General features: G+C 50.4%; 3 protein-coding genes and 2 long non-coding RNA genes across 5 annotated transcripts; all 5 read left to right on the forward strand.

Annotated features, from left to right (window-relative positions):
- Nucleotides 1-9193: 9193 nt before the first annotated feature.
- LOC116885912 (elastin-like) lies at nt 9194-29830 on the forward strand. The gene is made up of 11 exons (XM_032887227.1): nt 9194-9346; nt 17104-17178; nt 18764-18796; nt 19738-19770; nt 23603-23632; nt 25020-25055; nt 26320-26409; nt 26622-26783; nt 26864-26926; nt 27585-27632; nt 29688-29830. The coding sequence occupies exons 1-11, from the start codon at nt 9262-9264 to the stop codon at nt 29792-29794; spliced, it is 762 nt and encodes a 253-aa protein (XP_032743118.1). The 5' UTR covers nt 9194-9261; the 3' UTR covers nt 29795-29830.
- Nucleotides 29831-30689: 859 nt separating this feature from the next.
- Nucleotides 30690-32907, forward strand: LOC116885180. Its single transcript, XR_004385992.1, has 4 exons — nt 30690-30728; nt 31406-31477; nt 32440-32481; nt 32862-32907. It is a non-coding gene; the product is annotated as an uncharacterized LOC116885180 (long non-coding RNA).
- A 160-nt stretch (nt 32908-33067) lies between these two features.
- Nucleotides 33068-38974, forward strand: LOC116885913 (elastin-like). The gene is made up of 8 exons (XM_032887228.1): nt 33068-33086; nt 33171-33218; nt 35872-35964; nt 36049-36108; nt 37032-37208; nt 37579-37632; nt 38150-38239; nt 38916-38974. Exons 1-8 carry the CDS (start codon nt 33068-33070, stop codon nt 38972-38974), a joined length of 600 nt encoding a protein of 199 aa, XP_032743119.1.
- Nucleotides 38975-41287: 2313 nt separating this feature from the next.
- On the forward strand, nt 41288-47425 carry LOC116885914 (elastin-like). The gene is made up of 7 exons (XM_032887229.1): nt 41288-41294; nt 42594-42719; nt 42803-42862; nt 43979-44104; nt 44721-44759; nt 47108-47221; nt 47307-47425. Exons 1-7 carry the CDS (start codon nt 41288-41290, stop codon nt 47423-47425), a joined length of 591 nt encoding a protein of 196 aa, XP_032743120.1.
- Nucleotides 47426-47517: 92 nt separating this feature from the next.
- LOC116885689 lies at nt 47518-52336 on the forward strand. Its single transcript, XR_004386034.1, has 7 exons — nt 47518-47655; nt 48590-48628; nt 48783-48833; nt 49415-49459; nt 49809-49838; nt 50654-50704; nt 51336-52336. It is a non-coding gene; the product is annotated as an uncharacterized LOC116885689 (long non-coding RNA).
- Nucleotides 52337-60948: the final 8612 nt, after the last annotated feature.

Below are 60948 nucleotides of genomic sequence, written 5' to 3' on the forward strand. Positions count from 1 at the left end.
GCGAACCTGTGATTCCAGCACGTCAGGGGCTGAGGCAGGAGGATATCAACTTGAGGCCAGCCTGAACTGCACTGTGAGACTCGGTATCAAAATAGAGGGCGGCAGGGGGTAGTAGAAGGGTTGAGTGTGTGAGGTGTTTGCAGCCATATAAGAACGCCAGGCAAGGTGGCGTGTGTTTTACTTTGTCTCTCAGAGCTGGCGATGTGGTGACAAGAGGATGCCTAGGTCTTGTTGGCCAGCCAACTTAGCCTGATTCATGAGCTCTGGGCTTGGTGATTAAGATGCTGATGTCTGGCTTCCACATGCATAGCCATACATGTGCACACACACTTACAGGTACATATGTGCACATACACACACATAACACACACAGCATAACATAAACACGCACGCGCGCGCACACACACACACACACACACACACACACACACGTGAGCATCCCAAAGGGACATCAAGAACTAAAGTCACATGTCCTGGGGCTAAAATCATTCCATTCTCTTAGAAGTGTCCCCCAGAGGGCTGGAGAGATGGCTCAGTGGTTAAGAGCACTGACTGCTCTACCAAAGGTCCTGAGTTCAAATCCCAGCAACCACATGGTGGCTTATAACCATCTGTAATGAGATCTGATGCCCTCTTCTGGTGTGTCTGAAGACAGCTACAGTGTACTCATATATAATAAATGAATAAATCTTAAAAAAAAAAAAAAGTGTCCCCAGAGTTCCATTCTCTTAGGAGTGTCCCCAGAGGTAGTGCAGACTTAAGCGACCCAACTTCATCAAGACTTACTCAAGGTAAGTGCAGGCTTAGTCTCAACAAAAGCAAACAGGCTCCAAAAGCGTAGGAGAGGTCAGAAGTCTGGGGTGTGGACCAGTTGGTAGAGAGTTTGCTTAGCGTGCACAACACCCTGGTTTCTATCTCCAGAACGGGGTGTGGCAGTGCACACCTTCAAGACCAGCACTCGGGAGGCGGAAGCAGGAGAAACAGATGGTCAAGGTCATCCGCCACTACTTAGCAAGTTCTATACCAGCCTGGGCTACATGAGACTCTGTCTCAAAATAAATAGACACGGGACGAGGCGGGAGCTGACAAGGCAGGAGACCGTTGTCCTCAGGGGATGCCTAGATTTGGGGCTTGGGTAGAGGGTGCGAGAGTAACTGTAATGGAATTTGTTGTGAGCCTCTCTCCACATGACAGGGGCTTAAAGTTAAATAGATCTAAGGAGCTGGGGAACTGAGCTTTCTCTCTGTGGGTGTGTAGACAAGCCTCCTAACCCCTCTGTTTATAAACTGGGATAATAATATCCCCGATCAAAACTAGAGATGTGTTCTCTGTAAACTGTTAAGTGTCAAACACATGAAAGACGTGTTCTGGACTCCTCCGTGCTGTGTCCCTCGGGGAGGGGGTGCACAGAGCCCAGCTTGGTATGTTCTGCTCCCCCAGACAGCAGCAGACAGACAGCTCGTGAGACGATATGAAAACAGCCAGTCCAGGACACCCACCCCCTGGGCTCAGGGCTCACACCAGCCAGCGACCCAGACTGACAAATGATTCAGACACACAAACAACCGGGTCTGAGAAAGTGCTGGGATGCTAGGTCAGAAACAGGGCCGCGCAGGAGTCAGGGCATCCCAGGGCAGCAGTGGGGGGGAGGGGGGAGGACAAACGTGTTTGTGGAAAGGGATTCCTTTCCACACCTGCCCTTCAGCAGCTGCCATCCTCTACCTCAGTTTGCCAAACGGTGTCATAGACTGTACCCATAGATATGACACTGTGTTTGATTCTTGATGTTTTTCTTTTGTTTTCAGTGACACCAGGGATGGACCCAGGCCAGTATATACTACTAGATGCTCTACCACTATAGCATATAACCAGCCCCTCAGCAAGCATTCTGTCGCTGAACCACCCTTAGCACTTCACTGGGAAATTCTAGGCAAGGGCTCTACCATTGAACTGTACTCACTAGGGGAGACCAGGCAAAGATCTACCACTGAGCCACGTCCCCAGCCCCTCACTGGGGATTCTAGGCAAGGGCTCTACCACTGAGCCACGTCCCCAGCCCCTCACTGGGGGATTCTAGGCAGGGGCTCTACCACTGAGCCATGCCCCCAGCCCCTCACTGGAGGATTCTAGGCAGGAGCTCTACCACTGAGCCACACCCCCAGCCCCTCACTGGGGGATTCTAGGCAGGGGCTCTACCACTGAGCCACGCCCCCAGCCCCTCACTGGAGGATTCTAGGCAGGAGCTCTACCACTGAGCCATACCCCCAGCCCCTCACTGGGGGATTCTAGGCAGGGGCTCTACCACTGAGCCACGCCCCCAGCCCCTCAGTGGGGGATTCTAGGCAGGGGCTCTACCACTGAGCCACGCCCCAGCCCCTCACTGGGGGATTCTAGGCAGGTGCTCTACCACTAAGCCACGCCCCCAGCCCCTCACTGGAGGATTCTAGGCAGAGGCTCTACCAGTGAGCTAGACTCCCAGGCCTCTATTATTATACTTTTAAGTCAGGATTTCACTATGTAGCTCAGGCTGGCCTGGAGCTCATAGTCCTCCATGCTGGGGCTATAGCTGCCTCAGCTTCATGTTGCCATAAGTCCTCACAGAGTGGAATCTGCATTCATATCTTTGCGTGTTTCTACCCCATCTGTCATAGTTTGTCCCATCCTCACTAGTCCCATCTTAGTCTAAACCGTCCCTTTCTTCTGCCAGAGCCACTGGCCACTGAGGGTTATTGAACCATTAAACGTAGCTAATCCAAAAGAAGATAAATTCTAAATGTGAAAGCACAGAGGCTTCAAGAGTTAGGACAAAAAAGGCAGAATGTAAAACGTCTTATGACTTCGTATGAATCACCTGCAAAATGATGTTTCAGTGTGTTGGTTCGATTATTAAAAATTAATATTGGGGTTGGGGATTTAGCTCAGTGGTAGAGCGCTTGCCTAGGAAGCGCAAGGCCCTGGGTTCAGTCCCCAGCTCAAAAAAAAAGAACCAAAAAAATAATTAATGTTTACTTTAGCTTTCTTTTTATTATGTTAATTTATTTATTCTGTGTTTGTGTGCCCACACCACATCCTGCACTTGAAGGACAGAGGACAACTTCTGGGAGTGAATCTCACTTTCCATCTTACAAATTACAGGAATCGAACTCAGATCCTCAGGTTTAACAGCAAACCCCTTTACCCACTAAGCCATATTACCTGGCTCTGGGTTTGTTTGTTTGTTTGTTCTTAATCTTATTGAGCTACTAGGATACTTAAAAATCAGAGAGAAGAGGGGCTGGGGATTTAGCTCAGTGGTAGAGCGCTTACCTAGGAAGCGCAAGGCCCTGGGTTCGGTCCCCAGCTCCGAAAAAAAGAACCAAAAAAAAAAAAAAAATCAGAGAGAAGAGCTGGACTAAGTGGCACACACACCTATATTCCCTGTACTCAAAGAGGCTGGGAGAAGAGAATCTCAGATTCAAGGCCAGTCCAGGCTATGTAGTTTAAATGGGTGTCAGGGAATTGAGGACATAGCTCACCTTGGTGGTATTTGCATGATGCATTTCATCCCTATCACCACAAAAAAATTTTAAAAAATAATTATTCACTAGTAATTAAAACCAAAGGGAACTAAGTTTCTTGTGTGACTTCCGGTCATGGGGAAAAGCATGTTCTGTCCTTAGATCTCTGTTCCAACTCCTTCTTATTTCCTTTCCAAACCTCGGTATGAAAATTCGTGTTCTTCTACTAACGTAACCCATTAAGTCCGTTTCCTCTGGGATTAGCTAAGGTGAGGCTCTTGCTCACGCTAAAGTATGCATGACTGCCTTCAGGTCTTCAGTTTCCGGAAGACAGAACAGAACCAGCATCCTTACTGATCTCATTCAGCGCTGCCTAGGCTGGCCTCAAAACTGGGTCTGTTCCTCTCACCAGACCAGGGTCCCACAGAGCAGCGTCGTCCTAACAATGCACTCTATGGACAAGAAAGAAATCCCAAGGAGATTCCGAAGGTCCCGATCCAAGATCCCAACACTGTCATACAGACAGACACACACGCTAAACACCAAGGCTCATAAAACAAAGATAAATTTGTTTTGTTTTGTTTTTAAGAAATTGTGATAAAGACGCTGGAGTATAGCTCTCCACAGTCAGTAGCTTCTGGCAGTGATACTGTGGCATTCTCCACCTGCATTTCCTGAGTTCTCATTGGTACTCTGTTCAACACAGCGAAACTGGTGGGTCCTTCCATCTGCCAGTCATGGTAGCGACTCACTATGGAGGAAATAAAAGGAAATATCCAAACTGAGCCCAAAGGAATCTGTTCTATGGCTCAAGGAACGAGGTGAACGACATGCCTGGAGCTGGAGACTCAACAACAAATGCTCAGTATCCCAATCTCCGTAGCAGCCTAGGGGCTGGGGAGCCCAGGCCAGTCAGGGAAGGAAGGTTAGAGAGTGGGTTGAGCCGGTCATACAGGGATTGAGGAACAGAGAGTGGTAGTGCATGCCTATCATCCTAACCATTCAAGAGACTGAGGTGGGAGAATCAGGTCTCAAGGCCAAACCTAGTAAGCAAGTTCAAACTGTCTTGGGCCACTTTAGCAAGACTCTGTCTTGAAATAAAATGTTTTTAAGAAGGCTAAGGATGTAGGTCAGTTGTGAAGGATCAGCCTAGAATCATCCAGTGAGGGGCTGCCTAGAATCCCCCAATGAGGGGCTGGGGGCGTGGCTCGGTGGTAGAGCCCCTGCCCAGAATCCCCCAGTGAGGGGCTAGGGCGTGGCTCAGCGGTAGAGCCCCTGCCCAGAATCCCCCAGTGAGGGGCTAGGGCGTGGCTCAGTGGTAGAGCCCCTGCCTAGAATCCCCCAGTGAGGGGCTGGGGGTGTGGCTCAGTGGTAGAGCACCTGACTAGAATCCCCCAGTGAGGGGCTGGGGCGTGGCTCAGTGGTAGAGCCCCTGCCTAGAATCCCCCAGTGAGGGGCTGGGGGCGTGGCTCAGTGATACAATGTCTGCCTCACCAATGTTATGCCCAGTAGAAGAAAAAAACAAAACAAAACGGCTAAAAGTTACCTGAAAGGCTACTGAGGGTCTCTGCACCAATCACTGATGTTCTTTGAGCCACATAGAACCTGTATGCTCTGTCCCTCCAGCTAGAGCATCAGAGAAGCAGGAGCCCATCGTAGACTTTGCCCAAATGACTCTCCTGGGTGCCTTTCAGCCTACAGCGAGCTGGGTACCCAGCGAGCATCAGAGTTTGTCAGTGATCTTGGTCAGGAGCACCCAGGCATGCTGGGAGAATAGTTTTTGTAAATGACCTCATTTCCTCATTCACTATCCAGAGAGGTGGCACCAAGCTGAGGATGGCTGGATTTTTGGAAGGTTCGAGCAACTGGCTAATGGATGGATGTCAGCCGTGAGTGGCGTTCCTCGCCTTTGCCTTCTCAGTGCAGGTGCTGTGTGAACGTGCATGGGTGAGCAGTGCGGAGAATCAGGAGCCGTGCACCCTTCGCAGGTCCACGGAGCCTCTGTAGCACATGTGGGGCAAGTTAACACACTGCATTCAAGACGCCAAAAACTGGGGCGCGGAGCAGGGCCCTGCCCAGCAGCCTGAAGCAAGTCCTCTCTCTATACCTCTCCTGGATCCCCACAGTAAACCTCTCCTGCTGGCTCCAGCTTCTTTCCCAGTCCTGGAATTAATAAAGCTCCAAGCAGACTGTGGTTTGCAAGTCTGCGAGCCAGTTCCTGCCCGCGTCACTACTCCGAGAGGAGTGGGGCCCAGTTCCCCAACAGCACCCCTGCTCTCCTCCACCCAGGACCTGGAGCTCCAACATGGCATAGTCCCTGTCCCCATCAAGGACTGGGCTGGGGACTTGATGATCTTGTAATCTGCACACCCAGGGCATCCCCCAAATTAATACACTACGTAAAAGCTGTGCACATGCTGTGTATCTAGATGGTTTGTGCTCTCGCTCTCTCTCTCCCTCTCTCTCTATCTCTCTCCCCCTCTCTCTCTCTCCCTCTCTCTATCCCTCTCTCTCTCTCTCTCCCTCTCTCTCTCTCTCTCTCCCCCTCTCTCTCTCTCTCTCTCTCTCTCTCTCTCTCTCCCTCTCTCTCTCTCTCTCTCTCTCTCTCTCACACACACACACACACACACACACACACACACACACACACACATTTTAGTTTCTCATGTTTTGGTTCAGTTTTTTATTTTAGGGTTTTTTTTTTAAGGGTCTCATGTAGCCCAGGCTGGCCTTAGATTCACTATGTAACATGGATGACTTTGGACTTCTGGTCCTCCTGCCTCTGCCTCCCAAGCACTGAGATTTCAAGAATGAACCACTATACCCATCTCTTTTGCTTTTTTTTTTTTTTTTTTTTCCTTTTCTATTTTTCGGAGCTGGGGACCGAACCCAGGGCCTTGCGCTTGCTAGGCAATCGCTCTACCACTGAGCTAAATCCCCAACCTCTCTTTTGCTTTTTAAGATCAGGTATTGCAAGGGAGCCCAGGCTAACCTGGAGCTTGCTATATCTCTCAGGCTGGTACCAAACACTCTATCCTCCAGCCATTAAGATGGCTCAGGATGGAAAGGAAGCTTCCTGAATAGCCTGACATTCTGAGTTCAAGTCCCAAGACCCACTTGGGACATGCAAGTTGTCCTCTGGTCCCCACATGTATGCCATGGCACGTGCACACACAATGAGACTAAACACTGTGCCCTCCTGCTCCAGCCGCTCGCGTGACGTGACCAGCTTTGAGATGATCCTCCTATGGTGTCTCCCTTTTCCAAAATTCTGGTGATGTCTTGGGTGGTAGAGCATGGGATGGGGACAGATTGCCTAAGATCTCAGACTGACACAGTAGAGACTCCGTTGAGCCAGCTACACCACAAACAGGAGCAGAGATTGTAGAACCAGCTTCAGCCATGGTACTGTTGGTACCAAGTGGATACAGAGCACTGCTGGGCCTGGGGCAGAATGTGTGCCCAAGCTTTCTTTGTCTTTGTGCTCATCTTCCCAGTTAAGGTATGGTTGGCCTCAGCTGACGGATGAGACAAGCCTACCCTACAGAGAAGTTGTCCCAGACAACAGAAAGTGCTGGAACTAGCTAGGCACAGAGGTACCCAATCATCCCAATATTCAGGAGGCTGAAGCAGGAGAATCTGGAGTCCAAGGCAAGTCTGGGTTATATGGTAAGACTGTGACCATGTTGGAAGAATGGGAGGAGGGAAAAAGGGACAGGAGGGGAGGGAAGAAGAAAGAAAGAGAGGAAAGGGGGAAAGGAGACAGAAGGGGAAAGGAAGGAAGAAAGGGGGAAGCAATGAAGAGAAAGACAGGAAGGGGAGAAAGGAAGGAATAGAAGGAATTATGAGGGAAGAAATAGATGGAAGGAGAGAGGAAATGAAAGAGGATGGGAAGGAGAGAGAGAAGGGGGAGAAGGAGGATAACGAGGAGGAGGAGGAAGAGGAAGAGGAGAAGAAGAAGAGGAAGAGGAAGAGGAATAAGGGAGGAGGAAGAGGAGAAGAAGAAGAGGAAGAGGAAGAGGAATAAGGAGGAGGAAGAAGAAGAAGAGGAGGAAGAAGAGGAGAAGAAGAGGAAGAGAAGAGGAATAAGAGGAGGAGGAGGAAGAGGAGAGGAGGAGGAGGAGGAGGAGGAGGAGGAGGAGGAGGAGGAGGGGAAAAGACACAGGGTATCCAAAACTTAGCCAAGCTCTACCTAAGCCACCAGCCTTTGCTCTCTCACCCCATCACCAACCCGGCCACTTTCAGCTTTATAGACTCCTCTACACCCTGTACTGGACAAGACATCTTTAACTCATCCCTCTGTATCACCTCCTGCAGGAGAAAGGCTCCAGGACCTATGGCCTCGACTTTTTCCTCTAACCAACTATGACCTTTATACAGCAAACAACCATCTCCCTCTCCTGTCCTCCAGTACACCACATTTCTTGCATACATGCAGGAGTCTGAGAATGACATAATCTTCCCCTGACCCATCCTATCACATTCCCTAGAGCCTCCCAGGGTCCCCATATGCTCAGGGACAGGGTGGCCAGGGCACTGATTGCAAGCTTTCCTGGAGGGCTGTCTCTGCTGGTTCAGCAAAGGCTGCCCCCTGCTGGCCAGCAGAGGAATAGCATCCTCAAGCCTTCCCAGAGCCGCCAGGAAAATCGGTTTCCAGATGTGAGAGCATTGGACAGGTGGTGAACTAGAATACTGAGTTAATAGACAGGGATCCCACCTCCGTGTTCCCTACCAGGCACCTAGGACCCAGTATGACCTCTGTTGGACACCGTGGTTTGCTCAGGGGTGGTGCAAAGCTGTGCCCGTTGGCCCGTACAGAATCAACCAACACCTTATGCAAGGATCATCTTTGAGCCCTAGGGAGACACTTAATACATGGCTTTCACTCCCAAGCCACTCGCTTGACCTCAGCCCCTTGGTCTCTGCAACCATAGACCCTAGACTTATCCAACACCCTTTCCCTGGCTTCAAACAGATGGCTAAGACCTTGTCTCAACCGCAATGAACTAGATCGTATGTCAAGGTCCTTAGTCTGTCCCTAAAATGCCCCATGATGCTATGCCCATCCGATTTTTTTCTCCCAGACAATTCTGCCTGCAGATCTTGAACTCTATAGGCAGGCTCCCTTAGCTCCATCAACCTACCCAACCCAGTTTTGGCTAGTCTGTCTCTAGCCAGGCTTGGGGGTGTCGGGGTGTCTGCAGGGCCAGGGTGGGAGCTGAGGCGCGGGACAGCTGGCCTGTGTCCCCACACTGGGCCTGGGGCCCAGGCTGAGGGGCGGGGACCTGGCTACTCCAGCCTTGGCTAGGGCTGGGATTTTTTGGCTGGGCTGCCTGGGCCCTCCCTCCGGCTTCCTCTCCAGAGGGCTGTCCTGGCAAAGGCCCCCTCGCACTTTCTGGCGGGAACAGGGCCAGGAGCAAGCAAACAGCTACAGAGGGAAAGCGGGAAAGCGATGGGGGGGAAAGCAGTGCACGCGCGCCCGTCAGTGTGTGTGTGTGTGTGTGTGTGTGTGTGTGTGTGTGTGTGTGTGTGTGTGCAGGAAAATAGACCCATGGTCCAGGCAGATTCAGGCTAGGAGGCTTGCGAGCCTGGCCTTTCGTAATTGCCCCCTCCCTCGCGGCCCCCTCCCCCAGCTCCCCCTCCTCCCGCCCTCCTCCCACCCGCCCTCTCCCTCCCTCCTTCCTCACAGCAGCCTACCAGGCAGCAATTACGCTTTGGGGATAAAACGAGGCGCAGAGAGCAGGCTGGGGCAGTCCTCCCCGAGATGGCGGGTCTGACAGCGGCAGTCCCGCAGCCTGGCGTCTTGCTGATCCTCTTGCTCAACCTCCTCCATCCCGCGCAGCCTGGAGGTAAGGGGCCCCTCGCCGGTCCCATGCTGCCCCTCGCTGGTCCCACGCTATCCACAACCTTCTGGACCCTGCCGACCACCAGGTGGCAAGACTGATGGGGAATCCCAGAGATGGATGAGCCTTCGCCTCCAGATTCCCCCCCTTCAAGGCAGGGAGGGTCCTGGGAACTGTCTCCTCTTGGGAGCCAGCTCCGTGTTAGGGGTCCTGTCAAAGCTACACTCCGCCAGTCAGGCTGGTCGTCTGAGTCACCTGAGTGCTTTCCCAGTGGTGGTGGCAGTTTGCACACCTGTGCACACCTGTGTACCTACCAGCCTGTGGAGAGAGACAATCTTGGTTTGTCTTTGCTTGGAGATGTTGGGATTCCGTGTGTGTGTGTGTGTGTGTGTGTGTGTGTGTGTGTGTGTGTGTGTGTGTGTGTGTGTGTGTGTTTCAGACCATGTTGCACAGGTGTCGATGTGAGCTTCTGGCCAAGGATGTTCCTGAAAGAAGAGTGTCTGGAAAGGTTTGAAGGTCCGTTCACACGTCCATTCCTAGACAGATGGCGGTGGAGGGAGGCAACTGTGAAGTTGTCTGATGGGATCACACCTGTGAGCCCCAGCATGTAAGTTTAAAGCCAACCAGACCCCATCTCAAGAACAACTAAGAGAGTTGAGGGAGGACGTCTCCGTTGATGGAGGGCATGCTAAACATTCTCAAACCTCTGAGTAAACTAGGTGGGCGTGGTGACGCATACCTGTGTCATGGTCATCGGAGGATCAGGAATTCAAGGCATCGTTGGCTACGTAGTGAGTTCGAGGCCATTTGGGCTACATCAGGCTATCTCAAAAAAAAAAAAAAATCCTGAAGAAATCTGGGGCCCAGGTGTAGGATGTTACTGTGTGTGTGAGCGTGTGTGAGTCCATGCCTGTACGAGGGATTGCCAAGGTGGAATACAGGCCGGGGGGTGAGCTGGGGAAAGTGCCCGTCTCCTGACAAACAGGGCATGGCGAGTATCAGAGGCTACACTGAGCCTCAAATTATCGTTTTGGCCATCTGATATGTGTCCTGACCAGGCACATTAGGTTATGGGAGAGGAAGGAGACTGCTCCCAGACGGAAGGTGCATCCGGCTGTGGGGAAAGATGGGTGAGCCTGTGAACCATCTGCTGGGGTCTGGTTTCCGTAAGAGACCTCATTGTCGTGGGAACCTGAACTTGAACTGGGGACAGGAGCTGCAGGGCGGGGGGGGACAGGGCTGTGGTCCGAGGCTGAATGGGAGGGAAGAGCCTCTGCTGGGGCTCGAAGCCCACTGTAGGACAGGAGTTCCTGGGCTCAGACAAGACTGAGGGTTGTGGGTAGCAGCAGAAGGACCCTGCAGTGGCCGCAAGCCAGTAGTTAAGAGCAGTGTCACCTGACCCTCCCGCCCCAGATGGTTACACTACTTCAACATAAAGAAACCGTTCGTCTTTACAAATAGGGAGGCTGAAGCCAGGCATGAAAAGCCACACCTGACGGACCATGCTATCAAGTTGGAGGGGCAGCCTAAGCTGTAGAGTGAGATCTACAAGAAGATTTGGCTTGGCTAATACGGTACTCCTCTAGCATGCTCAGAGTTCCGTATTCCATCCCTAGCACCACATAAACCAGAGGCAGTGGCTCACACCTGTGGTCCCGGCTCTCAGGAGATGGGAGCAGAGAGGTCAGGAGTTCGAGGTCATGCTTAGCTGTATAGGGAGTTCGAGGCCAGCCTGGGCTTCACGAGCCCCTTTCTTGAAAGGTACAGAAATAGAGCCTGAGATAGGCTAAGGCCGGCCGTGGAAGTTGGTATCAGCTGGCTTTCTACCCCGGGTCCAAATTTAAAAAAAAAAAAAAAAAATGGAGTAGGGGAGATGCCAGGAATATTGGGGAGAGATAGCCCTGGGGCGGAGTCTTTCTTAAAAGACAGAACAACCCCTCCCCCTTGTAGCCTGGGTGATATCACTCCATATTCAACTGCCATCATTCCCCCTGAAGAGAAATCTCAGCTCTGTCCCAGGTGGCCAGAGTCACTGGGGTCAAGTAGGAGGCAAGCGAATTGATGTCTTTCAAGATCTGTTCAGAGTCTGCTGAAGTCATCAGGTCAGAGTTTTGGGAGGAGTTGGCCACTGGTCATGTATACCTAGTCCCCCACCTGTCTGGTCCTAGGGGAGCCTAGTCTCCCCCAAGAGGAACATGTTACAGGTAACCGTTTCTTGTCTCTGATGAGGGTAATAATAGCATTTCCTTTGAATTCGGGCTTGCTTCAGCCCCTATGTTAAAAGGGTTATTATATGAGCTAGGTAGGCACGACGGCTCAGGAAATGTGCTACAGAGCGAGTTCCAAGGCAGCCTCTGCTATGTAATGGGACTCTATGCCCCCCCACCCACCCACCCTCAAACCAAAATAAAGTATAAGGTCACTGGAAGAAAAAAAAAATCAGGCATGACAGCATGCCTGTCTTTTGCCTATCTTAGCATTTTGGAGATGTAGAGACAGGAGGATCAGGAGTTTAAGGTATCATCTATGTAGTGAGTTATAGGCTAGCCTGGGCTACATGAACCCCCTTCTTCGAAAATACCGTTAAGGGAGGGGCACATTAGACATAAAAGTTCAGTGCTCTCCCTGACACCAGAAATGTTTTCAATATCCCTCCCCTGGTTCATTCCCTGAAGGTTTATCTCAGGAGATTTCCACCCTGATGGGCATGACGGTGCCCGGGTCAGTGTGTGACCCACGAGGTCTTCCTTTATTTGATCTGTGGAGGATCTCGATTGAGGGAGTTGGGCTCTAACAGCTCCCCAGGTGCCTCTGATGCACAGCCAAAGATTTAGTCCCTTGATCCCGCTCTGCGTGTCTTGCTGGAGCAAGGGACAGTTCACCCACACACAGGAGCGCGGTGGCTTTTGAAAAGCACCTGGCGGTCTGCTCTGTGCACGCCACAAACAGCTCGGTGAGGTTTTATCTGCTCAATCCAGGCTGCCCCTCTGAGCTCTGGCTTGGCAGAGCCCCCTGCCAGGGCCCGTTGGCCCCGCTCCCTGTGGTCTTTGAACCTCTTGGCAGCAAATCCAAGGTCAATGTAGATACCAGGCTAAGGTGCCTCATCCGGCTGACTCTGGTTTCCCTGGCTGAAAAAAAAAGAAATATTCCTACATTTTAGGGCCCAGCCCCTAAGAATCAGCAGGCGTTAGGGGCAAGGGGAACAGTAGCCACTTGATAGCTGCTGCCGAGATGATAATATGATAATATAATATAAAAATATATCCACTGAGATGACCAGGAGACGGGGAAATTGTAAAGTGACATATTCTCTTACGGCGTGGTAAGAGGCTGATACTTCCTTGTAATTAGTTCCTGTCTTTGATTTGTCTGAGGTTTTTTTCATTATTTATTATTGTTTACTTGTGGTGCTGGGGACTGAACCCATGGCCTTGGTGCTCTAGGAAAGTCTTCTACCTCTGAGCTGTATGCCCAATCCCTAAGGTAGATTTTTTTTTCTTTTTCTTTCTTTTTGTATTTTGTTTGTGTGTTTGTTTTGTTTTGTTGACACAGGGTTTCATATAGCCCTAGATGGTCTCGAAATCACTAAGTAGCTGAGAGAGACCTTGAACTTCTGATCCTTCCACTTCCTGAATGCTGGGATCACAGCTGTGAGCCACTGAACGTGGCTCTAATTTTCTAAGGTTAAAACACACCTTTGTTTTAGGGTCTCAAATATATAGCTTTGGCTGGCCTAGAACATGATATGTAGGACATATTGGCCTCTCATACTTGCAGCAATCCCCCTGCCTGTGCCTCCCAAGTGCTGGGATTATCAGTGCTCATCGCCACTTCTGACCTCTCAGCCCAGTTTCTCAGGCTTGATTCGCTCTGTCAGAGGCGGATGGTGCATAAACAGGTGACAGAAGGGGAGAGGTCTCAGGGAGGGTACCCCAGAGAATCTGAACATATCTGAGGTTCCCCCTAAGAGAGAAGTTAAGTTCAACTGGACATGGGGATACAGGCCTGTAATTAGCAGGACAAATCCAGCCTGAGCTACATAGAGAGTTCAAGGGGCTAGCCTGGGCTACCAAGAAAGACCCTGTGTTGCAAAGGAAAAAGAAGACAAGAGGAGGGAAGGGTAGGAGTTAGGAGAGGGGAGGGGAGGGGAGTTAGAGGAGAAGAGGGGAAAGGAGGGGAGAGGAGAGACAGGGAGGAGAGTTGGGGGAAAGGAGGGGAGGGGAGGGGAAGGGAAGGGAAAGGAAGTGAGGAAGGCAAAACAGAGAAAACAACCCGAGAGACTGAGAAGAAATAGGCTGCCAACCAGGAGAAAGCAAGCCCTGTGGAGACCACACAGACGAAATGAGGGCTGATGAGTCTCCCATTCCAGAGGGCTTACAGGCAGGGAATTAAAGGATGTTTTCGGGGGTTCTAGCCCCAGCCAGAGGACTGTTCTGATCCCTACAAGTCTAAGGTCATGATCCTCACATGTGAGAGACAAGATCCGCCCCAGGCTAGCCAGAGGAATGAGCCAGACCCACATAAAACAAGACACAAGTGTGTTCCAAGCCAGCTGCTTGTGGCCGGCTGAGCACTGACGGCAGGAGGAGCCGTGGCGGGCGGGCGGGGAGAAGGCAGGACGGAAGTCTGCAGCACAGCCTTGGAGAAGGGAAGGATTTGGAGGGAGGTGAGCGTGTTCTCGTGTTCTCGGTAGGAGACCCTGCTGGAACCCAGAGAGAGGGCGGGAAGGGGGACCCTGGGGAGGAGGCCTCCATGAGCAGTGTATGGTTTTGAGACAAGGGGCTTGCTGTATTGCACAGGCTAGCCTGAGCCTCCCTATGTAGCCCAGCAAAGCCTTGAACTCCCTCTATGTAGCCCAGGCTGGCCTTGCACTGCCTATGAAGTGCAGCATGACCTCAAACTCACAATCCCCCTGTCTCCACCTCTGAGCACTGGGATTACGGTCATGTGTCATCACGTCCTAGCCACAGAGTCTGCTCTTCTTTGTACATCCGTTGTGTATGTAGCGCGGTGGGGCGGGGTCAGAGGACAGCTATGGGGAGTGAGCTCTTCCGCTCCACCATGTGGGTTCTGGGGGGTTGAACTCAAGAGGTCAGGCTTGGCGTCCAAGGTAACGGCAGGTACTCAGCCTTCCCCAGTTCTCAGTGGAAAACAGGAATCAAAAACTCAAGCTGGTACCCATGCCGTGCCAGCACCCTTAGTGGCTGAGGAGACTAGAGAATCTCGTGTTCAAAACCAGCTTGGGCTACACAGTGAGATTCTGCCTCAAAACAGCATTCCAGTATCTGTCGCGTCCTGGGTTGGGTGTGGAGGTGGACCACTGTTACTAGGCTAGGAAGCATGGCCGCCGACAGCAGGGGGAGGTAACAGTTTCCTCAGGACTGAGCCTAGTTACCGGAAGCTTCCTCAGGAAGGAGCCTAGCCACAGGGGGTATATCGAAGAGCAGGACTCCAAGAGAGAGGAAGTGGGGTTCAGCAAGCTGTCCCCGGAGGCCTTGAGAGGGACACGATCCCTCTGTCTCCCTCACTCATCGTTTATTAAGTACCTATTGTATACATGGCCCTAGCCAAGCACTGAGAGAAAACAGGACCCAAGTCACCAGCACTTTCTTTTGACAATTACTCTCTGTGCCGGGTGTGACTAGATCTGTCCTCTTCTGTTTGAATGCGTGCGGCCCATACAAGAGGCAGTGAACATCACCCCTACATTGTGAAGCGGGGGGGGGGGGCTTGGCTGGGGTTGCGACTCCGTTGGCAGGGTGCGTGCCTAGCAAGCACAAAGCCCTGGGTTTTATTCCCAGCACAGGAATAAACCTGGTGGGGTGGCGGAGGCCTGTAATCCCGGCACTGAGGAGGAGATTGAGTTTCTTGCCTGAGATCACGCAGCTGGTGAGGAGCGAGGACAGAAGCCAGAGGGCTCTGTCCTGGGTGCCCTCACTCTTCAGAGCCACCGTGTCATTCCCAGCAGACAGCTCTTGGGCTGGAGGACAGAGAGAGCAGGAAAGGATGTGGAGAAAGGACGGAAGGGAGAAAGCACGGGTTCTCTGTGTAAGCATGAAGCTCAGAGCTGGAGGCCAGAGCCAGGCGGAGCATCAAAGGCGTGGGGGACCATGTGTGTTTAGCAGCTCGGGATAACACTAGAAGGGTTATTTCCTGCAGACTCACCCCTCCCTGAGTTCCCCAATCCCTGAACAGATTGCTCAGACCATGCGGGCCTGACACGCAATCTCTAGAGGGTCAGGCCGGGATGGGGCACAGACCCCAGGAGGTGGTGGCGCCAGGACTTTAGTACAATCTGCCCATGGCAGCCAGACGTTCCCAACCCTGCTGGGCTGACGAGGCCCAGTGACCAGGCAGGCCCAGCTGTGTATTGTCACTGAGTCTCTGAGGCCAGACACACAGACATCTGGCTAAGAGGTCTCCTCGGAATCACTGCAAAGCTACGTGACTGCCTCACACCCACCTTATGTCCCTCCACCATGTGACTCTCAGGCTTCCTTCAGCGAGACAGAGCTGGGCCATAGCGACAAGGTGACTTGTAGAGGTTAGAGGTCACGATTCAATATAGGATTCTCTATTCGTTGCCATGACAACAGCTCGGGGCCAGCATCTGTAATATTCTCCAATGAGAGCTTTGACTGATCCCTGGGGACTGAACTCGTGACCTTGGCTTGGAGTGAACCGTTACTTAGGGAAACTATTTGATTTTTTTCATTCCTGGTGTTCCCACCCCCTCCAGTCCCTGGCACCTCCCAAAACAGCCCTAAGTCAGATGAGCGGAACCCCACCCAAAGAAAACTGCCCAGGGGCCTAGGACACAAATCTCCTCACACTACCCTATCAGAGTGAGAATGGCTGATGCCAGGGTGAAGCTGTATCTGCTAACTGTGTCACTGATGACCCAGCCTGCCCTCTTAGAACTGGCTCCAGCCAGGCTGCCCAGCTCTGAGAGAATCAGTGGGCAAAACAGGTAAGTAGAGGCCCTTGGCCAGAGACCAGCCACAGCCACAGGCAGGGGCCCCTCTCTGCAACAGTGTTAAACCTCCTGCCCAGAGAAGTAGCCTGGGTTCATTCCAGGCTTCCTGTTTATCCAGCTGTGTGGCCCCAGCCACTTCCCTTAACCTCTCTGGGCCTGATTTCAAGCGTGCTGGACCTACATTCAGAATTTGTGCCCTTCTGACTTCATTGAGATGCTTTGAGAAGAGCGAAAAAATGCAAAGACAGGTTCATGCCCATGATCCCAGCTATTCGGGAATCTGGTGTGTGCAGTGGGGAGTAGGGGATGTTCACAAGGTCATGACCAGTCTGAACTACATAGTGAGACCTTGTCTCAGTAAACCAAGAACTGGGGCATGATTCACTGATAGAAAGTCTTTCTAGAATCCCCCACGAGGTAGGGCACCTGCCTAGAATCCCCCAGGGAGGGGCTGGGGGCATGGCTAGTGGGAGAGCTCCTGCCTAGAATCCCCCAGTGAGGGGCTGGGGGCGTGGCTCAGTGGTAGAGCCCCTGCCTAGAATCCCCCAGTGAGGGACTGGGGGCGTGGCTCAGTGGTAGAGCCCCTGCCTAGAATCCCCCAGTGAGGGGCTGGGGGCGTGGCTCAGTGGTGGAGTGCTTGCTAACACAGAAGGAACAAAAAAATGTAAATGACAGTTGTTTGGCCAAAGACATTATAGACAAATAATACCACAATCATTATCAATACCTTCATTAAAGCCTGTTTGGTAAGCCTGACTAACCAAAGAATCTACTTTCCTCCTTTTAGGGGTTCCAGGAGCTGTGCCTGGTGGAGTTCCTGGCGGACTTCCTGGTGGAGTTCCCGGTGGAGTCTATTATCCAGGTAATATACATAAACTTTCCATGCACCTATATATAACAGATGGACCGTTCATGAGATAGACTATTTTTAAACATTCCTATTACATGTATTTTTAAGGCTTGTATGTGGAGGTCAGAGGACAACATTTTTATTTAGTTCTTTCTTTTTAATTTGTTTTGTTTGTTGAGACAGTCTTACTATATATCTATCCTTGGCTGGCTAGGAACTCATAGAGATCCACCTGCCTCTGCCTCTGCCTCTAGAATGCTGGAATTAAAAGCATGCACCATCATGCCCAGCTCCAGAGGACAAGCTCTGGGAATCAGATCCTTCCTTCCGCCATGTGGGTCCTGGAAAGGAACTCAAACTGTCAGACTTGGCAGCAAGTGTCTTTGCCCACTGAGCTATTTCATGGGCCAGAGAAGTTATAACACTTAAATTTCTGCAAGTCAGGCCCACTCTCTGAAGCAGTTAACCAGTCTGAGAATGTGGCTCAATTACTAAAGTGTTTGCCCAGCATGTGTGAAACCCTGGGTCCCATCCCCAACACTGCATAAATCAGGTACAGTGGTGCAGGCTTGCAATCCTAGCACACAGGAGGTATGGGCAAAGGGACAGATATTCAAGGTCCATCCTTGGCTATAGAGAGAGCTCAGGCCAGCCCGGGCTGTGTGAGACCCTGCCCGAAAAACAAACAAACACACAATAAATTATGCAAATTACAGAGCTAGATGTGAAGGCAGGCATAGAAAGTCAAGAGTTCGAAGCCAGCTTGAGCTGCATAGCAAGACCCAGTCTCCATTCTAAGGAGAGCTGTTGATAGAACAGCTCTTAAAAGCATAAATATCATACAAGATGGAGCATAATCTCTGCTGTCAGGAGCCTGGCGCCTTCACACATTCCTGTCACCAGAAGGTTCACAGTCCTCGGAACATTAATCCCACTCCTGGCAATCCACTAGAGGCAAATAACTGAGAAAAGAGAAACGGAACAACTAGGTTCAGCTGGGGGAGTGTTTGCATAGCATGTATGAAGCCCTGAGTTCCATCCCCAGCATCATACAAACTGGGCGCTGTGGTGAATGCCTATCATACTGAGCGAGCTAGCCAGCAAGACTAGCCACATCAGTGAGCTCTGGGTTTGATTGAGACATCCTGCCTCAATGAATAAGGTGGAAGAACGATGGGGGATGATTCTAGACATCAGCTTTGGGCCTCCATGTGCACATGTATGTGTATATGTGTGGGTGTGCATGCACACATGCATTTTTATGTGCATGCATACGAGACACACACACATGAAAAATGGGGAGAAAAATAAGTAACGTGAAGTCTGAAGATTCTCAAGCTCCACCCTAGGACAAACAGACACAAGACTGTTGAGCCAGTAAGACAGAAAAGGAGACTGAGGGTCACAGAGGTTGACTTGGCCAAAGTCAACTAGAATTTGGCAGTGGGGAGAGGGGTGTGGCTTGTATAGAAGGATGCTGATCTTTGATATCTCTCTCTCTCCTTCCTTCCTTCCTTCCTTCCTTCCTTCCTTCCTTCCTTCCTTCCTTTCTCTCTCCCTCTCTCCCTCCCTCCTTCCCTTTCAACACACACAACAGGAGCTGGTATCGGAGGAGGCCTGGGAGGAGGAGGTAAGCTCAGAAACTAACCTTAGATTCCTCAACGGAAGGATCTGGGTACCACCATGACCCCTCCCCCAACACATCATTAGACATGTTGAGATCTCAGCAACCAAAGGGTTCTTGTTTATACGGATTTCACCCCTGGGAAAGAGACACTGGCAGCCCTTTTAGGACCCTCTACCCTTGTTGGTTTTCCTCCTGGCCCCTTCCTACTTTTATATTTCTACGATCTCCTCCCCAACATTCCTTCTGGATGGAGATTAACTTCTTCTGGAGGGAAAAAGAAAAAAAAAAAAAACCTTGAGAAATGGCTGGAGACATTGGTGTGTATCTATAACCCAGCACGTAGAAAGTAGAAGCTTGGAGACCAAGAGTTCAAAGTTATCCTTGACTACGTAGCAAGTTCAAGACCAGCCTGAGCTACGTGAGACATGGGCTTAGAACAAAACAAACAGAGAGGGTTGGGGATTTAGCTCAGTGGTAGAGCGCTTGCCTAGCAAGCGCAAGGCCCTGGGTTTGGTCCCCAGCTCCGAAAAAAAAGAAAAGAAAAAAAACAAACAAACAAACAAACAAACAGAGAACTGCCATTCCACCAAAAATCCAGTGGGAGAGCTGGGCTCCCTGAGGCTCCATGTCTAAGCAGGAGGACAACTGGACAAATTTAGCCCTTAGGAAAGAGGCCCACGTGCAGCCCTCGCCTTCTACTGGGGAGGGGGCAGGGTTAAGAGATGGATAAGTACTAAGCAATGGAAGTGGGTATGTGCCTATGATACCGAAACTTGGGAGGTCAAAGCAAGAAGCTTAGGAGTTCAAAGTCATTCTTAGCAATATCGTGAATTGGAGGCCGCCTGAACTATGCTGAGACCCTGATACCAAAGAAAAGCGGGGCTGCAGTGGGGAGAAATGTGGCTCACCTCCTCCCTGCCCTTCACCATCTCTTCCCTCTGCAGCTCTGGGACCTGGAGGAAAACCGCCTAAGCCAGGTAAGATCCATCGAGTGAAGGCTCTGAGATGGGGAGGGCAAGAATCCCAGAGCCATGCCTGGTAAGGGAGGCAAAAGAAGGGAGCTAATGGCGGCAAAAGCCCCCAGGTATCACAAGCTAGAGTCGAGTCCCCAAGGTGTCCAACAACAGGAGATTGACGGTAGTGCAATAGCCTGTGTCCTGCATGGGCCCACTGTGCCAGCTTCCTGCTCACTGCCCTCTGTTCACAGCCCCAGGACCACTCCCGATGCTTCAGGCATAGCAAAGCCTGAGTCCTCAGGGCTCCTGAAAAGCAGCACTTAGAATGGAAGGCCTCAACCAGTATATCTAGACGTTTGACTTCTGACTCAGATGTGAGCTTGACTCTAAGATGGACCTAACAGTGACCCCAGATGCTCTCCCTGCCTGTTCCCAGAATTCTTCCAATTGGGTCCAGACCATGCCATGGAGTTTTCTAGTTTTAAAAAAAAATCATGGCTCTGTTTTACCAATAGTACTGGAATCTGCCAGCAGGAGTCACTCTCAGCTCTGAGTGGTGGCAAGGGTGTCTGTCAAGGGAATACTATTGGTTAAGAAGCGGGTAGAGGCCATGGGCTGGTGGCATGTACCTGTAATCTTAGCCACTGAAAAGGCTGAGACAGAGGGTTCTGAGTGAGAAAGGTCAGCCTCAGATGGTTAGGAAGACCCTGTCACAGAATAAAAAGTAGAAAGAATACTGAGGGTGCAGTTCAAGGTTAGAACTCCTACCCAGAATACCCCAGCGAAGAGTTGGGGCGTGGCTCCATGGTAGAGCTCCTCCCTAGAACCCCTCCCCCACTGCAATGAGGGGTTGGAGCATGGCTCAGTGGTTCAGCCCCTGCCTAGAATCCCCCAGTGAGGGGCTGGGGGCGTGGCTCAGTGGTAGAGCCCCTGCCTAGAATCCCCCAGTGAGGGGCTGGGGTCGTGGCTCATTGGTAGAGCCCCTACAATCCCTTAGTGAGTGGCCAGGAGCATGCATAGCTCAGTAGTAGAGCATTTGAGTAGCATGTTGGAAACCCTGTGTTCTATCATCCCTAACACACACACACACACACACACACACACACACACACACACACATACAAACACACACACCTTCATTATAGTTCTATTGATGCCCCTCCCCGATGTGTGATGCTCTCTATGTGGCACATGCATCCCCACCCAGTGCCTGCCACCCTGGCTGCAAAGTCACATGCTCCTGGACAGTTTAGATGTCTAACTGCTCTTACAAAATCCTGATGACAGATGATCCAACTACTAATGAATGTGTGAGGAGCAGATTCCCCTTCACTGAAGCCTATGAGAGTTGTGAAACTTCAGGACCAGGGCCAGCAAGGGAGGAAGAGGACAGGGCATGTGGGCAAGCTAGGTCCTAGGGGTTGGGAGTTTTTTAAAGCCTGGAGACTCCATGGCTTGCTGTTAATTCTCCTTGTGGTGCCAAGGATGGAACTCAGGCTTCTGTATTAGGCAAGCACTCTATCACTGAACCATTGTTTATACATTTATTTGTTATGGGTCTGGTATGCATGCACCACAGTGTGCCTGTAGAGGTCAGAGGACAACTTTTGAGCATTGATTCTCTATAATTAACATTAACTTTTTTTTTTCGGAGCTGGGGACCGAACCCAGGGCTTTGTGCTTGCTAGGCAAGCGCTTTACCACTGAGCTAAATCCCCAACCCCCCTGAGCATTGATTCTCTTCCTCCACCATTTAGGTCCCAACAACTGGACTCATGTTGCCGGGCTTAGTGGCAAGTGCCTTCGCCCACTGAGCCATCCTTTTTCGTACTTTGAATGAGGGTCTCACTAACTTTTCCAGGCTGACCTTGAACTACATAGCCCAGACAAGCCTTGACATTTTGATCCTCCTGCCTCAACTTGAGTAGTTAAAATGATAGGCATATTCTACTAGGTACAGCTCCTAAGGTTATCTTTTAGCCTCGGGATAGACTGAAGGATGTAACAGGCTTGGCTAGGCCACCATGAATAACCCAATGAAGGTCCCCACCTCCTGACATCCGGGCCTGCCCAGGCAGGATGGGATGGGGTGCAGGCATTATACAGATCGTGTTTGGGAACAATTAATCCCCAGGGGGAGGGGGTGGGTGGCTTGGCAGCTATTCCTCCATGTGGGTGCTGCAGGCTGGCTGGCCCCTCCCTGCCTGAGCTCTCAGTGGGGGACCAGGCAGCTGGGAGCCAGCACTGCCCACACCCAGAGCACCAGCTGGAGGCCAGCAGGCCAGCCAGCCACTGCAGACAAGGAGTATGGGCAAGCACAGGAAGGAGCTGGGATGAGTACCCATGGGATACCCTGGCAGGTTGCACACAGTAGGTGCTACCTGCTCGCAAGCTCAGTGGCCCCAGGAAGGTAGGGATCATGGAAGCTATAAATAAATGGGTGTATTAGCCGAGCACAGTGGCACAAGCCTGTTACCCTAGCATTCAAGAGGCCAGCAGATAAGTTTAAAATTAACCTGGGCTAGAAAGTGAATTAAATATTGTGGAAACTGAGGCAGGAAAACCACCAGTCTGTTCAAGGCCAGCCTCAATTACTCAGTGAGATCTTAAGTCATAGGGACAACCAGACATGTTAGCACTTGGGAGGCAGAGACAAGCTGGTGTTTATAAATTCAAGGCCAGCCTGGGCTGCTTAGCGAGTTGCAGTCCAGCCAGGGTTACATAATTAGACCTTTTCTCAAAAATAAAAAAATAAAAAAAAGAAGAAATAAAATTTAAAGGCTGGGTTTGTGGCTTGGTTGGTAGAACATGTTCCTAGCACGTACAGATTCCATCCTGGATCCCATCCCCAGAACCACATAAGACAGCATGGAGGCTCGTGCCTGTGATCTTAGCAATCAGGAGAGAAAGACCAGAGGACCAGGAGTTCAAGGCCATACCGAGCTTCGCACTGAATTTAAAGCCAGTGAGAGCTACATGAAACCCTGTCTCAAAAAGCAATGTAGGGGGCAGGAGAGATGGCTCAGCAATTAAGAACACTTGATCTTGCAGGGGACTAGGGTTCAGTCCCCAGCATGCACAGGAGGATTGGTTCACTTGTAACTCCAGTTCCAGGGAATTAGACTCCCTTTACTGGCCACCACCAGCACCAGACACACACATGGTGCACACACATACATGCAGGCAAAGCCTTCGTACATACAAAATATAACTCTATAATTTTTTTTCATTTGACTAGAGAAATGGCTCAGTGATCAAGAGCACATACTACTCTTACAGAGGACCCAGGTTCCGTTCCCAGCACCCACACCAGGCAGCTGAGAGTGGCCAGGAACTCAGCTTCAGGGGATCTGACTCCTCTGGCCTCTGTAGGTGCCTATACACATGTGCACACACATGTGTGCATGCACACACACACACACACAAATATATATAATTTTAAAAAGTAGAAATAGCCATGCATGATGACACATGCCTTTAATCTCAGCACTTGGAAGGCGAAGGCAGGTGGATATCTGAGTTCAAGTCTAGCCTGGTCTACAGAGCAAGTTCCAGGCTGGCCAGGGCTACACAGAGAAACCCTGTCTCAAAAAGTGAAAGAGAGAGAGAGAGAGAGAGAGAGAGAGAGAGAGAGAGAGAGAGAGAGAGAGAGAGAGAGAGAGAACTTTTTTAAAGGGAGATATTTTTTAAAGAATAATAAAAATGGGGAAACTGGGGCTCAAAGAAAGGAAGGTGACCAAGGGAAGGGGCAACAAAACAAGAACTTTCTGACTCCAAAAGGAAGCAGATAGACTAGTAAGGGCCTGGGACTCCCAGCTGTGATCCAACTCTTAACCCCCTCTCCCTCCTCCAGGTGCCGGACTTCTGGGAGCGTTTGGAGTAGGTGAGTCCAAAAGACTTCATAAAAAGCAAACAACAGCAGAGACCAGGCTGGCCCTCAAACTCTACCCCATCCCTTTACTTCCTGTCCAGTCTGGGTCTCTCAGCCCCTCCATTGGACGGGGAAGAGCTGAGCATGTCCCTTGTCCTCTATAAGCACAGGAAACAGGACTGGCTCTAAAGGAGCTATTGACAGAACTTTGGAGGGACAGGGAGGTGAGACCAGGAACTTATTAATTCAAGCAGCCTCAGTCCCCTCCATCTTGAATACATATGCACTACGGTACTGGGGATGGAACCCAAGACTTTGGCGCACTCTTGGCGACTGATGTATGTCCGGGGCTACATGCTCCGCCCTCACACAGAGGATGAGTCGGGCAGGTTGGTCATAAGGAAGATGATATCCAGGGAAAGCCAGGGAGAACCCCTCCTCAGGGCTCAGCAGACTCTATGCTTGTGGGATCCCTGAGAGGACTTTGCCCTACAACTCTAGACCCCACAGCCAGCGCTGGTGCTGGCAAGATATTTTTCCCATAATTGGAAACAAACCTGCCAAGGCAAACCTCCAAAACTCCAACCTAACTGGGCCCATCGGTCAAGGCCGAGGACATGGAATGTCTCCTGGAGGAGGAGAAGGGATGATCCGCCCCAGATGTGGAAAGAAGAGAGCCAGAGGGACCCATTTGGCTCCCCATGGGTCTTAGCAAGGATTCCCGACAGAAGGGAAGGTAGACGTTGTACAGAAAGGAGGTTCAGGGCGGTAGAGGTGACGCAGTTCATAGATCCCTTACCTAGCATGCATGAAGCCCTTAGTTCCAGCCCCAGTCCCATGTAAACGAGACTTTCTGGTAATGTTGGAATCCCAGCATTTGGGAAGCACAGGCTGGAGGATCAGAAGGTCAAGATCACCCTCATACACACAGTGGGTTTGAGTCAAGCCTGGGCTACATGAGACGCTGTCTCAGAAAACAAAAAGCAGGACCAGTGGAGCAGGGGTGGACACTTACAAAGGGAGGGGGAGGGGAGGGGTTTGCATCAGGACAGAGAAGATGCCTAGGGTGATAGCTACTGAGGAGCAAGGCTGGCCTGGGAGGAATGAGGGCTTGCCTGCAGATAACGTCTGCCATTACAGAAAGCCAACTGGGCGCTGGCAGCTGCCAGGCCTCCTGGGAGACACAGGCTAAGCGTTCTTGTTAGAGGCAACTATGTCAGCTCTGCCTAGAGGATTTATCTGGTGGCTGCAGATTTACCAGGGTCATATGCTCTCCACCGCAGTACCGAAGACAGAGTGGGGCAGCCTAGGCTCTCACTTCTGATGACGCCCTTCTCAGAAAGAGCCCAGACAGGAAACCCACACACCTCTTTCTCTTTGTCTCTCTCTCTTTCAACAGGTCCTGGAGGACTTGGGGGTGCTGGCCCCGGGGCAGGTTAGTATGAACCCCTGAGCACGGTGTCAGCTGCTAAGCCCAGCCTAGGGTATCTGCCTGGGATAAACAACAGGCAGGGCCCAGCGTTTAAGCCAAGTGTTGGTGACGACATGAGTGAAGGATGACACCACTGTCAGCTGTCCCTAAGAAGCTACCCAGGGGACAGTTGTAAAAGAGAGATGAGTCGAGATAAAAACATCTCTCAGGGGCGCACCTGGGAGTGGATCTGACCACCAGAAAAGGCACAGGTGCCATTTGGGAACCATAAGTGGTGGTGGTCCATGCCTGGAATACCAGTGTCTGGGTGTAAGGCATAAAAATATGAGGTTCGAGGCCAACCTGGGCTACCTAGGAAGTTCCAGACCAACCTGGCCATATAGACTTTGTCTCAAAAGACGAAATGTTGAGGCTGGGCATGGGAGTGGATACCATCTTAGCACTCAGGAGAAGAGGCAGAGAGAGCTCTGTGAGTTCAAGGTCCACCTGGTCTGCATAGCGAGTTTCAGTTCAGCTAAAGTTTTATAGCGAGACTGTGTCTCAAATGCATGCATGCATATATACATACATATGCAGATATAGATATAGGTATAGATGGTATATATATAGGTATAGGTGTAGGTATAGATACTGATATAAAAACCTGCCTCTTCTGGCTTCCATCCCCAGCACTGAAGTGCCTGGGAACCCACTACTCGGTAGGTAGAAGAAGAAGGGGTTCAAGGTTAGCCTCAGCTCCATAGTGATTTCCAGCCCAGCCTGTATAGATCCAGACTTTGTCTCAAAAACTAAAAGATTCACGTAGTTCTGTCAGGCTGAATAGTTTTGTTAGGCATACACAAACGCAGTGGTTCTCAACCTTCCTAACGCTGTGAGCCTTTAATACAGTTCCTCATGGTGTGGTGACCCGCCCCCCCCAACCATAAAATCATTTCCATCGCTACTTCAGAACTGTAATTTTGCTGCTGTTGTGAATCGTAACGTAATGATCCAGGTTTTCCGATGTCTTTGGTAATCCCTATTGAAAGGGTTGTTCAACCCCCTCCCCCCTCCCCCGGAAAGGGGCCGAGACCCACAAGTTGAGAGCCACTGCTCTAACCCATGTTCCCATCCTGGTGAGCAGGGGCCAGCATGTGACAATAAACACCTTCGGAGGACACAGAATCTCGACTGCCCTTCCTGAGTGAAGGGGTCCAGGCTGGGCTAAGGCTCAGCAAATCCCACCGAGCATGGCAGTTCAGCACTACACATACACTCTCCTCCTCAGGTCTCTCCTATGCTTCAAGGCCAGGTGGTGTTCTGGTGCCTGGGGGAGGAGCAGGGGCTGCAGCAGCTTATAAAGCCGCAGCCAAAGCTGGTGAGTGGCCCTCTGGCTTTCCAAGACATCCAGACCCAGGAGATAAAGTGGGAGGTGGGGTAGAGAATCCTCCTCCCCGGGGAGATAATGAGGGAGGCTAATTATGCCCAATCTTGAAGTGACTTAGTGACTGGACCGGACCCTAACACCTACCTGTCCCTCAATACACAGTTCTTGTCTGACCCTGAACTTCCCTGCTTCTGGCTATGCAGGGGCTGGGCTTGGAGGCATTGGCGGAGTTCCAGGGGGTGTTGGCGTTGGTGGAGTTCCTGGGGCTGTTGGCGTTGGTGGAGTTCCTGGGGCTGTTGGAGTTGGCGGAGTTCCTGGGGCTGTCGGTGGTATTGGTGGCATCGGTGGCTTAGGAGTCTCAACAGGTATGGTGGCTGGCCATGAGTGAGTGAAGGTGGGGCCAGGGGGGCTGGGTAAGCTCAACTCTAGGATCCCTTCTGTTCAGGTGCTGTGGTGCCTCAACTTGGAGCTGGAGTCGGAGCCGGAGGAAAGCCTGGGAAAGTTCCTGGTCAGTGCAGAATCTGGGGAGGGTTAGAGGTTAGAAGTCAGGGAGAGGTCAGAAGTCAAGGAGTCAGTGGAGGTCAGAACCCTCCCCTCTCCAACACACTGGAGGATGAAAGGACTGCATGCCGGGTCTGAAGCAACAGACCTGTGATTGAGCAAGGGGCTAAGTGACTTGACCTGACATCTAGAAATTTCTATGCTCTTGGAGCAAAAAAGAGAGACCTCACAGACAGGCTCTGGATCACAGATGGGGAAACTGAGGTTTTTAAATGTTGAGTCAGAACAGGACGGCCCACAGCTGTTCCCGGTAGAGCTGGAGGTGAGCCCAACATCCTGAGGCTCCCCCATCTGGTGCTCATTTGGCCCCGCACTCTTTAGGAAGTGACCTCAGGTTAAAGAAAAGACAAGCATCTGGAACCCTTTAGACTTGAGGTGGGCTGACTAGGCTGTGTAAACAGGCTCTGGGCTCCAGAAGACAGTTAAATCAGTGCTCTGAAGGAGCTGCAGGCTCTCTAACACAGAACAGAGAGTGCTGCGGGCATGCTCTGTCTATCCCTAGCCATCCCAGTGGGGACAGTGGCTTCCAGGCCTAGGATAGCTGTTGCCGAGGTCTGGTGCCGTGACAGAACCTCTGCTAAGGTTGCTTGTTCTTTTGCCTGCAGGTGTCGGTCTTCCAGGTGTATACCCAGGCGGAGTGCTCCCAGGAACAGGTGAGGACAAGAAGGACCGGCTGGGACATAACTCAGTTGGTAGAGTGCCTACCTAGCGTGGGTTCCATCTCCAACATCACATAAACCCAGTGGTACATTGCCTTTAACCCCAGCACTTTGAAGGCTCAGGCATACAGAGCTTAAGCTCAAGGCCAGCCTGAGATACAAAATGAGCCCTTATTTCAAAAAACAAGAACGAGCACACAGAGTGGGGCTAAAAAGATGGCTCAGTGGTTAAGAACACAGACTGTTCTTCCGGAGGACCTGGGTTCAATTCCTTCAATTCCTAGTACCCACGTGGAGGCTCACAACCATCTAGAATTCGTCTATCCTCTAAGAGCACCGGGCATGCATGCAGTGGACAGACAGACAGACATGCAAGCAAAACACCCACACACATAAAATTAAAATAATTTTTTAAAGAGTAGGTTGGGGATGTATTTCAGTTGGCAGAGCACTTATTTAGCATACATGAAGCCCTGGGCTCCATCCCCAGCACCTCATAAGCCAGACTTAGGGATACACTCGTGTAACCTAGCACTTGGGAGGTAAAGACAGAAGGATCCGGAGTTCAGGGTCATCCTTGGCTATTTAACAAGTTTTAGGCCAGCCTAAACTACATGAAACCTCTGTCTTAGAAAGAAAGAAACAAACAAAGAAAGAAACAAAGAAAGAAAGAAACAAAGGAGAAAAAAAGAAAGAAACAAAGAAAAACAAAGAAAGAAACAAAGGAGAAAGAAAGAAACAAACAAAGAAAGAAAGAGAGAGAGGGAGTGAATGAGGAGAGAGAGAGAGACAGAGACAGAGAGACAGAGACAGAGAGACAGAGAGAGACAGAGAGAGAGAGAGAGAGAGAGAGAGACAGAGACAGAGACAGAGAGAGGAGTTGGGGATATACCCTCTCACTGGTACCCTCTCCTCTCCCTCCTCCTAAAGCTGAGGCCGGCTGAGGCCAGTGGCTGTTTCCCTAAGTGTCCAAGTTCAACTTAATGGACATTGGGTCCTTGGCAACAAAGGTCAGCTTTCCCCAGCCTCGCCCAGTCCCTCACCCCAGGCCAGCACTCTCCTCACAGCCTAAAGCCAATCCTCCGAGGACAGATGGAGTCCCTAGTGTAGCCAGCTTTTTCCCAAAAGCCCTGAGTCACCAGGAGTAGGCACGCCCAGAAAGTCTGCCCTACAGAAGACCCCCTAAGAACTGACCCTTACTTCTTTCCCTGCCAGAACCTTCCTCCCCACCCAACAAGGTTCCTGAAATCCCCCAAAAGCCCAGATTCGGGGATTTGCTGACAGAGCACCCCCTTCCTTCCTGGTTGAGGCAGCCAAGCCCCAGGGGAGGCAAGAGAGGAGGGAGAGTCTGCAGAGAGTCATAGGGTAGCCACTATGAAACACATCACACTGAGCTGTGCCTCTCTACGCTTCCTCCCATCCAAGTATTAACTAGACCTGATCCTGCTTCTGCAATCAGACACATCCAAGGTGCCTTGTCTCCTAAGTGTGGCCACAATGACTCTATAACTTAACTTACAGTTAAGGTCGACCAAGGCTAAGCTCATACTCAGTTGAGTTAGGATTAAAACTCAGATTTTCCAGCCAGGCCTAGTGGCACAAGCACTTGGAAGGCTGAGATAGATGAATCAAGGGTTCAAGTCTAGCCTGGGTAGCTTAGTCAGATTCTGTCTCAAAAGTAAGAAAAGCATTATGGGCGTGGCTCAGTGGTAGAGCCCCTACCTAGAATCCCCCAGTGAGGGGCTGGGGGCGTGGCTCAGTGGTAGAGCACCTGCCTAGAATCCCCCAATGGTGAGTTGATGCATATTTGGGACTCTAAATTCAATTCACAGCAGCACCATTAATTAATTAATAATTCAAATTCTCTGAGCTTGAGTCACATAAAAGAAGAAAATCCCACAAACTGGTCCTTATTTTACTTGCCCTGTGAGTCATGCCTGTGATTGGCCATCAGCACTGAAATAGATTGGTCAATAGGCCTGATGTTGGTAGCAGGTGCCAAGTAGAGTTTCCCTTCCCTTACTTGTCACCCATGTCTTTGCCACTCAGGAGCTCGGTTCCCTGGTGTGGGAGTGCTCCCTGGAGTTCCCACTGGCACAGGAGTCAAGGCCAAGGTTCCAGGTATGTATAACCAACTGTGCTGGGGGCCAGGGTAGGATCCTCTGCCTGCCTTCAGGCCCCTCTGACCTGGAGTGTAAGGGATACCATAAGATTCTAAGCTCTTGGGGTTGGGGATTTAGCTCAGTGGTAGAGCGCTTGCCTAGGAAGCACAAGGCCCTGGGTTCGGTCCCCAGCTCCGAAAAAAAGAACCAAAAAAAAAAAAAGATTCTAAGCTCTTTAGGGAACCTCTGTAGGTATAGGAAGGTACTTCTTATGTCCCAGCCTTGCTCCTGCTGACTAGGAAGGGCAGCACGGTATTCAAAAAGCCCATAGAAGGGTTGGGGATTTAGCTCAGTGGTAGAGCGCTTGCCTGGCGAGCGCAAGGCCCTGGGTTCGGTCCCCAGCTCCGAAAAAAAAAAAAAAAAAAAAAAAAGCCCATAGAGTAAGCCTGACCTAGTGGCATAGGCCTATAATCCCAAGCTATTCAGAGGCAGGAGGCTTGAAAGTTCAAGGTCAACCTGGGCAATTTATGGGGCTACTGTTTCAAATTAAAAGTAAATAAAGAACTGAGGAGTGTGGCTCAGTAGTAGAATGCTTGCTTAGAAGCCCTTAAGTGAATGAATGGGGACAGGGTGAGCCTTAGTGGTAGAGCCCCTGCCTAGAATCCCCCAGTGAGGGGCTGGGGGCATGGCTCAGTGGTAGAGCCCCTGCCTAGAATTCCCCAGTGAGGGACTGGGGGTGTGGCTCAGTGGTAGAGCCCCTGCCTAGAATCCTCCAGTGAGGGGCTGGGGGCGTGGCTCAGTGGTAGAGCAGCTGCCTAGAATCCCCCAGGGAGGGGCTGGGGGCGTGGCACTATGGTAGATCTCTTGTCCATCATAAACAACGGAAGCCTGGAGCCTGTGCTCTGTGCCCCGCCACTCAGTGCTGGGCTACAGCAACAGCTCTTTGTCTTTGCAGGTGTAGGAGGTGGTGCTTTTTCTGGAATCCCAGGTAAGTAAAAGCTGCTCTCCCAAAGTTAAGAGGACACTCTGGGGCTAGATACCCAAAAACCTGTCCATACCTGCCCAATCTCCCTCATGTCTCTCCTTGCAAGGCTTGTTGAAGAGTTTAATCACGCAAGCATGAGGACCTAAGCTCAATCCCCAGAACTCACATTCCAAAACTTAAAAAACAAACAAACAAAACCCAGGCCTCTACCCAAAGGCCACGGCCATGAGCGCTATGGTTCTCAAACTGTGGGTCGCGACCCCCTTGGAAGTCAAGTGACTATATATCTGCTATTCTATATATCAGCTATTTATATTATAATTCATAACCGTGGCATGATTACAGCTATGAAGTAACACAAAATAATTTTATGGTGGGGGCGTTACACAACATGAGGAACTCTATTAAAGGGTCACAGCACTTGAAAGGTTAAGAACCACTGTCCCAACCCAAACTCCATCATTGTGAATCCAAAATGAACCCAGATACCCAGTGGTGCACTAAGGTCTGCACAGATGAGTGTAGGAGTGTGTCTCTTACCTCCTATGTTGACTATCACTGGGGAGTATGTACTGACCCATGACAAAGAGATATGGAGGTTTCCCAAGGCTGCCAGGGAGTTGAGAAGATGCTGCCACCCCAAGGCCTGGAACTTTGATTTACTGTCTTTGTTCTTGCAGGGGTCGGGCCCTTTGGGGGTCAGCAGCCTGGTGTCCCACTGGGTTATCCCATCAAAGCACCAAAGCTGCCAGGTAAGCTAGAGATAGGGTTCAAGATGTTTGACCGGGGTGGAGGGAGATGGTTCAGGGGGTAAAGCACTTGCTGCACAAGTTCAAATCCCCAGAACTCACATAAAGCTGGGTGCAGTAGTGTGTATCTGTGATCCTAGTACTCCTATGCTGAGATGGGGGCGGGGGGACAGAGACAGGAGAGCCATGGGCCAGGTAGCCTGGTGCACACAGCAACAAATAACAAAGAGAGTCTTCCTCAGGTAAGTGGAAGATGCAGACTGACCTAAGGCTGTCTTCTGAATTCCACCTGCACGCAGCGGTATCCACACATATGCACATGCATTAAAACATGCACACATTTACATACATACACACATATGCACAAACATACACACATGTACACTGGTATCCATGCAAACACACACACACACACACACACACACACACACACACACAGAGTGCTCCATCCATCTGTCCATCACCCATTCATCCAACCATCCATTCATCACTCCTTCCTTCTATCCACTTTCCACCTATCCATCTGCCTGTCCATCCATCTGTCCATCACTCCTTCCTTCTATTCACTTTCCACCTATCCATCTGCCTGCCCATCCATCTGTCCATCTGTCTATCACTCCTTCCTTCTATTCACTTTCCACCTATCCATCTGCCTGCCCACCCATCTGTCCATCCATCCATCCATCACTCCTTCTCTCCACCCATTCCTCTGTATCCATCACTTCTCCCTTGTACCCACTTATCTCTCCTCTATCCTGACTTCCTCCAACCTATTCTTTTCCATTCATCTATCATTTCCCTTCTACTAATCCATCTATCCATCCATCCCCTTCTCTCCCTCCATTACACGATTCATCCCTCCGTGATTCATATACCCTGCATACCCCGTCCTCTCACCCATCTCTCCCCTAACTATCCATCCATGCTCTAACCCTTCATCCATCCGTCCTTTATCCTCTCCATAGGTGGCTATGGACTGCCCTATACCAATGGGAAACTGCCCTATGGTAAGTGATGCCCTCATGGGTTTGTAGGGCTCAGATCCTTTCTAGGTAGGGCTGGTAAGGGTGCTGAGGTCCCAGTCATGGGCTAACAAAGCACCTAGCAAGGCACTAGAATAAAAAATCCCCCAAAGACAAAGACTAACTCAGGGAATTTGACCTAGCATTAAGTTGTGGCCCTCTTTCTTATCACAACACCTTGAGCAAGCCATTGTTTCCTTCTCTAAGCCTCAGTTTCTTCATCCGTAAATTGGGATGGCGTCCCCTATGCATGCTTGTACCTGTGTACAGTTTTGTTGGAGGTGACAGGGGAGACTTGGGACAAGTGGGACAGGGGCAGCAAAGTGGCAAGATCTATGTGAGTGACAACCAAAGTGTCTTTACAGGAGTGGCTGGTGCAGGGGGCAAAGCTGGCTACCCAACGGGGACAGGTAAGGGGAAAGAAAATCTCACCTGCTCCCAGCCAAAGGGACACCAGTGTCCCCCATCCCCAGGGACTGTCCAAACCCCCAGCTAACCACCCTGCATGAAGACCTTGGTCCAAGCCTAAACTCTGAGCTGGGTTGGGGCAGCTCTTTGGCCTTTACTAGCTATGACAGCTACATCTGAGTGTCTGTGAGGCTGGGAGCACAGCACTCTGGGGATACCTGGACACCAGCACCATCTTTAGTGTCCCCTCACCTCCCCTCTTCCAGGGGTCGGGTCCCAGGCAGCAGTGGCAGCAGCTAAAGCAGCGAAGTATGGTGAGTGTGCTGGGAACCCTTGCTGTCCTGTGATGGTTAGAAAAACAAGCCAGGTAGTTCCTGTGTCCCCTTATCCCCTTTTCAACAGGACCCATAAATGTAGCTCTCCCTCCCCCTTTCCTCTATCCACCTACCTATCCCTCCATAACTCCCTTCCTCACTCTATCTATCCATAGCCTACCCAGCCATCAACCCCTCTGTCCCTCCATCTTCTCTATCCATTCACCCCTCCTCCTCTCTATCCGTCCCTCTACACTTCCCTCCTTCCCCCATTCCACCCTCCATTGATCCACGCATCCGTTCCTCCACCTCTCCCTTCCAGCATCCATCCCTTATCCGTATGTCCATCACACAGACTTCTCTGCATCCGTCCCTTCACACGTTCTTCCTTCCCTCCTTCCTTCCCTCCCTCCCCTATTCTTCCCTCACTACCTCTGTCAACCTCCTTCCTTTAATCCATCCATCCACTCATCTTTCTATCTCTTCCTTCTTCCCCACATCCATCTCCTATCCATCCACCCGCCCTACCCCTTCCTCCCACACATATTCCTCCCTGATCTGCACACATGTGCCCATCTCTCCATTCAGACCTCTCCCCGGGCCAGTTTCCATCTTGCACCCACTCCCCAATCTATGCCTCCTTCTATCCCTCCCCCCATCCTTCCTCCCCTCCATCCAACGCCCCTTTCTCCACCCACCTATCTCAGGGGATGTGGACAAGACAGAGTCATTATCTCTCCGAGGGGAAAACGAGAGAAGCTAACTGGAGAGTGTGACCTGTCATTCAAGACCTTAGCATACAAGAGGGTTGTCGTCCTGTGGGCCAGGCACGAAGAGCACTGGCTGTGAGGACGCAGCATTTAGGAGGTGGTTGGAATTTTTGAAGACTCCCTCTGCTACATAGCAGATGTGAGGCTACCCTGGGCTACATGAGACCCTGTCTCAAAACAGAAACAAAACAGGAAGGAGGCATCCACTCATAAAGGGTACTGTAGCCATTAGAGAAAGAAATATAGACAGCACCTATATAAGCATTTTAATGGTGTGCATCCATTTCACATATAACTACAAAAAAATGTAACCCCTCCCCAGACCCACGGTCCCTTGGAGAGCATAGCTCTGGCTATGGTGTGCTGGAGGTCAGCTCGCTAGGCTAAAGTTTCTCCACCCAGAAGGCCTTCCTATTTCCAAGTCAGGAGGGGACAGAAGACCCTACTAGCTAAGGGGCAGAAGTTAGAGGAGAAGCTGACCCTGCCCTGTGGAGGCCCCCGGGCTTTTCTCCAGGCCCAGAGGCCCCTTGGCAGACCAGGATTGGTGGGAATAGCTGGGATATGGGAGAGCCTGAAGACAGGGCTGCCAGAACCGGGCAGCCAGACACTTGGATTATGAACTTGGCTGAGCCTTCGGAACACAGGGAAAGGAAGCCTTCAGCATTCCTTTGGGGGCCCCTCTGGCCCAAGGAATGGAGCTTGTGGTTTGTCAGTATGTAGCGGTGATTAGAAAGGGATTTGTCTGCGAACATCGGACTCCCTTAATGAGCAAGTTGAAATGGACACTTTGGGGACAAACCCAAGACTTCGGGGGCAGGAACCATCCCCAAACAAGCCCAGCTGGAGAGACTGAGGCTTGTTCCTGGGTAAGAGGATCGTGAGTAAAAAGCCAGCATCCCACCGGGAAGCCGAGGTAGCAGGATTGATAGATGGTTCAAGGCCAGCCTGAACCACCTAACTGAGACCCTGTCTCACAAAACAGCAGATGGTAAGGGGCCTAGGGAGACAACTCAGTATGGTGCTTGCTACACAGGCAGGAGAACCTGAGTCCCAAGCCCCATAATCCACATTAAAAAGGGAAGCAAGTTAACACATTGATAATCACAGGGCTTGGGTGGTAGAGACAGATAGATACCCACGACTCACTGGCCAGCCAGGCTAGCTGGCACACATGGTCCAAGTAAAAGTGAGAGATCTAGTCTCAGAAATCAAGATTGAGTCTGGGGAGGTGGCTCAGTGGATACAGTGCTTGCTTAGCGACCAGGAGGATCAGAGTTCGGGTTCCCCTTGGAAGGCAGAGACGGAGGGAATTCCTCAGATTCAAGCTGGCTAGTAAGAGTAGCCCTTTTGATTGAGAGACCCTGCCTCAGTAAATAAAGTAAGAGTGCATCAAGGACAGCTCCACAACATCAACCTTAGCCCTCCGCATGCATGTCCATACAGATGCACAAACACCCATATGCATGTGCTCCCACATGCATGGGAAAGCATGCATACACACATACATGTACATACATGTAAGAAAGGGAAAGGGGGAAAAAGTTCCTGAGGAAAGGTTAACATCTGGTCTTGGCACACATATACATACACAAGTATACTCACACACAGACACACACACACACACACAGACACACACACACACACATACGTATGCACACACACACACAGACACACACAGACACACACGTATGCACACACACACAGACACACACACATACGTACACACACACACACAGACACACACACACACGTATGCACACACACACACACACACACACACACACACACACACACACACACACACAGAGCATACTGGCCCCTCTGCAGCTTTTCTGTCTAGTCTCAGAAGCCGCTCTGAAGAGTCACATGGTGCCTTGTCTCAGCAGGTGCTGGAGGAGCTGGAGTCCTCCCTGGTGTTGGAGGGGGTGGCATTCCTGGTGGTGCTGGCGCAATTCCTGGGATTGGAGGCATTACAGGTAATGTTTCTCCCAGCTGGAGGGTGGAGGTGTCCTTGAGGGGCCACAGCGGCAGCACCTCACCCTCTGCGCCTGTCTTTCCAGGCGCTGGAACTCCCGCAGCAGCTGCTGCTGCAAAGGCTGCCGCTAAGGCTGCTAAGTACGGTGAGTGCCCCCCCTCCCACCAAGAAACGGAAGGCTTGGGGCTCTGCATGAACACTGGAGATCTACGAGGATGGTCTCTGCTCCTCTAGGGGCATCTCTGACCTCCCCCAGAAGGAGGCTTTTGTCCATACTGGTCACCGTATCTCAAAGGCATCTCCCACTCTGCATGGAGTTTGCAGGGGAAGGGATGCTGGGGGCGTGGCTCAGTGTTAGAGCACCTGCCTAGAATCCCCCAGTGAGAGACTGGGGGCGTGGCTCAGTGTTAGAGCACCTGCCTAGAATCCCCCAGTGAGGGGTTGGGGGTGTGGCTCAGTGGTAGAGCCCATGCCTAGAATCCCCCAGTTAGGGGCTGGGGGCGTGGCTCAGTGGGAGAGCCCCAGCCTAGAATCCCCCAGTGAGGGGCTGGGGGCATGGCTCAGGGTAGAGCACCTGCCTAGAATCCCCCAGTGAGGGGCTGGGGGCGTGGCTCAGAGGTAGAGCCCCTGCCTAGAATCCCCTAGTTGGGGACTAGGGTATGACTCAGGGGTAGAGTGGTGGTGTATGCAAAGTCCTGGTTTCAATTCCCAGTACTGAAAGTTAAAATATGATAACAAAAGAGCAAAACAAAAACAAACAACACACACACACACATACACACACACACACAATCTAGGATCCTATAGCAGACATTTTGATTTTGCTTTAGAATCAGTCATGTTATTCCAGCTACATCTCCAAACTAGAGGTCCCTTTGAGCTCCATCTTAATCCATCCCTTGCTCCCTGATGAGTTGGATCCTTATAGAGGGATCACCAACCCATCTGCATGGAATCCTTCACGCAATACAGACTGTGAGCCCCAAAGCTGACCCATATACCTGCCCTGGGAGGCCTACAGAGGTCCCCACAAGGCTCAGTCTGGGACAATCCTCTTTCTATCTACAGGAGCTGCTGGAGGCTTAGTGCCTGGTGGACCAGGAGTTAGGGTCCCAGGTGCTGGAATCCCAGGTGTTGGGATCCCAGGTGTCGGTGGCATTCCAGGTGTTGGTGGTATTCCAGGTGTTGGCATCCCAGGTGTTGGGGGCCCTGGTATCGGAGGTCCAGGCATAGTGGGTGGACCAGGTAAGTGGCACTTTTGTGTGTGTGTGTGTGCGTGTGTGTGTGTGTGTGTGTGTGTGTGTGTGGTTTTCTGGTGTGGGGTTTTTATTTCCTCTGCTTTCTTGCACACCCATCCAGTCATTTATCTAACCATCCATCAATCAGCAAATGGACAGAGAGCTGGTGGGTGGGTAGGTGGATTGACACCTAAGGACAGAGAGCAAATTGATAGACAGACGTGACAGAGGGTGAATGAATAGATGAGCAGATATCACTGCTCTACAGATAATAATATTTTTTAAAAACACAGTAACAGACAGGTAGACGGGGAGATATACATTGACCATCTCTCCTCCATTCTCTCCTGAGCATTGTGTCCCCTTGATCTCTCCAGGGGCTGTGTCACCAGCTGCAGCTGCCAAAGCTGCTGCCAAAGCTGCCAAGTATGGTAAGTACCCGGCCATCCCTGCTCTGACTTCCACTGGCCAGGGTAAGAAGCCCTTCATCCTCTTGCCTGGAGGAGAGCAGCTCACCCAGGGAAAGCTCCAGGCAGAGCTACTTAGAGCCATTAGATCCCAGGATAGTGTCTCTCCAATTGTCTCCCACCAAGAAGCCATGTTGCTAAGTGATAGGACCACCCCAGGAAGTCATCCCCAATCTAGAGAGTGTCCCTACTCGTCCATGCTTTGGCCAAAGTCCTTTCAAAGGACAGAAGGCCTGGTTGGAGTAAACCCACTCACTTCACCATAACAAAAGGGCGCTTCCCCCCAAATACCCAGGGAAGGCAATCAGGAAAGACTAGGGTTCGTGGAGGAGACTGGTCAGGGTCCCCAGGAATCCCAGTTTCCTGTTCTCAGGAACTGACTTAAAGGAAGCCTGCATCCTTTCTCCCAACCAGTGAGCATCCTTCCAGACCGTGTCTAACATCATTAGAGACTCTCTACATGATCCTCTCTCTTCCACAGGAGCCAGAGGTGGAGTTGGCATCCCGACATACGGGGTTGGTGCTGGTGGCTTTCCTGGCTATGGTGTTGGAGCTGGAGTTGGACTTGGAGGTATCTTATCCCCGTGAACTTTAGTTTCATCTCTGGGAAGTTGGGGGAAGAGAAATGGGTGTTTCAAGTCATGCAGGGAGTTGGAGAGTAGATGTGGGCTTTGATGTGCTAGGGAAAGAGAGGCAATCTTCATAGCATTTAGGAGCTGAGAAAGCTATGATCCTTGCTCAGCAGTACTCTGGGCAAATGAACACCCACCCATCCATTTTTCTGTCTATCTATTAATCTATTCATATATATTTGTGTGTGTGTATATATATATACATATATATATTTTTCATCCAGTCATACATCCATCTATTTATCCATTCACCTGCCCTTTAATCTATTGCCTAATCATCCACTTATCCATCCACCCCGTCATCTCATTTGTCCGTACATCCATACACCATCTATCTCCCAGTCATCCATATATCTACCCATACATGTATACACACATCTCTCCAGCCATCTGTGTATCCATCCATTTATCTATCTGTCTGTATACTTATCCTTCAATCTATGCATCCATTCATCCACCATTTACCTATCTGTCCACTGATCCATTCACTCACCCATCCAACCAGCCTTCTAACCACCTACCTACTCCCCTACCTGCCTGACCACTGCCTTCCACCTCCCCAACCTCTTAACTTACGTATCCATGTTCCCACCTGCTCTTCCCTTTTTCCTGCAGGTGCAAGCCAAGCTGCTGCTGCTGCTGCTGCTGCCAAAGCTGCCAAATACGGTAAGTGACTTTGTCCTGTCTGATGCCCTTCTCTCAGTGGAATCCAGGCTCTGAGTGGGCAAAAATGCAAATCCACAACCCCCATCTTTCTTCTAAACCATACTCAACTCTCGCCATTTCAATTTGCTGTTAAGACTACTGGTACTTTGTTTGCCAGCTCACTCCAAAAAAGTGAGTTGAAGGTGCCAGACAAGTCTGCCTCCTACCTCCCTCTCCATTTATACATACATACATACATACATACATACATACATACATACATGTGGGTGAGTGGATGGTGGATGGATGGATGGTTGGATGGATGGATGGATGGATGAGGTGAATGCAGGGGTTCATTCTTCTCTCTTCCAGGTGCCGGAGGCCTGGTGCCAGGTGCAGTACCAGGTGCACTGCCAGGTGCAGTACCAGGTGCACTGCCAGGTGCACTACCAGGTGCACTACCAGGTGCAGTACCAGGTGCACTGCCAGGTGCAGTGCCAGGTGTGCCGGGCACTGGTGGAGTGCCAGGTGAGCCATGTTTCCCATCCAGAGATGGGTTTGTATTGTCTTATAGAAGAGGCATGGGGCTTGACATTTTACAGATAGAAAAACTGATACCAGAGATGAGTTGGGTAACAGGGAGAGCTTCCCCTAAATCAGTTGAATGGGGAGGGGCCCTCTGTAGGGGCCTGGTTGCTGATCCCTGACAAGCTTCTCACTTCCTGGGGAGACTCAGCCAGCTCTAGAGAGCCTCCTGATGACCAGAGTTCAGTGATCTACCGTTTATTCTGGGGTATTTCTAGTTCCTTACAAACAGATGACCCTTTACTCAGGTGGCCTTAGGTACTTTGTTATCCACCAATCAGAGGTCAAAGGGAGATGATTGAAAGACCTTGGTATTCGAGGACCCCCTTCTTACTTAGGTTAGGTGTGGCTTTTCCAATCTCTCTTCTGCATGCTTTTCCCCGTCTAGGATAAAACCACCCTTCTGCACTTTTTGTTTATAAAGAAACTAGGACTAGGAGTGTGGCTAAGTGGTGATATACTTGCTGAACATGCAAAAAGACATCAGGTTCATTTCTGATATTGCAAAGAAAGAAGGGGCACTCCGAGGGTAAAGGTATTTGCAGCCAAGCCTGAGGACCCGAGACTGAATCCTGAAAATCCACATGTTTAAATGAGAGGAATGACTTGCACAAGTTGTCTTCTAACACCCATATATGTGCTGGGGCACATGCAAGCATGCACACACACAAATGCATACATAAATTGGTTCATTAATTAATGTATATTTTAGAAGGAGAGAGAGGAAATGATACAGGGAGATGACTAACATTTGCATTACAGTAAGTTTAGTGGCCAGAGGTTGAATCCCCAGGATCTACATAAAAGCCAGTGGACATGGTAGCCTGCCTGTACTGTTAAGATATGGGTGGTAGGGGTTGGGGATTTAGCTCAGTGGTAGAGCACTTGCCTAACAAGCGCAAGGCCCTGGGTTGGTCCCCAGCTCCAAAAAAAAAAAAAAAAAAAAAAAAAGATATGGGTGGTAGAGACAGGGACTCCCCAGACCTAACTGGCTAGCTAGAATAGATAAGATAGCAAGCTCTGGATTCAGTGAGAGAACCTGCCTCAAAGTACTTTGTGGGATCAGAAACATGGAGGACCTCTATGAATGTTGTGATTCCTGTTCTCGTATGTGGGAAGAAACCTCTCAGAATTCCCCAAAACAGATCTATATATTCAATACTTTCTTAGTTAAATCTCTGACAAAACTTTTGTAAACATGTGTGTGAAGGCATGCACTTAAAAAAAAAAAAAAAAAACAAAGGTGAGGAAGGAGTCATTTCCAATGACAGCTTGGGATAAAGGTGCTACGAGGAAGTTTTTAATTAAGAGCATCCCTAGACAGGACTGAAATCCCCATAGGCCCAAGCCAAGCAGGGACATGCCCAAGTGCCCTGCAGGGGGCAGCAACAGCATCAAGCCTAGACCCAGGCCACCCTCATCGCTCTTCATGGTGCCCAGAGAGGGATAATCATGGTGGGCTCTGGAAGGGATAGGTAATAATAAAGGAGGGTTGAGGGTCATCTTCTGCTCTCTTTATCCAAATAGGAGCAGGTACCCCTGCGGCTGCAGCTGCTGCCGCCGCCGCCGCCAAGGCAGCTGCCAAAGCAGGCCAGTATGGTAAGTTGTCCCTATCCGTTGACCCCAGACCATAGGCTTCTCATACCTTCTGCTGAGGAGCTAAGGGTGGCCTTGAACCCTCCATGTGCTGGGATTCCAGGCATGTGGTGCAAGCTTTGTTTATGCAGTACTAGGGGACAGAACCCAGGGCTTTCTTCATGCCACGTGAGTGCTCTACTTATCTAAGCCACATCCCCAGCCCTAAGTATGAGCTGTTCTCATAGCCTTTAGTTTATCTGCTCCCCTCTAGCAGGGTAGAACTGCCAAGGTCTCCATGACCTGCCCCCACCTACTTCTGAAAACTCCTGGTTCCCCAAATCCAACTAGGATGAGTTCTCTTCTGAATCTTAAGCTAGAGTCCAGCCTTATCCCCTTGAAGGGCTGCATTTCTTGATAGATGTCTAGGTCACCCTCAATAGCCCTAAGAATGTATGTATTTCCTAAATGTGATTAATCCTGAATATTATTAATGGTAGGTGCTCTACTTCTAGGAGCTCAGTTGGGGTCTCATCATAGGCTGGGGGTGGGGGCAGGTGGAGACTTGGCCTTATTAAATTTGGGAGCCAGGCCTAGTGGTCCTGGCATGTAATCCCAGCTATTCAAGGAGCTAAGGCAAGGGCATTGAAAGTTCAAGGCCAGGCTGAGAAATTTAGTGAGACCCTGTCTCAAAGTAAAATAAATAAATAAATAATAACAACGACAATAATAATAATAACAATAATAATAATAATAATAATAATAATAATAATAATAATAATAGTAATGGACCTTTTCAGCAGCAGCAGCGTAACGCCTGCTTAGAATCCCCCTGTGAGGGTACTGAAAGTGTGGCTCAGAGGTAGAGCACCTGCCTAGAATCCTCCAATGACAGGCTGGGGGTGTGGCTCAGTGGTAGAGCCCCTGCCTAGAATCCCCCAATGAGGGGGCTGGGGGCGTGGCTCAGTGGTAGAGTACCTGCCTAGAATCCTCCACTGAGGGGCTGGGGGCGTGGCTCAGTGGTAGAGCCCCTGCCTAGAATCCCCCAGTGAGGGGCTGGGGGCGTGGCTCAGTGGTAGAGCCCCTGCCTAGAATCCCCCAGTGAGGGGCTGGGGGCGTGGCTCAGTGGTAGAGCACTTAGCTAGTATGTTCAAGGCCTCCCATTTATTCGCTAATACTAAAAGGGAAAACAGTAAAACAAACAACAAAGAACAAAACTGCTTGTTTTCCATCATCCTCAAGCAAGCCTCCAACGTATCCCTGTCCCTCGAAAGGTTACAAATTACTGGATTTACACCTGACTCTTATTAAATAGGAGCAAAAAGAGGCCCAGCAAGGGGAAGTATCTGCCCCAAGATCACACAGCAAGTCTTTACCAGGACTGGGAAGAGAACCCACAGTTCCTGACCCAACTGAAGACTCTTTTCAACAGCTCCTGCCCTCTTTGTTTGGGTCTTGGTTATAGATGAACTATTCCTTTTCTTTTAGGTTTGGGCCCTGGTGTTGGTGGCGTTCCCGGTGGAGTTGGTGGGCTTCCCGGTGGAGTTGGCCCTGGTGGTGTTACTGGTATTGGAACTGGTCCTGGCACCGGCCTTGTACCTGGTGATCTTGGAGGTGAGCTATGGTGGGTGGGTGGGTCTGGGGGTTCCCCGGAGCCCCCATGGGTGCCATTTTGAATGTTCTTCCTCTCTCTTCAGGAGCAGGGACACCAGCTGCTGCCAAATCTGCTGCTAAGGCGGCTGCCAAAGCCCAGTACAGTGAGTGCACTGTGATTTCTCTCTGCTGTCCCCACCCACCCAGTCAGGGCACACAACCCCAGCGCAGCCACAGGAAACAACCTCTCGGATCCATCCTTACCGTCCTTAGGTCCCCTGTGGCATCTAGCAGAGGGCTCAGAAGTACAGACTCAGCAAGAGGGAGGCCTGGCTTCACCTCTTGGTTCCCAAGATAGCTGAGTGACTTCCGACTTCCTTTAACTTATATATGAAGTGTAGGGTCAACGGCATGGCTACACACAGAAGGTCACTAGGAGAATGTAAGAGGTTCAGGGTGAGGACATGGTTCAGGTGGTAGAGTGCTGACCTAGCATGCATGACTCCCCTGGCTTCCATCCCCAGTACTGCCCAAACCAGGCATGGTGGTGCATGCCTCTAATCCCATCCCAAGGCTTGTAAGATAGATACAACAGAACCAGAAATCCAAGAGCACCTTCAGTTCAAGTCCAACCTTGGTACATGAGACCTAGGCAGGAGTGGAAATTAAATAGAGTTTCTCCAAGAGCTAGGAGTGGTAGTGCACACCTCTAATTCCAGCACTTGAGAGGCAGAGGTAGGCAGATCTCTGTGAGTTCAATGCCAGCCTGGTCTATATATAATTTCAGGCCAGCCAAGGCAACATAATGAGACCTTATCTCAAAAAAAATAAAATAAAATAAAATAAAATAAAAATAAATTAAAAAACAATAACAGCTGGGGCTGGAGACATGACTCAAGGGTTAAAAGCCCTGACTGCTCTTCCAGAATTGACCTGGGTTCAATTCCCAGAATGTACATAGCAGCTCTCAACTGTCTATAACTCCAAGATCTGACACTCAAACAGACAAGCATACAGGCAAAACACAAAGGCACATAAAATAAAAATAAATAAAAATAATTTAGAAACACAATAATAAAAACATGTACTCTGGTGTAAGTCTGCAGATAAGGACTAAGCTGGGGAGAAGCCTGCTGCTCCCTTGGAGGCCTGAATCATCTCCTGAGTAGGGCACCTCCCCAGGGGCAACATTGCATATAATATACATATATTATATATATATACATATATATATATATATAAAACCATTTACCATTTACTACTGTCCTCTCTCTCTACAGGGGCTGCTGCTGGGCTTGGGGCCGGTGTCCCTGGACTTGGGGTTGGTGCTGGTGTCCCCGGATTTGGGGCCGGTGCTGGTGGATTTGGGGCTGGTGCTGGTGTCCCTGGATTTGGAGCTGGAGCAGGTAAGGAAAAACCCTAGAATTCAGTAGAAAGTGCCCTTGAACTCAAAGAAAGAGGATCCACCTCCTCCCAGGACGCCATCCCTACCCAGCATCCTCCGGGCCAGTCTGTCACCATTCTATAATTGCTCTAGGACAAGGACGCCAATAGGGACCCCAGTTCTTCATCATGTGACTGCTGAGCCTTACTCTGTGCCCAGTCACAGGCAGGTTACCCTGGGCCTAGAGGGTATAAGAAGGGACAAGCCGGCTGGAGAGATGGCTCAGTGGTTAGGAGCACTGACTGCTCTTCCAGAGGTCCTGAGTTCAAATCCCAGCAACCGCATGGTGGCTTACAACCGTCTGTAATGGGATCTGATGCCCTCTTACCAAATCAATAAATCATTCTTTATAAAAAGGGACAAGCACAGGTCAGCCCTCAGGGAGTCCCAGGTGAACAATGTCAGGGTTAAATACCGAAGAACACAAGTAGAACCCCCGTGTCTGGAGTGCCATAGAGTTTCAGGGCTTTAAAACGCATGATCTAGGCAGAAGAAGTCAGGGTGGGCTTCCTGGAAGAGGCAGCAGCACGCCAGGTCCTGAGCTCAGCAGCTGGACCTCTCTTCCCCTTTTTCTACAGTTCCTGGATCCCTGGCTGCATCCAAAGCTGCTAAATACGGTGAGTGCCGCACACCAACTGGTCCCCTGGTCACCCCACCAGCCTTGGCAGTGTAGGTAGGGCTGAGCGGTCATTCTGAAGGACATCTGAATGGCCGCCATAGTCCTACCACCTGCCTACTAACCACCGTGGCAGCCAAACACACCTGCTGTGCCGGATGCGGTAGAACACACTTATCATCCCAGCTCTTGGAAAGTGGAAGGAGGAGGCTACCCTCGGCTACAGGGAGAGTCCAAAGCCAACCCTGTCTCACCCATGACAACTCATGTCTCCAAGCTTCACTCCGACCCTGACAGTGTCCGTGGAACACAGGGATGTTGGGCCTACGAGGCTGGGCACCTTCAGCCTCCACTCCACTCCGCCTGTTGGCCAAGGAGCTTGTGGGGCTGTGGATATTCTTCGTGGAGGCCTCCCCGGGGCCTCCTCCCTCCTGTCCTGTCAGCATGACTTTGCCCAATCCACACCCGCCTGGAGGACGTGGCAGACCCGCCTGCCTTGCCACTTGGCACTCTGGCCAGACCCACACTGTCTGTGACCCCCACATTCCTGGCCTCCTAAAGAGCCAGGCAGGGGGGCCTCTGCCAGGGATGCGCCAACTGGCCACAGTTTGTCTACTTGAGGCCAGTTTCCACCTCGGAAAATCCCATTCCTCAGCTATGCGCGCGCGCGCAGACACACACACACACACACACACACACACACACACACACACACACACACACACACGCACGCAGCCCCTGGTCACCCACAGCTTCCTCTCAGGTTCCTTGCCAGCTGCTCTTGGCCCTAGACAACAGACTTTACCAGGGAAACACACTAAGGATCTCCTGGGTCCTTTCCTGCCCTTAGGACCTTGAGCACTGCATTCTGTTTAACCCCTCCTTTGCCCCAACCTTCTCACCTGCAAAACTGGTGTGACTGCCTGGCATGGCAGACCACACCTGTGAGGCCAGCTTTTCCAAGGCTGAGGCAGGAGAATCTCAGGTTCAAAGGTAGCATGTCCTAAACGTCGAGAGCCTGTCTCAGAAAAAAACAAAAACAAAAAAAACAAAACAATAAAAAAGAGATGAGTGCCTAACAGGAAACCCCAGTGATGGGCTGGGGGCGTGGCTTAGTGGTAGAGCCCCTGCCTAGAATCCCCCAGTGAGGGGCTGGGGGCGTGGCTTAGTGGTAGAGAGCTTACCTAGAATCCCCCAGTGAGGGGTTGGGGGCGTGGCTCAGTGATAGAGCTCCTGCCTAGAATCCCCCAGTGATGGGGCTGGGGCGTGGCTCAGTGGTAGAGCCCCTGCCTAGAATCCCCCAGTGATGGGCTGGGGGCGTGGCTTAGTGGTAGAGCATCTGCTTAGAACCCCCAGTGAGGGGCTGGGGGCGTGGCTTAGTGGTAGAGCCCCTGCCTAGAATCCCCCAGTGAGGGGCTGGGGGCGTGGCTTAGTGGTAGAGCCCCTGCCTAGAATCCCCCAGTGAGAGGCTGGGGGCGTGGCTTAGTGGTAGAGCACCTGCCTAGAATCCCCCAGTGAGGGGCTGGGCATGTGATTCACTGGTAGAGGACTTCCCTAGAATCCCACAGGCCTAGGTTGCATTTCTGCCTTATGCTCCCAGGGTATGAACACATCTTTGAAAAATAGGGGTCTGAAGGTCATTCTAGCAGTCAGGAAGCTGAAATGGAACCAATAGGTCATGAGTTCTAGGTCAGTCTCAGCAACTTAGTGAGACTATCTCACTAGAATAAAAGGAAAAGAAAAGAAAAAAAGTAGGGGCTGGAGAGATGGCCTGGTGGTTTAGAGCACTGACTGCTCTAAAGTCCAGCTCTGACTCCAGAAGTCCTGAGTTCAAATCCCAGCAACTGCATGGTGGCTCACAACCATCTGTAATGGGATTCGATGCCCTCTTCTGGTGTGTCTGAAGACAGCTACAGTGTACTCATATACATAAAATAAATAAATCTTAGAGAAAGGAAAAAGTAGCTGGTAGTGATGGTGCATGCCTTTAATCCCAACATTGAGGAGGCAGAAGTAGGTAGATCTCAGAGTTCAAGGCCAGCCTGGTCTATAGATTGAGTTTAGGATAGCCAGGGCTACACAGAGAAACTCTGTCTTGGAGAAAGAAACACAAAACAAAAAACAAAAACAAAAACAAACAAACAAAAAAAAAACCCAAGAGTCAAAAGAACAAAGTTCCAGACATAGATATAGCATACGCCTATAAATCTCAGCACTTGGGAGGTAGAAGCAGGAAGGTCAAGAGTTCAAAGCCATCCTCAGCCATGTAGAAAACCCAAAGCCAACGGGGGCTATAAGTGATCTGGTCTTCAAACAGCTAACGTATGTCCCTTGGTCCTCTCTCCACAGGAGCAGCAGGTGGCCTTGGAGGGCCTGGAGGACTTGGTGGGCCTGGAGGACTTGGTGGGCCTGGAGGACTCGGTGGGCCTGGAGGACTCGGTGGTGTTCCTGGTGGAGTAGCAGGTATATTTTTGCTATCCCAACAATGGGTTGTCTGGGAATGGAGACTAACCAATACAGTCCCTCCTTGAGCCCCTTGTGTTCCCAGGAGGTGCACCTGCTGCTGCCGCTGCTGCCAAAGCTGCCGCTAAGGCTGCCCAGTACGGTAAGCAAGAGTTCAGCTTCCCTGGTCCATCCCTGAGCCCCCGGGGCCTAGCCACTTCCTAGTCATTGGGTATCCTGGAAATGATATGGGAGCTCAGGGTTTTAATGAGAGTCTTCTAACACTGTGTGTAATGCATGGGTCTCCATCCTCTCAGGCCTTGGTGGAGCCGGAGGACTCGGGGCCGGTGGACTGGGAGCCGGAGGACTGGGGGCCGGTGGACTGGGGGCCGGAGGACTGGGAGCTGGTGGACTGGGGGCTGGTGGAGCGATCCCTGGTGCTGTAGGCCTTGGAGGTAAGGAGTGAGTGAGGTCTATGAGAAGGAGAAAGAGGCATACCAAAGCCAGATATGAAGGCAAGCACACTATCATCCCAGTACTCAGGAAGCTAAGGCAGGAGGATCATGAGTTGAAGGCTAACCTGGTGAGTGTAAGGTCAGCCTAGGACACATTAGACCATGTCTGAAAGCTTAAGCAAGCAGCAACCGGACTGTCCACTGACATAGAGGTAGCAAAAGCTATCTTCCCCTCTCTCCTTCAACCAATACAGCAGGTGAGGGCTCACTAGCATACTACAGTCAGACCCATTTCTCAGACAAGAAAACTCAAAGACTGGAGAGAAATTACTTCCCTAAAGTCTCTACCATCATGGTGGATGTGCGTTTCTCTTTCTCCTCTCTCTGCCATTGTGTCCTCCTACCTAAACCAGCCTGTATGCTGTGCTCCTCAAGACCAGACATATAATAGCAACTTAATGTCTGGGGAGATAGCTCATTGGTAGAGCCCCTGCCTAGAATCCCCCAGTGAGGGGCTGGGGGTGTGGCTCAGTAGTAGAGCCCCTGCCTAGAATCTCCCAGTGAGGGACTGAGGGCATGGCTCAATGGTAGAGCCCTTGCCTAGAATCCCCCAGTGAGGGGCTGGGGGCGTGGCTCAGTGGTAGAGCCCCTGCCTAGAATCCCCCAGGGAAGGGCTGGGGGCATGGCTCAGTGGTAGAGCCCCTGCCTAGAAGCATTACTGAATGGTAATGAGTAGTCTCTTTGCATAGTATGCATTAGATCCTGGAGTCCGTCTCTAGCAACACAGGAAGTAGGGCTGTTATAAATATGGATGTGTGAAGAAGGGATAATGGATGTGGGTGGACAAGTCAGGAGCAGATACTGATCAACCAAGCGGGCTGGAGTGGGGAAGAGAGGTGGCTTTCCTGAGCTCTCCTGTGTCTGCTTCCTCCAGGTGTGTCCCCTGCTGCAGCTGCTAAGGCTGCCAAATATGGTGAGTTTCCCCTCTGGCCTCCCCCTCTCCAAAAGGCTTGTGCCTCCATCACCATGACCCACATCTGCCCAGCTCAGGGTGCCCCTGAAGGTCTTGTCCAGAATGTGAGCAGCACTGCCGTGTCCATTCTGACACCCCTCTGTCCTCTCCCCAGGTGCTGCTGGCCTTGGAGGTGTCCTAGGAGCCAGGCCATTCCCAGGCGGAGGTACGGCCAACTCTGATGTTGCTCTCCGATGTGCCTGGCTCTAGGGGACAAACAATGGGGGTCTGGGAACTGAATTCACATGAGGTCTATAGATGGAAAAACCACTCCAGGACAGAAGACAACTATGGGAGGAATACCGCCCCCCAAGTTGAGGATAGTGCCAGCCAAGCTTAGAGCATAAACCACAGACATATGAGACTGAGACATGTTTAATTAAGAGAGGGACTTCAAGGCTTGGGGACATGGCTCAGTTAGTGAAGCATTTATCATGCAAGTATAAAGACCTGAGTTCAAACCCCCAACACATAGGTAAAATTGGCAAACTGGAGAGGAGACTCGAGGATCCCTGGGGTTTGCGGTCCCAGCTCATTTTGCCAAATTAGTAAACAAAAGATTTAGTGAGAGACCTCGCCTCAAAATAAAAGGTAGAGCATGTACGCTACCCACAAACACCCCGCAAAGAACGTGGCTTCAGTAGGCTACAGCAGTGGGAAGGTGCTGGTACCAGACGTCAAGACCAGGTGATAAGGCCACAGCATGGCCTGCCACCGGTCATCACCAACCCAAAGTCTCACTTGCAGGAGTGGCAGCAAGACCTGGGTTTGGACTTTCTCCTATCTACCCAGGTATGCCCAAGTGTCCTACTCTGGGGCCCTGTTCTGGGCTCTACCAGACCCCAAGATGAGCCCAGACATCAGTCTAACATCAGGACAGGGACACCCTTCATATCTCTCAGGGTCCCCGTGGGTTGAAGAGCTTCCCTATCATACTTCTCCTGAAGTCAACGGAGGCTCGGGAAACCACTAAGCACTATTCAAAGGTCACACAGTGAGCAGAGACAAAGCCAAGGATTCCTGCTATCCAAGTCTAGGACTTGACCCTATCCTATGTCACATGTCCTGTTCCAGTTGGGTAGGAACATGGTGGGCTCCCAGAGTGAGCCCAGTCATAACACCTCTTCTTCTAACCCCATAGGTGGTGGTGCTGGGGGCCTGGGAGTTGGTGGTGAGTCTTCCGTAAAAAGACTAAACTAACCTTGTTGGTAGAGGGAATCTTAGCGGGGAGGGGGGACGGTGCTGGGGGGGGGGAACGGGTGGATAGGGAGGCTGAAACAGACGGATCAAAGTTCAAGACTAGCCTGGGCTATGGAGAGCGTTCCAAACAACTCAGTCAATATAGTAAAACTCTGTCTCAAAGTCTTTTATAAACATTTTTTGGAAGGGCTGATGATGTTCCTCAGTAGCAAAGCAATTACTTAGAAACCAATCCCCCAGTGAGGGGCTGGGAGCACGAATCCGTGGTAGGTCATCTGTCTAGAGTCCTCCAATCAGTGGCTGGGAGCGTGGCTCAACAATAAATTTCTTGCTTAGAATCTTTCAGTGATAGGTTACGGGCATGGCTCAGTGGTAGAGCACATGCCTAAAATCCTCCAATGAGGAGCTGGGGGGGTGGCTCAGTGGTAGAGTACCTGCCTAGAATCCCCCAGGGAGGGGTTGGGGGCGTGGCTCAGTGGTAGAGCTCTTCTTGCCTAGATCCCCCACACACATCCCGTGAGGAGCTGGGAGGAACTGTGGACATTGTTTAGTGGTAGCGCTCTTGTCTAGAATGCAGTAGTTCCAGGTTCCATCCCAGTACTACAGAGCTTGGCTCTGGGGAGAAGGGTGTAGCAAGACCAGAGGTAGATGGGCTGATTGGCAGAGAGGTCCTGGGAGCGTAAAATACAGGACAGAGTTGGCGCAATGTGAGGATGCCAATAGAGGTAGGGGAACCCAGGATCTTCCCCACCTCATCCTCTGCCAACACTGCCGCCCCCCTTACAGGAAAACCCCCGAAGCCCTATGGAGGAGCCCTTGGAGCCCTGGGATATCAAGGTAAATACTCTGTCCCTAGGGAAGAAAGAGACAGAGTCAAAGTCAAGGTCTAGGTCCACCAGCCTGAGCTAGAGGCACCTCCAATAATATTCAGAGATAGGAGCAGATCTAGAACCCTCCATGCTCACTCTCGGTGGAGCCTGGACATTCTTACCCATATCCCTCACCTGCAAAGAGGAGTCTGAGACTTGAAGAGACAGGGAAAGAGTGGGAAGTACTTCCAGGACAGACCACCAGGTGGCGCTAACAGGCCGCATCGAGGAGAAACTGTATAAGGGCTAGAAAGCAGCCTGTGCTACCTACCTTCCTACTCCAGCCTACCCTAGGCTGTCTACCCACCAGGATTGCTAAACAGGTCTTCCCAGCATTCAGGCTGAGGCGGAAGGACTCCATACAATGTCAGCAACCCCAACCAGAGGGGGAGTGGGGGAGCAATGAGAATATAGCTCTAGGTTTCATCCCTAATCCTAGTATAAAACCAAGCAAGGTGTTGCATGTCTAGACTGAAGGAAAGAAAGAAGGACGGAAGGAAGGAAGGAAGGAAGGAAGGAAGGAAGGAAGGAAGGAAGGAAGGAAGGAAGGACAGAAGGACCAAGCTGACCATCACTGTTTGTGCCCCGTTCCAACCCAGGTGGGGGCTGCTTTGGGAAATCTTGTGGCCGGAAGAGAAAGTGATCTTCTGGGGACCCCTGACTCGCGACCTCATCAACGTTGGTGCTACTGCTTGGTGGAGAATGTAAACCTTCTATGACCACCCCCCCTACACCATCCCCCCGACCCCCACCTGGGAGGGGACAACAGGCCAGTGGCCTTGGAAAACCCACAGGACAAGGAAATCAGACAGCAGCAGCCACGTACCCCTAACTAGAAAACCCCCCCCACATCAGAGGCCAGGGCGGGTGTCCCATCTCTTCCCACCCAGGAGCTCCCCCACACAGTCTCCATCTCCAAGAGAAATTGGTGCTACATGTTGGTGCTTCTTCTTTGTGGGGGGAGGGAGGAGGGAAGGGTATCCCAGGAGGGACTCCCCCCTTCCCTGAAGCCCCTCTATTAAGATGGTGCACACCTTCGCTGGGCAGTCCCGCCTCCCCCTGCCCACCAGGAGCCATTCCTGGCTGCATCCCATTGGTACCCAAGTACCAGAAGCCTCGACATTAGATTTGGTAACACGATCCCTCTCTCTTTGGGTCCCCTCGTCCCTGACTCCCATTAACAATAGCTACTTCCCACACCTGGGATACCTTGAAGTCCGACGGCTTCTCACACTGGGAATAGCTCCCTTGTTCTTGTGGAATCCACCTGCCAACCACCCATCCACGGACTCATCCATCCTTCCATCCGTCATCCATCCATCCGTCCGTCCGTCCGTCCTGACTGCCTAGTGCCACTGTCTGGCTAGGCACACCCACTATCAACCTGGTTCACCTGTCATGGCAGCCTGTACCCACCCCCGCCACACACCCTGATGCTGGCCTAGGGTGCAAAGGGTTGTGCGGGCTGGTCCTTCCCACATGCAGTACTGTAATCCCCGTCCCTCCTGGAGCCACTCTATTACAGAGCATGTCTCACCAACCCCACCTCTTTGTGTTTCGCTGTGATAGATCAATAAAATATTTTATTTTTTGTCCTGGATATTTGGGGATGTTGTTCGATTGTTGGTGTGCTCTTTGGGTTTTATTTTTGTAGCTAACTGGAGAGAGAGAGAGAGAGAGAGAGAGAGAGAGAGAGAGAGAGAGAGAGAGAGAAATCTCTAATCTGGGGAGCTATATCCTCAGGAGAAAATTCATTTTTATTGCTTTAATATAACTCTGGATGAAGCAAACATTTTTTTAAAAAAAAGCAACAACAACGAAGACAAAAAGGAAAAGTAACTGCTCTAGCAAAGACTAATAAATACAAACCTTTTGAAGGATATTGTCCTGGGTTTCTCTGAGGTTGTGTGTGTGTGTTGGTGCATGTTCAAGTACACACGCATGTATGCAGGAGCTGCGTGTGCAGAAGTTAGAGAACATCTCTGAGTGTTACCTCTCGGACGCTGTCTATCTCTTCTTTGAGGTCTAGTCTAGTCTCCCCATAACCTTTCTGCCCCTCCCCACAGTGCTAAGATTATATGCACTCACCAGCAAGCCCTGGTGTTTTGCTTTGTACATGGGTTCTGGGACTCAAACTCAGAACATCATGCTTACACGCACAGCAAGCATTCTGTCAACTGAGCCATCTCCTCAGACACCTTTGTAGGGTTTTGTTTTTGCTTCTTTAGCCCGCTTTCAATTCCTCCCCTAGTGGCAAATTGGTTCTGATGTGAACAACATCCACTGCCTACAATATATTGATAAGGCCATTGCCCAACTCAGCTGTTGTCACCTGAGGATATAGCTAAGCAGTCGAGCCCCTGCCTAGAATCCCCCAGTGAGGAGCTGGGGGTGTGGCTCAGTGGTAGAGCCCCTGCCTAGAATCCCCCAGTGAGGGGCTGGGGGCGTGGCTCAGTGGTACAGCCCCTGCCTAGAATCCCCCAGTGAGGGGCTGGGGGCGTGGCTCAGTGGTAGAGCACCTGCCTAGAATCCCCCAGTGAGGGACTGGGGGCGTGGCTCAGTGGTAGAGCACCTGCCTAGAATCCCCCAGTGAGGGGCTGGGGGCGTGGCTCAGTGGTAGAACCCCTGCCTAGAAACCCCAGTGAGAGCTCTGACCTTGGTTTAGTGTTAAACTGTTTGCCTGCAGTTCTCTAGTAAGGAGACTAATAATGAGGTGAACACTCATTCTCAACTTGGGATTAGCTAACTTAAAGGCTCTCAAAAGGCCATTGAGATCATGGATTAATTATTTATAAGGAGGATGCTTATAAGGCAACCCAGCTTTCCCAAGAAAGTAGCAAAGGAGACCCACCCATCCATTTCTTCAATCAGAAGGGGAAAAAATTATTTACTGCTTTGACACCCTTTGTCCCTTGAATTGGCCAGCCAGTTCAAAGACCTAGGAGTACCTCCCTTGTTTCTCACTGCTTGGTTGGAGGTTTGTTTCACAGAACTGGGGATTAAACCTTGGACATCCCCCACTGAGCTAGCTACATCCACAGCCCAGTTCATGACTTTAAATACCACATAGGGGCCAGCAAGAAGGCTCATCAGTTTAAGGAATTTGCTGTCAGGCCTGACAACGTGAGTTCAAATCCCCAAAGCCACACAATGGAAGGAGAAAACTGACTCTCACAAGTTATTCTCTGTCCTCCACACACGTGTGTGTTACCCAACTCTTGCTACATAAATAAGTGTGGTAAGAAATCATGTATCCTAATGATTAATTGCCAAGCTGGTATATTTTGCAAGATCCCGGGGCTTGCATAACCAAGGTCCCCCTCTCTAACCCAGGCTGGTCTCAAGTTCACAGTCCTATTGTCTCAACTCCAGGGATTGATTATAAAGATGCGTGACCATTGCTGGTCTCAAGGGCAATTCTAACATCTCCATCTGAAGTCTCAGACATGACCCACTCTGTAGCTATTTTCTCTAATTTGAAACATTCCCTCCTAGGAGGAGAAGGGGGTGTTGGGAAAGTTCCTCCCCTTCCCCCAGGAGATTTAAATGTCAGCTCCCTCCTCACAAAATCCCAATCACGAACCAAAGTACAATTTCACCAAAAGTAACCATGGGGAACCAAGGGGTTTATGAGGCTTTCCTCACAGAGCTTGAGTGAGGGGTTCGCCACAGGAGCATGACTGAGTCCAAAGCAGCCATGCTGGTAACTCTTCATCCAAAAATGAAGAACGGCTTCTACATGGATGGAACCCTCTCAATTCATTTCCCCCAGCCTGTACACCCTAGCACTTCTAGAGTCCCCCAAAGCCTTGGGCAATTAGAGCAGAACTGCATCCAGGTAGCTGGGAGGAGTCACTGGAATATCAGGTGAGGATCCACTCCTGTGGTGATGGATGTCCGCAAGCAGGAATAGCTGATCTAATGGAGGTGATGGCTGTTTTTCTAGGAGAGCCATCTGTGATGGAGCCACCCGTAAGTTGTCTAGGAATTCCAGTCACGTAGCCTTCATGACTTGTCACCCGGGCAGGGTTTGACAAATCAATGGTACAGCTACCTGAGTCACCCAGGGTCCCAGAAGTGACCCCTGTTATTTCAATGGTTCAAGCCAGAACTGGGTGGGAATCGTTTAATTTGATCGATCATAAGCATCCCTGCCTCAGGAGTAAAAGGATATTTGGGCAGGTCTATCAGGAAGAAAGCACACAACACAATTAGCGCCCCAATAGGGATGGGCCCACAGGCCCAAAGATGTGTTGGCTGTACAGCCCTGCTATGGCTGGGTGATAAGATGGGCAACCGAGGTAGAGCTAGCAGTGAGTGAAGCATCCATGTATGGGAGACAACCACAGTATGGCTAGTTTTTCCTGTGTTGGGGTACACGTCCTTGCCGCAGTGTCTGATGCCTGCACCCTGAAATGGTAAGAAGACTGCAGTCAAGACTGAGTTGTCTGAAAGTGAGAGCCCCAGTGGGGACATCTTCCTCAACAGGACACGGGATGAGACGCTCCCTTGGTGGCTGCATCTGCCTTGTGGTGATGTATATCATCACATCAGTGAATTGCCACGTGATGTTTGGAGTTCGACAATAAACTGGTCCTGAAAGCGGGAACCCAACATCACACCCCCCCCAACCCTGTGAGAGAAAGGGGAGAGAACTAGAAAACAAAAACAAAAACAAAAACAAAAAATGAGTATAATCACTGTGTGCTCTCAGAGAGCTGAAAGGTGACCAAAAGAGGTCCCTAGTGTCCACCCCATGGTATAAAAGTGCCTTCAGTGGGAGAGAGAAGCTGGAAGTTCAGCTATGAGAAACTCTGCTTTCAGGAGAGGAAAGACCTCAACGGTTCCTGCAGGACACTGTGACTCATGATTTGATGACTTTTAGCTTTAGTTGTTGTTTGTTCTTTTCCTTGGAACCATTGCCCAAGAGGACACTCTTGCTCTGCCTAGAACTCTATTGGGAACTCTAGCTGGCTGCCCCCTGTGGCTTCTCTAGTTGATTCCTGCTGGATATTTTGAGTACTCAGTCCAATTGTCTTGCTATCTATCTATGCATCTGTCTGTCTGTCTATCTATCTATCTAACTATCTAACTATGTATCCATCTATGTATCTATGTATCTATGTATGTATGTATCTATCTATCTATTTACCCATGTATCCATGTATCCATCTATCCATGTATCTACCCATGTATCTATGCATCTATCCATGTACCATGTATCCATGTATCCATGTATCCATGTATCTATGTATCCATGTATCTATGTATGTATCTATCCATCTATCTACCCATGTATCTATGTATCTATCTATCATACCCATGTATCCATCTATGTACTATGTATCCATGTATCTATGTATCTATCTATGTATCTATGTATCTGTCTATGTATGTATTAATCTATGTATCTATGTATCTATCTACCTATATATCTATCTATCTATCTATCATCTATGTATGTATCTATCTATCTATCATCTATTCATCTCTCTATCTATCCTTTCTATCTACTTAATGAACATATTCAAAGCTGAAATAATGGCTGTCTGAGGTCGCTCTCCAGACCATAACCCAGATTAGTGCAGGCATTGCCCTCAGAAGATCTAGGGAGCCGGAGAGTGCATTGCAGTTTTGAGCAGTGGCACATATGGGATGGGACGGAAGGCATCCATAGTGTGGCCATTGCTGTGGGAGATGAGACACGAGACTGGGTCTCAGCTGTTCTTCCCGAAAGAAGGCACCCATATAAGGGAAGAATTACAACAGGAGGGAGGCAGGTGGGTGTCGTCCTCTGCATTAGCCTCAGGTTTGGCAAGAAATGTGAGATAAGGGGGAAGCGTGAGATGGAGGTGTCGCCTTGCTGTTTCTTACAGCTGAGGGGATTGAAAGGAAGGAGAATTAGTTCAGTCTGTGCTGAAGAGCTCTTATCAGAATCTAAAAACTTGGAACCTGTCAGAGGAGTCATTGCACAGTAAGAGAAAGCAAGTTAGAAGTGATAAAAGATACCCATCAGGTCTGACTTTAACACACGAGAAGGGAAAATCCTTGAGTCCGCTGGTAGATGATGGTGTCAACGATAGCCAATACAGGAAACTATGGTAAGACGTACTCCGCATTATAGTTTTAATTATCATCTTGGCACAGTGTAGAATCACCAGGAGAAGGAGCCTTAACGAAGAATTCATCTAGATCAGGTGGTCTACAGGCATATAGATTGTCTAGACTGAATTGATATGAAAAGACCTAGCCCACTGTGGGCAGCACCATTCTCTAGGCAGGGGGATCCTGGACTATAAAAATACAGAGAGCAAGCTGAGCACTAGCAAGCAGCTAGCCACTCATTTCTCTCCGCTCTTTAACTGTGGATGTGGTGTGACCAGCTGCTTCAAGTCACGGCTGCCTCGACTTCCCCACAATAAGGGACTATAACCTGTGAGCTAAAAATAAACCTTTTGTCCCCTAGGTTGCCTTTTGTCACAGAAATGAAATTAGGATACCCTGCATCTGAACATCTGAACTGCTTGAGTTGGGAAAGATTTCTAAAAATTAATTTAATTTAGGGGTGTATGTGTGAGAAGAAGGGGTCCAGAATTAATTATCCTTGGTTACTCTTCAACCTTACTCACTGAAGCAGGGTCTCTCGATCAAGCTCAGGGATTGCCAATGCCAGTTTTAAGAGCCAACCTGCTGGGGTTGGGGATTTAGCTCAGTGGTAGAGCGCTTGCCTAAGAAGCGCAGCCCTGGGTTAGGGTCCCCAGCTCCGGAAAAAAAAAAAAAAAAAAAAAAAAAAAAAAAAAAAAGCCAACCTGCTGTGGCATAATGGCTCAAAGGGTAAAAGCACTTACCACCAAGCCTGGTGACCTGGTGACCCACATTGTGGAAGGAGAGGATTGACTCCCACAAGTTGTCCTCTGACCTTCATACACATGCCCACTGTGGGCAACATCATGTCATGTGCCACACACACACACACACACACACACACACACACACACAAAATACATGCAATAAAATGTTTAAAGCAAAGGACAAGTACTCCCTGAGGGTTATGATCCCAGTGGGAAATGTCTCCATAGCTCATATGTTTGAACACGCGTGATGTTATTCAGAGGGCTGTAGAACCTTCTTAAGGGAGCATATTGCTGGCGGAATTGGGTCACTGGGGAGCTGGTTATATAGCCTGGCCCCACACCCTGTTTCCTGGTCCACCAAAGGATGAGAAGTTTCAGCCATACTTTCCCTCTGCGATCCTTTTGCTGACTCTCACACGGCACCCTCTCCTACTGTGATCCAAAGGAAACCCTTCTTCCTTAAGTTACCTCGTGTCAGGACTTTGGTCACTACAGCCACTAGTCATTTGTAAGTACACTAATAATTACTAGTTAGTACTAGTAACTAACGATGGGTTACTTCCCTACAAGTTATAGCCAATGAGTCCCCTAGAGGCCCCACAAACCATAAATACTACCGCTTCTGCTGTTGGTTGCTGGAGTCATTACATACTTTGGCTGCAAGGTCATAGAGAAGTCAGCCTGAAACGGGCTGGAATCTCCCTGCTGGCTGACTTTCCTAGTGCTAGACATGTTGTATGGGTTCCCAGGATGAACTGTTAGTGACAGACCCCCTTGGTTAGAGACCTCCTATGCTATACTGCGAAGAGGCCAGGCAAGGTATGACTACTGGTGTAGCAGTGGCATAACTGTTATGGGTACAACCAACCGCTTAATTTGAACGTAAAGCCCACTATGCGGGAAGCAGTTTATGCTTGATACTATCTATAAGCCGACTTAAAAACTGTTTGGTAAATAGATATATGATACTCCTATCAAATCACCTAAACATCTATGTTCCTATCCCTAGATTACTGCCACTGTCAACCCTTGGCCATAGAGGTAAGCTTCTGGTTTTTACCATGAGGTGTAGTTACCATGGAGACTCAAAACAGCAAACCTGCTAAGAATAACTTTGGTGTGGTAGCTCATTCATAAAAGGAAGAACATGATAAGACATCTTTATCACTCGCTTTAAGCCTCAGGAAACGCTGCAGAAGACAAAGCTCTTTCCGAAGGTAAGAGCTGGAGGGAGGGAGGGAGGGAGGGAAGGAGGGAGGGAGGGAGGGAGAAAGGTAGTGTTGTGCAGCTATTTCCTCTGAATTGAAATATTCCCTCCAAGAGCAAGAAGAAAAACTCATAAAACCCAGGAACTAATAAAACGTAGGAGGAGCCTTAGAAAGCTTAGGAATATCTAAGACTCGGGAGGTCCGTCCTGATGGGTATAGAAGCTGGAAACAACCGCTGGGAGAGAGAAGACCTTGGCGGAACTAAGGGAGAGTTGTGCATGGAGTCACTGGAATACAGCGTCCGTGCTTCACCACCCTTGTCTGCAAATGACGCATGAAGGAAGTTTGATTTAACATGACAGTGTAGCTGGTGTTCGTTCAAACTTCAGGAGTCTGGCCCAAGTAGTTTATTTTAGGCATGTATGAGTACGGCACGATTTGGTGGAAAACTTTCCTAGTGATAATTAACTGGATCTCGTGTGTACCATAAAGCACAAAATAGGCTAAATAAAGACCAGAGGTGACCGCATCAAAACTCCACAAAGTACATGAGACACCTTCCATAAATATAGGTTCCATAGATTGATCGAGGAAAAACAAGCTTGTGATCGGGTCTAGGGGAGGACCTTGGGGAAATTCTGCTAATTAAGGTCGAAGTCTACCATTGACCTATAGCCTGCTGAGGCTAAGGTTTGGAATGTGAGGACTCCCTTTGTTAGCAGAGTTTCCCTCCTCTGACCTTGTCTGGGGTATTCCAAGCCCCCACACTCGCCTCTGCCTGAGGAATGTCAAGTAGCCCTCAATTAGTTTATAAGATCAATTTCCTTTCTCTTGACCTATTTCCTGAGATTCCGGAAATGCTTCCCCATGCTGAGATATGCCAGGTACCCTAAGCCTCCAGATAATGACCTTTGCTCATCCCAGAAGTCCCTTCCTTCAGTCCCCCATAACTTTTTATTTTTTTAGATTTATTTATTTATTCATGTGAGTACACTGTTGCCATCTTCAGACACACCAGAAGAGGGCACCAGATCCCTGTTGCAGATGGTTGTGAGCCATCATGTGGTTGCTGGGATTTGAACTCAGGACCTCTGTTAGAGCAGTCAGTGCTCTTAACCACAGAGCCATCTCTCCAGCCTCCCCCTCGCCCCCCATAACTTTATAAGCCTTCAACCACACTAAGTAAAGTCGGTCTGATTCCTAACTAGCAGTCCCAGTATGGTCATTCACCTCACGTACTCACAGGGCTTCTGAACCCTCTGTTCACCATCTCTGCTCCCACTACCCTCCAGGACTGTATCGGCCAATGCTCCACAAGTGAGGGGAGAACCACAAGGATCCAGCATGGTCTCCACCACACAGAAAGTGCAAAGGTCACCAGGCTATCAACCAGCCTTGTGGCTGAGTAACAGATGATGCATCCCTTCCTTTGAATGAACAACCTGGTGCATTTAACATTCCTGGTTCTCCAGGGCTTGTCTGGGAGCACAAGGACCTCCGTGATTCCGGCACGCTTTCAGTGGTGCAGCTGCCAGAGTCACCCCTGCTTTTGCAAGCGACCTCCTTATCCATGCTTCTATAAGCCACCCGGATAGACACATTGCTTCACTAACTGGATCTGGGAGAGTTCATCTCTATGGGCTGTCACCAGTGCCCTCTCTCGGTTAAAAAGATATGTGCTCTCATCTCCAGAGGAAATTTTATATTACACCTAAGTAGCATGTTAACATGAATTTCCCTGTCCTGCCAAGCCGCTCCCCCTCCCCACCTTTCCCATTTGGGGTCCTGACAGCCCCTCTCCTTCAGAAGCTTCGACTTGCAACCCTGAGGCCGTCTCTGACTCAGTCCTTTCATTCTCCACAGCTAGATCACCAGGAAGTTCCGCAGCACGAGAATCAGGCTCTATCCAGGGTGCACAGTTTGCAACACCTACAGGGCTGTGCCCTGATCCACCAGCATCATCTTGCCTAAGCTGCCGGAATAACGCACTGCTTCTGCCCAGGCTCTTCCTCGACTTGCATTCCACCCACAGGCCAAAAGAATCCTTCCGAAATAGAAGCCAAGGGTAGTAGTGCATGTCTGTGATCCCAGAACTCAGAAGGATAAAACAGGAGGATCGCGAGGAGGGGCTGGAGAGATGTCTCCGTGCT

Source organism: Rattus rattus, chromosome 16 (assembly GCF_011064425.1).
Source record: "Rattus rattus isolate New Zealand chromosome 16, Rrattus_CSIRO_v1, whole genome shotgun sequence".
In the NCBI taxonomy this organism is placed as follows: domain Eukaryota; kingdom Metazoa; phylum Chordata; class Mammalia; order Rodentia; family Muridae; genus Rattus; species Rattus rattus.

What these genes read in the sequence shown, in the direction of transcription:
- LOC116885914 (XM_032887229.1), top strand. An exon ending in GGCTGCCAAAGCCCAGTACA is followed by an intron (nt 42,863 to 43,978) that starts GTGAGTGCACTG and finishes CTCTCTCTACAG; the next exon opens with GGGCTGCTGCTGGGCTTGGG. An exon ending in ATCCAAAGCTGCTAAATACG is followed by an intron (nt 44,760 to 47,107) that starts GTGAGTGCCGCA and finishes CTCTCTCCACAG; the next exon opens with GAGCAGCAGGTGGCCTTGGA.
- LOC116885913 (XM_032887228.1), top strand. An exon ending in CGCTAAGGCTGCTAAGTACG is followed by an intron (nt 36,109 to 37,031) that starts GTGAGTGCCCCC and finishes TTCTATCTACAG; the next exon opens with GAGCTGCTGGAGGCTTAGTG. An exon ending in AGGCATAGTGGGTGGACCAG is followed by an intron (nt 37,209 to 37,578) that starts GTAAGTGGCACT and finishes TGATCTCTCCAG; the next exon opens with GGGCTGTGTCACCAGCTGCA.
- LOC116885912 (XM_032887227.1), top strand. Translation starts at nt 9,262, where the DNA reads ATGGCGGGTCTGACAGCGGCAGTCCCGCAGCCTGGCGTCTTGCTGATC. An exon ending in AGGAAAACCGCCTAAGCCAG is followed by an intron (nt 19,771 to 23,602) that starts GTAAGATCCATC and finishes TCCCTCCTCCAG; the next exon opens with GTGCCGGACTTCTGGGAGCG. An exon ending in TCTGGGAGCGTTTGGAGTAG is followed by an intron (nt 23,633 to 25,019) that starts GTGAGTCCAAAA and finishes CTCTTTCAACAG; the next exon opens with GTCCTGGAGGACTTGGGGGT.